Source organism: Neovison vison, chromosome 1, assembly GCF_020171115.1.
Source record: "Neovison vison isolate M4711 chromosome 1, ASM_NN_V1, whole genome shotgun sequence".
Classification (NCBI taxonomy): domain Eukaryota; kingdom Metazoa; phylum Chordata; class Mammalia; order Carnivora; family Mustelidae; genus Neogale; species Neogale vison.
This window is the reverse complement of record NC_058091.1, coordinates 8,599,188-8,661,634: the sequence shown is the minus strand read 5'-3', so window position 1 is coordinate 8,661,634 and position 62,447 is coordinate 8,599,188. Positions and strand designations below refer to the sequence as shown.

General features: G+C 42.4%; 1 protein-coding gene across 3 annotated transcripts; it reads right to left on the bottom strand.

The window, feature by feature from the left end:
* Positions 1 to 33,126: 33,126 nt before the first annotated feature.
* Positions 33,127 to 42,991, bottom strand: LOC122897386 (T cell activation RhoGTPase activating protein). 3 transcript variants are annotated; one of them, XM_044235709.1, is made up of 10 exons: positions 42,604 to 42,991; positions 41,924 to 42,008; positions 41,781 to 41,834; positions 41,364 to 41,430; positions 39,525 to 39,691; positions 38,718 to 38,879; positions 38,133 to 38,242; positions 36,530 to 36,725; positions 35,832 to 35,946; positions 33,127 to 35,220 (listed from the first exon to the last, which is right to left on the bottom strand). In XM_044235709.1, the coding sequence occupies exons 2-10, from the start codon at positions 41,948 to 41,950 to the stop codon at positions 33,953 to 33,955; spliced, it is 2,166 nt and encodes a 721-aa protein (XP_044091644.1). In that variant the 5' UTR covers positions 41,951 to 42,008; positions 42,604 to 42,991; the 3' UTR covers positions 33,127 to 33,952. The 3 variants fall into 3 exon arrangements, with proteins under 3 accessions (XP_044091644.1, XP_044091697.1, XP_044091578.1); XM_044235762.1 differs by lacking the exon at positions 41,924 to 42,008; XM_044235643.1 differs by lacking the exon at positions 42,604 to 42,991 and having other exon boundaries at positions 41,924 to 42,118.
* Between the last annotated feature and the right edge of the window lie 19,456 nt (positions 42,992 to 62,447).

Sequence of the window (62,447 nt, the reverse complement as noted above, 5' to 3'; positions counted from 1 at the left end):
CTTAATTTTGAGGTAATTTATGGAAGGGCTATAGGAGAAAGTGAGATTTTAATTGTTTGATGGGTGGTAGTGTTTTCACTGGTGAGAGACTTGGGGATGTACATTTAGAATGGCTTGATCAAAGGCTCAGAAGCCCAAGGTCCTTGGAGAACTCTTAAGTGAGTAAAATATATATGTTAGATAATTATAAGAACTTAGGATAAAACACAGCCTAGGAGGTATCAGAGGTGAAGTGGGACCTAGAGATTTTAGATTGGTCAGGAAAGGCTTTACTGAGAAGGTGAAATTTGAGTGGAGATGTGAAGGAGATGGAGCACTGAAACTCTAACATTCCAAGAAGCCATCAGTGCAAAGTTCTAAGGCAGGTACAAACCCGGTGTGTTCTAAGTAAGACTAAGGAGGCTAGAGGGGGTGGAGCAGGGGAAAGCATTAGGAGATGAAGTCAGAGGTAGTGAATTCAGATCGTTGTGCCTTGTTGGTCAGTGTAAAGATGAACTTTTACTCTGAGGTTAATCAGCATAAAGATGAACTTTTACTCTGAGGTTAAAAACCCCAAAGGCTTGAATAGAAGCTTAACATTTATTTATTTATCTGAGAGAGGAAGAAAGAGAGAGCATGCAGGAGCAGGGGGAAGGAGGGCTGGAGGGAGAGGGAGAAGCAGACTGCCCACTGAGCCTGGAGCCTGAAGACCTGGGGTTCCATCCCAGGACCCCGAGATCATGACGTGAGCCAAAGGCAGGCACATAACCCATGAATCACTTCGGTGCCCTCACATAATTTAATTTTTTAAAAAAGCATATCTGTTCTAGTTGCTGGGTTGAGAATAGACTGAAGCAGGGCAAAGCAGAAGCAGGACACCAAATCGAACCAGTAAGCCTGGCTGAGAAAGTGGTTTGTATCAGGGGCCAGGCAATGGAGCGGTCAGAGAGATCCTGAATCTATTTTGAAGGTAGATACAGATGGATTAGAAATGGAACACTAGAGAAGGAAAGGAGTTAAAGATCACGCTAAAGTTTTTCATAAGATGTTAAACATTACGTAGAAGAAATTGCGGAGAGGCTCTGGCTGATGTCTCTTTCTGGAGGATTTAATTTTATTCTGACTGGCAATTAGAGTAGGGGTAGGTGACTTTTTTTTTTTTTTAAAGATTTTATTTATTTATTTGACAGAGATCACAAGCAGGCAGAGAGAGAGAGGGGAGGAAGCAGGCTCCTTGCCGAGCAGAGAGCCCAATGCGGGGCTCCATCCCAGGACCCTGGGATCATGACCTGAGCCCAACACAGAGGCTTTAACCCACTGATCCACCCAGGCGCCCTGGGGTAGGAGACCTTTAATCAAGGATTCAGGCATTGGGAGGGCTGATTGCTTTCTGGTTTGCTCTGATCCCAGAACATAAGCCTTTAGGAATCTCAGCAGAAAGCCTGGGATGTTCAATAGGTACCCATCTCTAGGAACCTTGCACTCCAATTTGTGTATTCCCAAGTCCACGAGGTTATTAAAAGGCCTGCTTGCCTTTTTAGCCACTTTGCACTGTCTTGGTTTCTTGATTTTTAGTGTCTCTATAGCTTAGAATTCAGTAAACACCTTAAGGATAAAAGCCAAATTGTCAGGCTTATTTCTCTGTGAACCTACTTTGTCTGGGGTCTTGTCGCTTCAAGTTCTGTCTGTAGTTCTCAACTGTAATTTTTATCTGCCCAGATCTGAAAGACTCCTGACACTCTTCACCACTGCTTTCTACTTGCCCGTAAATGCTCTGCTCTGAAACTCAGCAAATGCCCCAGGAGAAAAACAATGGAGAAGTTGTATATCCCTATGTATTTTCTTTCTCCCTGGGATCCCAGTCCCTCATTTCTTCACTGGCTTGCTTATTCTCGTGCCTTCAAAATGTCTCTGTGGTTTTTATTTTTATTTTTAGTTTTAGTTTCGGCCTTTACAGTTGTTCCTGTAAGAGAGTTGTCTGATTCAAGCTACTGCTCGGACTTAGAAGCTACACCAAGAATGGCGTTTCCGTTTACCAATAGAGGGAACACTTGAGAGGAGCAGGTTTTAGAGGGAGCGTTTTTTGGAGGGAGTTCAGTTTTGGGTGCATTAGCATGAAAGACATGTTAGTCATCCAAGTGGAGGTGTTGAGTGGACAGTTTGATATGGGAGAGTGGGGTGTCAGGGGATCGGTCCAGAGTAGAGATCCAGATTTTTGCGTTAATGGCATAAAGATGCTATTTAAAGCCATGACATTTGGTGAGAATACTAGGGAGTGGAGAGAGAAGACAGATGAGCCCTTGAGCATTGTTAGAGGCTGGAAAGATGAAAAATAACCAACAAAGGATCCTGGCGAAGAATGGCCAGAGAGATGGAAGAAATTGCAGAGAGTCCGGTCACTGGGAATCAAGTGATGAAAGTGTTTTGAGGAGAAGGGAGTAAGGATGCCTAATGCCATATGTGGATCAAGGAAGCAGTAAATGTTGGATTAGCAACGGTAGAAATCATTGGCTGTGGAGCAGAGGGTGCCGATAGTGGAGTTAGGGAAGACAAAGTTCAGTTAGAGATTTAGAAGAGCTTGGGAGGAGGGAGATTTGTGCCTGGGAGTTTGCTGCAGAGAAAAAGAAAAACAGGTTGGTGCCAGAGGGAAACAGCCAAGAGAAGGTTTCATATTTTTTAATGGGAGAGTTGACTGTACGTCGGTATGGTCTAGGAGTGAGTAGCGAGGGCGGAATGGATGTTGTAGGGGAGAGAGCCAACAATTGATGGAGTGATGTAGGCAGGAGGGGATGGGTTCTCATGGACAATCGGAGGGGCTGGCCTGCCCTGGAAGTGTGCACAGTTCATCATAGTAATACAAAAGGTAGATGTGACTGCCAGTGCAGGTAGGTAGATAATAATTTTCTTTCTTCCTTTTTTCCTTTCTTTCTTTGACAGAGATCACAAGTAGGCAGAGAGGCGGGCAGAGAGCGAGAGGAGGAAGCAGGCTCTCCGCCGAGCAGAGAGCTCAATGCGGGCTTGACCCCAGGACCCTGGGATCATGACCTGAGCCGAAGGCAGAGGCTTTAACCCTCTGAGCCACTCAGGCACCCCTAGATAATCATTTTCAAGATCCTTACTAATTAGCAGGTGTTTCTGATACAGCAGGCACTATCTTCAGCACTTAATATACATGATTTCACTTAGCTCTTACCATGACCCCATGAGGTAGGTTCTTAGATCATTTCTACTTAACTTATAAGGGGACAGAAGCTTAAAGAAGTTAAAGTCACTTACGGAAGTCATACAGCAAATGAGTGACAAAACTGAGATGCAAACCCTGATCTGCCTCGGTCCAGAGCCTGTGCACTGAAGTATCAGCTTAATGTTCGTTATTTTCCCATCCCCAAACCTCTCTTGCTATGCTTCTCTCTCTCTCTCTCTTTCCCTCTTTTTCTCTCACTCTCAGTACCCCCAGTAATCACCAAGTCCTTTCTGACCTCCTAAATGTTTCTTGGTTCTGAGACCTCTTCTTTGCATCCCTACCTACTATTCTTACCAGCTTTTGCCCTGCTCCAGACAGCCCGAGTTGGCTCCTCTGTGCCACCACAGGATGGTCGAACTGAAATGCTCTGATCATGCTGGGTCCCTCTTCAGACATTTCTGTGACCTCTTTGCCCTGTGAATCCAAGTTCCTTACATGTGTTGCAGGCTCTTACTACCTGGTGCTGCCTCTTTTTCCAGTCTCAGATCTTGCTCGTTTCTCCTTGTACTTTCTTCCCCAGAGTAGCTGAACCTGCACAGTAGTGCCACTGGGCAGACTATTTTGTTTTCTGTCTCTGTGATTTATGCTTTTCCTTTATCCCTTCTTTTTCTTTCTCTAAAGATTTATTTATTTATTTTAGATTGAGGGAGAGGGAGAGTGAGCACAGAAGAACAGGGGGGAGTGGCAAAGGAGAGAGAACCTAAGGCAGACTCCATGCTGAGCAATGAGCCCGATGTGGGGCTCGATCTTATAACCTAGGTCTCGACTGAGCCAAAACCAGAAGCCAGGTGCCTTAACAGACTGTGCCACCCAGGCACCCCCCTCCCCTTTATCCCTTCTGGCCGATTTTCTGCTCATCCTTTAAGCCATAGCTCCTATTGTTTTCTCCAGGTTCACATTTGTAACACCTTTAACTGGGGCTCGTGTACTCCTTGATCATATTTCCACCTTTTATTTACCGCGTGGCATTTATAATAACCTGCTAACATGTTTGCCTCCACAACTAGGCCACAAGTTTCTTGAGTGTAGGAATTGGCCTTACCTCATGGCTTAATGTCTGGCTTTAATAGTTTATTGAATGAATGAATGAATGAATGAATAGCCCAGGTTTATCCAAGAAAAGAAGGGGGAGCCTCTTTTCCTTTTAGAGTATGAAAATGAGTGAATGGCTATAGTTTCTGAAATATTTCTTTTTTTCTTTTAAAGGTTTTATTATTTTTTAAATAATCTCTACACCCAGTGTGGGGCTTGAACTCACAACCCTGAGATCAGAGTCACACGCTCTTCTGACTGAGTCAGCCAGACGCCCCTGCAATATCTCTAAGCACAGGTAAGAGAAAGCAAGAGAGGACTTACCACACTTCTTATCAACAAGCATCAAGCACCTTCCTTGCTCCAGGTCCTTCAGTAAGAACTAGAAATAGATGTGGCTTTCATTCTAGCAGAGGGAGACAGGTAAGAGGCAAATGAATTGAAAAAGAGGGAAAACGATTTTGTGGAATGATAAAAGCTATGATGAAAACACAACAGGGTATTAGGATAGGGAGTGCCTTCGCTGCTGCTTTAGACTGACTGTAGCAAAAGGCCGAGAAGGCCAATACTTTAACGTGAGACCTGGTTGCCATAGGGAGGGGCCGACTACGTTGGGTTGTGAGGGAGAGCAGCACAGCAGAAGGGAGTAGCTAGTGCACTGTCCCGAAGGCAGGAGCAAAGTTGTCAGGTTTAAGTAATGGAAGGCCAGTGTGTCTAAGGACATGGAGAGCAAGGGGAAGAGTGGTTGAAGTGAGTTTTTAGAAGTATGTAGGCGTCTAGTCAGGGAGGGCCTTGTAGAATGGGGACGATTGGATTATGGGGAGCCATTGAAGCGTTTTAAGGTGGGAAGATAGTACGTTCTAAGTTCTCTTTTACAAAGATCACCGATTGCCTTCTGAGGAATGGATTGTAAGAGGTGAAGAGTAAAACTAGTCCGGAAGGTGCTGCGGCTACGAGAGGGGGATGTGGCTTGAGTTAGGGTGATCGCAGGGAAAATGGAGAGAAGGGGCACCTTGGGGTCCTTTTGGAGGATGAGTCCAGATAACTTACTGATTGATTATGTAGAGTGGGAGAGTAGAGGAAGAAAGATGACCTCTAAGTTTTTGACTCGAGCAAAATAAATATGATAATCATGTCATTCACTGAGATGTTGATGGAGTGGAAGAAGCAGGAAATTGAGAGTCCCTTGGGGGCATGTTCGTTTTGAGAGGCTACTGGACATCAAATGGGTGTGTCGAGTTGGTAGGTTGGAGATCTGAGTCTGGAGTTCAGTGGAAAGGTTGGGGCCAGGGTTTTAAGTTTGATACTTGTGAGCACTGGGATGGCTTTGAACGACCTTAGAGGAAGGAGGGAAACAGCGTAACGTTGCTAAAAGCCAGGGTTTCAAGAGCAGCGGACTCAGCCTGGTCACATAGTACAAGGGCTTAAGCAAGATCAGAACGGAGAGTAACCACTGGGTCTGCCCACGTGGACAGCATCTGTGCATTTGACCATAACAGCAGTTTTGGGACGTGGGTCCTGAAGCTCAAGTACAGCACTTTGGAGAGAGATCTACTTGTAAGGAGAACCTATAACCTTAGATGATTCTTTTCAGAATTTTTGCTTTTGTTGTAATGACTTAATAAGGCCTTTGGGCAAGTCTGTCAAGTGGACATGGGTGGTAGGAGCACACGAATTCATACGTTTTGCCACAAGGTGTCACTAATTCATTATTAGCTTTTAGTAAGTAAAACCATAGCCGCGCAAGGAGACCTCGTGCTAAGGAGATGCTGTTTGACAGAATCATGTCAACCAAATAGGACAAGTGGAAAGTAGATCTTTACACTGTGGGTAGGTTTCCTTTCTAGAGCGAGTCTCTGAGGCATATTCGACCACGTGCTGAGGCATCGGGCTGTGCACGGAGCAGCAGGCTAGGAATGAGCACGCCGGGGGTGTGGATGGGATGGGGCTTGGGGGTGCAGAGCCCCGGGTGTCTACACTCCCCCCACCAGAAGACTCCAGCTCAAATCCAGTTTTGCTTCTGCATGCTTTGTGACCGTGGACAAAGTTTCCATGATTCTTTCTCTTAGCGATAAAGACATTTTTTTTTTTTTTTTGGTTGTCCTTTTACAATAATACTGTCTCTAGGGTCGTTGCTGCTTTACCCGTCTCACCCAATGATTTTTACGTATCCAAAGATACGTGTGTAGCAGAGACACTGTATGTAGCAGAGTTTAGGCAATTGTGAAGGACTGTGTAAATATCAGATTAAAAATAATAAAAATTGTTTATGCCCAACTTTATAACAAAACAAGTATTACCTAGTGCAGTTGTGTTAGTGAAAGTTGGGTTGCAGATGGTAGACACTCAGTTGGGCCTTGCCTGCCAAGAACAGAGCGTTTCCAAGTTGATAAGGGTAGTTCATGTGACTTCAGGAATGGTAGCACCATGGTGGGAGCAGTGGAGGGGCTTTGAATTGTAACCCCTGCTCTGCTCTTTGCTTCCATCTGGTGTCTGTCTTCTCTTTGGCTCCAACTTGCTTCCTCTACTGGATGGGGGACATTTTGATACTATGAAATGGTTGTAGGATATGCACATGACAACTTCCTATAGGTTGAGAAGGTTAGAAGGCCGAGCTGGAGAAGTAGATGCCATAGAATTACCTTGATTTCAGTGAAGAGAATATAAATTTCAATTTTATGAAAGCCAATGTCAGCTAATATTAACCTTCAAATTAAAGAGCTAAAACCCAAATGTTCTGAAACAGTTTAATATCCTAGGGTCTGCACATCTTTAATTTTTAAAATTCGACCCTATTACATCATTATATTTTTCTTTAATTAACATTATAAAGGGTTAAGATAAAAGAGATAACACCTAATTTAAACAGAGATTAAAAAAAGAAAATTTACCTAAAATAAAAAGACAGTTATAGGGTCGCCTGGGTGGCTCAGTGAGTTAAAGCTTCTGCCTTTGGCTCGGGTCATGATCCCAGGGATTGAGCCCCGCATTGGGCTCTCTGCTCAGCAGGGAGCCTGCTTCCTCCTCTCTCTCTGCCTGCCTCTCTGCCTACTTGTGATCTCTGTCTGTCAAATAAATAAATAAAATCTTTAGAAAAAAAATTTATAATTTTTCAAAAGAAATCTTCACTTACAGAATTTCACAATGGAATTCTTCTAAAAGGTCATGAGCTCTGAAATATATGTTAATGTAAGAACCTGTTTTTACAAAACTCTTCAGGAACATAGACACCAATATTATGAGGTATACCTGCTAGATGTGATATATATATTTAACTTCTTCTCAATCTAAACAAATACGCTAACTGCTATTAACAAAAAAAAAACCATAACTAGAACCATTACTAAATATTTTTTCTACATATGCATTAATGAATCACAAATCACTTTAGTTATCTGTGAGATCTTATCAGAAAATAAATTCTCATAACCTGAGTTCCCTCAGCAGGAAGCAGAAGCCAGTTTTCATACCTGCTCTTGTATTGAATGAATGGAGTGTCTCAGCTCTGAGATTCTGTTGAAATCCAGGCGATGGAGACAGTGGTAGGTGAGTCCGCTGCCTGCCAAAAGGGAGACATCTCAAAAGTGGAGACCATTCTCTTTCCTGGGAGCCTGGTGTCACCCTCCTGGCCATATGGCTTACATGATGTCTGAGAATACTAATAACATTGGTGGAATTGTGCTTTATTGCATATGTGCCTCAGCTATGTCTGTGCATATTCTGATGTATTTAGGTCTCTTCGATTAGAAGCTGTAATATAATATACAGACATAACAAAGGCTCGAAACTTGTTCCAGAATGCTTCTTGAAATGATCTAGTAATGTCCGTGTCCCTGAGGTTTGTTTAAAAAGGCAGGATCAAGGACTCCTGGCTTAAAATGACATTGAATGAAGGGGGGAGGTCTTCTGACTTTCAACTAAATATCCAGGACAGCAAGGGATAGAGTGTGTCCCATTTCTGTCTAGCAGTGGATGTGGGCAGTGGATGGGGAGGGGAGTTGGGCACAGCAGGCTGGGTTGTAGCTTGAGAAGGAGGTTTCAGACACACCCAGGTAGGCAGAGCGAGGCCAGGAGCAATGATGATGCTGTGTCTGCTGGCAAACACCAAGTGTGGATTTATTCCTCTTTTTGGAAGGTGGGGGTGAGGAGGAAGCAGAGGAAGAAGAGAAGAAACATGAAGTCAAGGGGGAAGTGTTCTGGGGAAAAGAGTACCACGTGTGAAGCCCTCAAGGTATGAGAATGCCTAGAATTTCGGGGAGTTGTGAGCTCAAAATGTCTGAATCAGCGCAAGGCAGAGTCTCCAGAAATACAGGATTCATGGAAAATTAAAGATGCAGTAGCAGAGTTCAGTTCTACATACTAGAGGATGTAGTCAAATGTCAAATCAGTCATTTAAAGAACACACTGAGGATCTCAGAATCTCGAGGATTACAAATATCTCGATTACAAATATCGACCCGGCATGGGAGGTGATGTTTAGAGAGGGGATAACAATTAAACCTATGATTCCTATTCTTACAGGAAGATAGAAGCAACAACTAAAGACTTAATTTAACATGTGTTTCCTAAATGCACAGATCAAGAGGATTCGCTGCATTCCAAGAAAAAGAATGGCAACATTTTTATATTATAAGGACAAGGGAAAGAGATATTGTGAGCATTTAGGCAAAAAGAAACAAGTTAGCTGTGCAAGAAATAAAAATCCCACTGGCCTTAGGCTTTTCTGCAATATCCAAGTCCCTTCATTAAACAATGCTCAAAGACTTATGCTACCCAAGAGAGTGGTCAAACTAAGTAATGAACAACTCAGTAATGGGGAACTATGAGCTATGGGATTTATAGGACCAGCCTTACTCACTTCGGACCAAAATGCAGATATTTGATTGGCGTGTGGTCTGGTTGCGTCCAGAGGGTGGAGTGGGGAAGCTGGGTCTGCAGAGCCTCCCTGAGCACTCTCCTCCCATTTCCCAGGAAATGTCTTTCTTGACCCTCCTGCTTTACCCCATGTTTCAGAAGAAATATCATGTGATGACCACTTAAACTGACTTGGTTCTCATATGTGTTAATATTGGCTTAACTGTTTACCTGGTTGAGATACTAACACTCCCTCTTTCTCAAGATGAGGGCCGAACCATGTGGCCTGTGGATCGTTTTCGTTTCTAAGAGGCTCACCTGTTTTCTGCATCTGTTAAGACTCCGATGTTTACCTGACTTGTATTTTAATTTGGTCAGATTCGTAAATCACGTGTTAGCAGCCGTTGAGTTAATAGGCTACACTTCTCCTGGGACTTGGGAAATTCCCCATGTTCCCTATGGTTGGAATTGTTACATTCATTATATATGATGCTGATATTTAGAAATGTAGCTTATCTGCTTTTGTATTTCTTAAAGAAAATCTCAGAATCAGATAAACAATTTATCATTTCCTTTTGATCTGATAAGTCAGTGACTCACTTCAGGAAGATATAGTTTTAAAGGCACGTTAAAAAAAAAAAACTAAGAATGATAACATTTCTAAGTATTATTTCTGTGTAACTAGTTCCCCCAGAAATGAGTGGCTTAAACAGTTTTCTTGTGCTCCGAGGTTCTGTGGGTTGAAAATTAGGACAGGATGTAGTAGGAATGTCTTTACTCAGTGAGGTCTGGGATCTCAGGTGGTAAGACTCAAACTGGGGATGACTTGATAGTTGGGGCCGGAAGCATCTGGAAGTTCTTTCACTCTCTGTCTGGTGCCTGGGCTCTGATGAGTACTAGTACCACTGGGCAGCGCTGTCGCCGCCTTGCCTAGACTCAAGGAAAGGGGCCATGGATCCCATTTGCAGTGGGCGAGAGGGGCGCCTGGGTGGCTCAGTGGGTTAAGCCTCTGCCTTCAGCTCGGGTCATGATCTCAGGGTCCTGGGATGGAGCCCTGCATCGGGCTCTGCTCAGTGGGGAGCCTGCTTCCCTCCCTCTCTCTGCCTGCCTCTCTGCCTACTTGTGATCTCTCTCTCTGTGTCAAATAAATAAATAAAATCTTTTAAAAAAACACAAAACTACCCAAGAATAAATTGCCAACACTGGTTTTCTTTCACTCATAGGTTTTGGGATAATGTGATGGGTTGCATTGTTTCCCTTTAAAATTCATGTGTTGACTCCCTAACCCTCAGCCTATGTGATCTTATTTGGAAACAAGATTTTTGCAGATGTAATTAGTTAAATCAGAATGAGGCCATTCTGAAGTGGGGTGGGACCCTAATCAAATATGACTGATGTCCTTTTAAGAAGGACACAGACCTGCACTCAGGGAGAGCACTGTGCAGACGTAAAACCGGAGATCAGTGTGATGCTTCTAAAGCCGCAGGATGCCACAGGATGCCGCAGACTGCCAGCGGCCCGCCAGCAGCTGGGGGAGAGGAGTGGAACTGATTCCCCCTGACAGCCCTCAGAGGGAAGCAGCCTTCCTAACAGCTTGATGGTGGATTTCTAGCCTTCATAGCAATGAGACCTTACATTTCTATTGTCTAAGCCACCCATTTTGCTGGATTTTGTGATAGCAGCCCCAGAAAACTAATACAGATGGTTTTTAGTGTCTTTTAAGATTTTTCCCATTTTTGACAAGGAACATATGTTGCTTTAAAAATGAGGAAATATGGATTTATTTAATGTAGTAATTTCAATTTCTATGTTCCATAAAACATGGAAATATACCAAAATCTTACAAAGATTATGTCTGGGTAATGGGACTATAGGTAACTTTTTTTTTTTTTTATTCCTTCTTCATCTCTGTACTTAAATGTTTCTATTCTGTCACAAAAGAGACCGTAGGAAGCAGCCTTTGAATGTAGGAGGACTTGGGGCTTCTGGGAGTTTGCCCTGGGTCCTGCTCTGCTCCTTTGGGACTCTGAGCCTGTTTCCCAGTCTGAACGTGGGGCTGGTGCTCCTCAGTGTCACTGTGAGACGTAAATGAATGTGTATACGCGAAACCACCTAACCTGCCGCCTTATGTCTGTGTGGGTGAGAAAGCAATCAGTCTCCACTCTCCACGATGTATTTGACAGCCACTAGGAGTGTCATTATGGAGAGGAATTCTTGAAGAGCTCATGCATGTGTTTTTCACTGATTGTTGGTGGCAGTTTGAGGGCTGAAAACGTTAGGGAGCCCAGAGGTGGCTTTCACTGGGAAGCAAAGGCAACTTGAGCTAAGTAAGGGCCTGTTGCATCCCCAGGTCTCTCCTAAGGCTTTGGAAAGGATTAAGGCCAAAAATGAATTCATGTGTTGGTGTGGTTTATAAAATTTGCAAAATATATTTTAATTATAATCAGTTAAGACTCCTCTTTCCGACCTCTGACTCCCTCACCAACCCCCTTTGGAGTGAAAATCCCGTGGGGATTTTGGGATTGGGCTCAGGGACTGTTGATTTACGGATACTTTAAATTTGGGTTCTGTGAGATTTACTTATATGGTTGGCAGTCAATTCCCTGAATGGGTAAGCTCTTGCTAGTCCTGGGGTACGAAGGGCTTCCAGAGATATTCCCACTGGCTATGGTGCCTACTCACTCAGCTTTCTGTACAAGAACACACACAAGAATGCTTTTTACAGAGCCTTATACAGGAAATATGTGGGTAGTAGAGGAGAAACAAGATTTGAATCCTATAAAGCCAGTAGATAGTCTGTGGGAAAATTTCCCAGATTTTATAGCTCCTATATGAAACTTGAGGGGCACCTGGGTGGCTCAGTCATTAGGCGTCTGCCTTTGACTTGGGTTGTGATCCCAGGGTCCTGGGATTGAGTCCTGAGTTGGGCTCCCTGCTTGGCAGGAAGCCTGCCTCTCCCACTCCCCTGGGTTGTACTTCCTGTCTCTTACTATCTCTCTCTGTGTCAAATAAATAAATAAAATCTTAAAAAAAAAAAAAAAGAATCCCAAATTTTAATCAAGCTAAAAAAAATCAGAACTAACTTTTATTCTCTCTACAGAAAATAATACAAAAACTATTTACAGGAAGAAGTGATTAAAAAGGGTACATAGCAAAAATTGTAGGAAAAAAAGCATTACTGAAATGTGTCAGGAGACTGTTAGTAAAAATACTACATAATTTTGAGGGGGTGGATTTTGCTTGCTATTAAACAATAGCTTCATTAAATTTATAATTTATTTAATGTCACTTCCATTAAATTGATAATTTATCATGACCTGAGCCAAAGGCAGACACTTAACCAACTGAACCACCCAGGCACCCGCAATTTAGATTTTTTTTAACTCATCTACTCTTCATGGTAACCTTGAGATCGGCATGATGATTAACCCAGCCAGAGATGAGGTCACAAAGCTAGTAGGGATAAAACTAGGATGCAGACCAGAAGCATGATTCCAGATGCTTCTTGCTTACTTACTGCTAATAATGCATTTTCCAGTTTGCATTTCTAATTTTTAATTAAATTTAAGAATTTTTGTTACAGTATCATTTTATATAGGATTTTAAAGTTTTTGCATGGAGAAACTACGTGTTGTTTATGAATGTAACCCGTGGAACATAATAGATTCTCAAATATTTGTTGAAGAAATGAGAATAAACCCATTAATAATCTGTTGATTGTGGTGACCTTCTATTTTCTATATTATAGTTCCTCTTTGAAAGGGATTCCCAAGGGCTTCATAAATAACTTACTCTTTGGTTTTGATGAAATGCAATAAGCTTATCTGTATTAGTTTTTCTGAAAAGTCCATGGGAGTAACTCTTTCTTTAAAAAGGACCATGTGTACTTAAGCAAGTGCGAATTGTGAAGAATGTGTATTATTGACAATGATTTGAACTACAGATTCAAGTGAACTAAAATATGTGTTTTGGTACTAGGAAAAAATTATAATTTATGATTTTGTTTCTCATTCTGTGCAAATATTTGTGTTCATTCTTAAATTTGTATTTGTGAGTTTGCATTCTTTTTCGTACAGGGAGTCTCCAAAATTGCACGAGGGGCAGGCCTCTCAGAACCTGGGCCGGGCTTGAAATAGCCTGTTTCCAGATCAGGTCTTGTTCCTCTGCAGAGCTGTTCTTGGAGCCTGACGGTAACATTTAGGATTGCCCCTTCTCTGTTTTTCCATTTGCTACAGAAAAACTCAGAATCAAAGTGTTCACTGATCATTTCCTTTTCAGCTGAAAGGTTTCAGTGGCTCTCTAGTAAGAGTTTCGGGATGCATGCTGTTTACCTCGTCAGAGCAAAACCGTGACTCAGAGTGTGAGAAGTGGCTCTCCGCTTCCTAGGAAGTTTTCAATATAAAAACATGCTGTGCTTTTGAATGAAAAGTAAAATTAAAAGCCAGTGGATGGAAATTTCTTGTAAGAAGATATAAAAAAAAACCCCTAACTCTTCCTATTCATAAAAATAAGAGTTGTTTTTGTCAAAGGGTCTGAGATCTGAATGACACTTTTTGAAGTGTCTTTGGCAGATTGTGAAAAGGTCCATGAATCTCTGGTCCTTCCTTGGGGAAACCCCTCCATTGCCCTCTTTCCGCACCCACTGTGCTAAAGACAGAGGAAAAAGGGGTCTTGAGTAATACAATTACCTTTGCATACATGTGGTTTTAACTCACAGCCAGGAGCTTCTTTGCTTTTATCTCTTGTCAAAGATAAGCTTTACCCATTTTGATGGGAACTACTCTGTGGCTTTAAAAGTATTTTAAGTCTGTGAAACATAGTAGATGTATTATAGGAAGGATGTAAAACCAGTATCCAGTCTAGAATATTTGTCCCTCATCTCCTATGCTGGGATGGAGAAAAAGGATGTGTCTTCAGAATATGGTCAGAATATGGTCCATGTTAAAGGGCTGCCTTCATCTCTCATGACCGATGTGACCTTGGGACAGTTACTTAATTTTCTCACCTGTGAAAACATAGATAGTTCGTATCCACCTCACAAGGTTGTTGTGAGTATTAAATGAGAGAACCTCCCCCCATCTCACCCCGCGCACCCTTATCTAGTTGTAACACCTGGTACAAAGAAAGAGCACAGTAAATGTTTGAAGTTAAAGAAAGACAATGCCTTCAATATCTTGCCAAGGGGTTTGGGAACCTAGAATATAGTAGGAGAGAAGGATCAAAGTGAAAGTGTTGACTCACAGAGCCTTTGAAGTTGATGAGTATCGAAGGAAGTGGCAGAAAGATGAGTAGTTGTAGTTGGAGAAATTCTACTTCAGAGGAAGTTTTGTGTAAAGTTGAGATGTAAGCAGGTGAATTCTGTGCAGGGAACCACTGTCCTATTTTCCTGGTAGGGTTAAAGAGTACATGTTGATGTATCTGTTCCTTCATTAACTACATTTAACATTGGTAACAACATGTAACTTGTAACGAACATGTAACATATGTGAGGATGATTTTTAGGACTGGCGAATACAAAGAGAAATGTGATCCATGTTTGTCCTCAAACAAGTTATACTCTATTAGGGGGAGAGAACCATGAAAAAATAAGGGCATTAAAATGTGGGGTGCAGAAGGGGAAGGGTCAGTTTTACTTTGGAGAGGACGTGGGCTCCGTGAAGGGCTTGGTAGACGAGATAAGGTGTCTGCACAGCAGCGGAGGCAAGAGAGTGTGGACTGTGCAGATAGTCCAGGTAGAGGAATTGGCATGAACAAAGGCACAGGTGTGGTGTTGGATGCTCTGTATGCTTGTGGGAGCTGCACGCAGGGCAAGGGCTGGGGGTGCAGGGAGCTCCTGGAGCAATGGGCCGGGGAAACAGCCAGAGTCAGGTGATGGAGGGCCTAGCCTGCCATGCTTCTGTGGCAAGGCTCTGAGGGGCCCCATCCAGGAGTAACGACAGTGACTCTGGAAGGGACTCCATGAGCACATAGTCATCTTCTAGCGAGCTAGGCAAGAGGGTGAGATTTGAAAGTTTTGGTAAATGTGGTGAAGTGGGACTTGGAAGGTGAGGCTTCCAATCATTGCATGATGAATAAATTGGATGGGGAAGACAGCTGAGGCAAGGATATTAAGGAAGAAGACATTTTTTAAGCCTTGGAATTCGGTATGAGCTGGGACCAGTAGATTGGAGTTTAGATTTTGCCTTTCTGTATTCTGACTCTTTAATCCCTAGGAATGGCAGAACAATTACGATCTCTGCTATGGGAATGGTTAGTCAGACACCAGTGTTTACAAATTAGACTTGAAACCTGGCTCAACTTGTTTAAAAGCTTACGTAGCAAAAGGAATCTTACACATGCAAATGAACACCTGTGAAAATTTTTAGGCAAGAACTGCTAGGTTTAGCCACTCCAGTTTAGCGGTTTGAGAGGGGACGTATTTTATAGATTACTTTGATGCTTGGATCGGCCATGATGTTTGTTGAATGGACCATTTCTGTTCTAAAGGTGTTACTGAACTTGCTTTGTAAATTAAATATCCTGAAAGGAACAGATTCAGGTAGCATGCATCTCCGTGTACTCTGAGACCTGTGCATGTTTGTTGTCTTTTCACACTTTGGATTTAGACGTCTGTGTCTTGTCATATACAATTTTTCTTAGGAACTAAGTGTATACAACTCAAGTGTCACACCACCTACAAATTTGCCAGAAACCAAGCCACACATTTTCTCATTTCCAACCACAGTGAAAACCTTATCACTTTTTGCTATAGATTCATGGATAAAAATAATTAAGGTCATGAATGAAATGACAAGTAGGCCTCCCTGTCACCCTACAGTGAGCATCTCCCCCCATCCATGTTTCTGGTTCCTTAAGACTTCAATATATTTTTCTTAACATTTGTTTGGGCCATATTTACATCTTTGAAAATGGTCATTTTCTACATATGTCTAAATGCCTGTTTTACTTGACAAGTACACTTAATGTGCCAAAAGATTTTTCCAAGATCTGATTACATTTTATCCTTTTAATAAGTCTAATGGGGACCAGGGACACCAGTCCATGTCATAATAGCTAATGCATATGCAGTGTTGAAGAAGAAACGTACCAGTGTCCCGGTGGAGCAGGCTCCTAATAGGCCAACGCTTTCAGAAACTGCAACCATAAACTCTAGACAGATACAAACAACAACTCCCCAAGGGCTCTGGAGAGTGAACAAAAGCAGATGGGGGGAGTTGAAACCTGGGGGAGGAGAGTTTCCTGGTATTCGGCTTTGGCCAGCGAACAAGTCATGGTTGCAAAGATTGTGTAGGTGGCTAAAATTCCAATAGAAAGCTTGTCGTGTTTCTGGCCTGACAAATCAGAGGATGGAGCACAATGAGGAGAGAGTGGGGGATCACCCAGAGAAGGAGTGACCTGGAATTTGTATTGGGACTCTATCCAAGTCTCTAGCTGACCCACACACCACACATGTACAAGGCAGACTCACAGCTGCTTGCAGCTGAGGTTTAGAGTAGTGAACTGAGATTTAATCGCTACCCACCACAGGTGAGACAGTCTTTGAGTCTAACCAAGCCAATTGCCTGTTAGAAAGAAATTTTAACAATGGGATCAATACCACAGAAGTCAGTTTTAATGCGGTAACATTCACAATGTCCAAGATATAATTCCAAAGTATTCAGAATATGAAGAAACAGGAAAATGTGACATATTTTCAAGAAAGAAGACAATCAAGAATTTCAAAGCAGCTATTATAATTCTGTTCAGTGGGTTAAAAAAATGCTCCTAATAAATGAGAAGACAGGATATTGCATAAGAGAAATTGAAAATGTATAAAGTAGAAATTTTAGAACTGAAAAATATAACCTATTAAATAAGAAACACATAAAGACAGGGGCTCCCGAGTGGCTCAGTTGGTGAAGCGTCCAACTCTGGATCCCAGCTCAGGTCTTGATCTCAGGATTGTGAGTTCAGCCTGCATTGGGCTCCATGCCCAGCATGGAGCAAACAAACAAACACACATATAGACACAAAAAAGATTGAACATAAAATGGATAGAAAAAACATATTATGCAAAAAAAGTAAGAAGATGAGGTAGCTATATTAATATCAGATAAAATAGACTTCCAAACATAGTATTACAGAAATAAGTGGGCACATTACATAATGAATGACCCTACAAGTCAGGATGATATAACAATCATAAATGTGTATGCATCTAAAACAGACTCTAAATAAAAGAAACAAAAATTGATGAAATGTTATAATCATAGTGGGAAACTTCAACATCTCTTACAGATTGATTGATATAATAACTAGACAAAGTATCAGTAAAGACATAGATGATCTGTAGATCAATCATCTTGATGTAACTGATTTTAAAAATTAATTATTTTTACTTAGACATTATTTTTTTTTTAGAGAAATTTAAGGTTCAGGGCAAAATTGAGAGAGAGGGCCGGAAATGTCCACATATCCTTGGCCCCCCACAACACACAGCCTTCCCATTATCAATATTCCCAACCAGAGTAGTACATTTCTTACAACTGATCAACCTACATTGTCACATCATCCAAAGTCCATAGTTTACATTCTGGTTCACTCTTGCTGTTGTACATTCTATGAATTTGGACAAATGTATAATGGCATGTATCCATCATTAGGTGTCAGAGTATTTTCACTGCCCTAGAAATTCTCTGTGCTATATGTACTTATCCTCCCCCAGCTCCAACCTCCACCATCTGGCAATCGCTGATCCCTTCACTCTCTCCATACTTTTGTCTTCCAGAAGGTCATATACTTGGAATCATGCAGTATGTAGTCTTTTCAGATTGGCTTCTTTCACTTAGCAATATACATGTAAAGTTCCTCCACGTCATTTCAGGTTTTCATAGCTCAGTTCTTTTTAGTCTTAATAATATTCCACAATTTATTCTCTCAAGGACATCTTGAGATTTTTTCCAAGTTTTAGCTTCAAGATTCTCTCCCTGGCCCCCACCCTATCTAAAATAAATAATCAAATCTTAAAAAAAAAAAAAAAGAAGCTCAGGAAAGAAGAGCAAAGCAAATCAAACAAATTAGAAGGAAAAAAAGATCAGAGAAGAAGTCGATTAAATGGAACAGATAAACCGATAAAGGAAATTAACAGCTGGAAGCTTGTTTATTGAAAAGTTCAACATAACTGATAAACCCCGAGTTAGGTTGATGAAAAAAAAAAAAAAGGAGTGAGAGAGATACAGAACACAGGTTACCAATATCATGATTAAAAGAAGGGTTATCACTACAAATCCTGCATATATTAAAAGGATGATAAGAACAACTTGATTATGAACAACTTGATTCCAGCAAACAATAATTTTGATGAATTGAAAAATTTGAAAAATACAACTTACCAAATTGACCCAAGATGGAGCAGAAAATCTGAATAGCTCCATAACCATTAAACTACAGTAACTGTAACTATCAAAAACCTTCCTATAAAGAAAACTTCAGGCCTGATAATGTCACTTTTTTTTTTTTTTAAAGAAGATAGAAGACAAGTCAACACTTTGCAACACTTATTTTGTTTTTCTCCAAACTGGGCAGCTGGGTCTTGGGGGAATGGTGACAGAAATAATGTGAAGGTGTCTTTCCTGCCTACTTCAGTGTATCTTTTCTTTTCTTTTTTTTTTTTTTTAAGATTTTGTTTATTTATTTGACAGACAGAGATCACAAGAAAGCAGAGAGGCAAAGAAAGAGAGAGGAGGAAGCAGGCTCCCCACTGAGCAGAGAGCCTGATTCGGGGCTCGATCCCAGGACTCTGGGATCATGACCTGAACTGAAGGCAGAGCTTTAACCCACTGAGCCACCCAGGCACCACTTCATTGTATCTTTGCTTATTCCTGTGTTCCATCCAAGTGCTGTAATCTCTTACCTGGAGTCTTTAGTCTTCATAAAGGTATTTTTGTGCATGGAGAGTTGTTCTAAGTAATATTTCTGTGAGGGTATAAGTGCTGAAAACTCCTGTTCCACCATCTTGCTGATGTCATTCCTCTCTCAAAGTTGTCTTAACATTAGAAAACCAATGTTTTGCTCTATTAATAAAATAAAATAAAGGAGAAAACCATATGATCATTTTAATACAGAGAAGAAAAAATATGACAAAATTCAACATCCATTCACAAGAACAATTCTTACCAAACAAAGAATATAAGGTACCTATTCAACTTATTAAGACCATCTATGAAAAACCTCTGGCTAACATCACATGTTTATGTTGAAATATTAAATTATTTTCTATTAGAATCAAGAACAAGGCAATGTGCTCAGTTTTGTCACTTTTATTCAACATTGAATTGGAGGTCCTAGCCATTGCAATAGAGGAAGAAAAAGAAACAAGATGATAAAGATTGAAAAGGAGGAAGCAAAGTTGTCATCATTTTCAGTGTAAAATAATAGGAAAAAATATATATTGGTTTCTGTCCCCAGTTCTTGGCACCCATGCAATTTCCTAAGTGGTATTAGAACTAGGAGCATCTTTTGTTCTAATATTTGGTCTTGAACCTGGTTCCTGACACAGGGCTCTTGAAACCCTTGTAATTTCCTGCGTGATAGGAATGCTTTTTTATTCTAATGAGGTGACTCTGGCTGGGCTCCTTGATAAGGACTGATCACAGGAAAGACCAAGCTATGATTAGAAGCTCGAAATATTCAGCCATATTTAACCCCACCCCATTCTCTTGTGAAGGGAGGAGGGCTAGAAATAGAGTTAATGATTGATCAGATCTGTGTGAAGAAACCTCCATCCAAATTCCCAAAGTATAGGATTCAGAGAGCTTCTAGATTGGTGAACACGTCTGCATACTGGGAAGGTAGCCCAGCCCAACTCCATGGGCCCCAAAGTTTCTGTACTTCGCATCCTCCTGGCCTCACCTTCTGTGCCTTTTCGTCTGGCTGTTCTTCTGTCTCCTTCATCTTATCCTTCAGTAAACTGGTTAACATGAAAGTTACTGTTTCCCTGAGTTCTATGAGCCACTCCAGCCAATCAGTAGAATCCAAAGGAGAAGAGGCCATGGACACCAGGATTTGTAGCTAAGTCAGGCAGAACTGTGGTCAACCTGGGGACCTACTACTACTTGCAATTGACATCTTGAAGTGGGGAGCAGTTTTGTGGGACTGAGCCCTTCACCTGCAGGACCTGATGCTGTCTCTAGTGTCAGAATTGAGTTAAAATGTTGGAAATCCCGCTGCTCTCACAGAGAATTGCTTGTTGTGGCGAAAAAACCCTCCCGCGGTATGGAAAATGTGAGGTCGGTAGAGGTGTAAGAGTAAAGGAGACACACAAGAGGCCTGGCTTTTTTCTTAAATAGCGACTAACGTGATTGTTTGCGTAGAAAACCCTGGAGATCTGCAAAACAACTAGAAGTAATATGTGAATATGCAAAGTCATAGTGTATAAAGCTAAAATTTATAAAATCAATTCTATTATGATTTTCTAAAAGGAAGTAATTGTGAAATGAAACGAAAAAGGAATTTTGTTTATAACAGGTCCCCAAATCAGATTATTTAGAGAGAAATGTAAACAGATAATACACTGAAAACCACAAGACATGACCGGGAGAAATTTTAAAAGACTTAAGTGAGTAGAAGGATATATTATCTTCATGGATTGGAAGACTCAATTTTAAGATGTCCATTCCTCCTAAATCGATCTATACATTTAATTCAATCCTGATAAAAATCTCTAGAAGTTTACAAAATGATTTTAAAATTTAGATGGATGCAAAGAACTTTGAATTGCCCAAATTATTTTTTTTTAAAAGATTTTACTTATTTGACAGAGGGAGAGATGCAGCGAGAGAGGGAACACAAGCAGGCAGAGTGGGAGAGGGAGAAGCAGGCTTCCCGCCCAGCAAAGAGCCCGATGTGGAGGCTCTATCCCACGAACCCGGGATCATGACCTGAGCGGAAGGCAGACACTTAAGGACTGAGCCACCTATGTGTCTGGCCCAAATAATTTTTTAAAAGCAGAATAAAGTTGCAGGACTTACTATAAAGTTCCGATAATTAAGACTGTACTATAAATAAAAGGACAGGTATATTGATAAATCAACAAAATCAGAGTCCAGAAGTATCTTTACACATGTTCAATCAATTGGTTTTTTTAATAAAGACCCACAGCAATTCAATGGGGGGAAAGGAAGTCTTTATTTGAAAGTGCATTAGAGTGTAGATCTTAAAAGTTCTCATAACAAAAATTTTTGTGACTATGTGTGGTAATGGATGTTAGTAGAATTGTGGAGATCATTTCATAATATATAGAGATAATGAATCATTATGTTATGTATCTATTAAATAATAAACTAATATAATGTTATGTGCCAATAAAAAAGCAGACTTTCCATATGGAAAAAAAAATGAGTTGGCTCTTACCTCATATCACACACAGTAATTAACTTGTAATGGGTCATAAACTGAAATATGAAATCTCAAACTATAAAACTTCTAGCAGAAAACAAGAAAAGAATTTTGTGACACTATTAAGGAAAAGATTTGTTAAGCAGAAGATGAAAAGCACAAAGGAGAGACATATTAGAATGGACCTCATTAAAATGAAAAGCATTTAGTCCCCCGAAGACATAGGTAAGAAAACAAAACCAAAAGACAGCCTGTCAATTGGAAGAAAATATTTGCAGAACATGTATCTGTCAAAAGATTTATGTGGGAGAAAATATTTGAAAAACGTGTCCATCAAAGGGTTCATATCTAGAATATGTAAAGTACTCTTAACACTCAATTCTTAAAATGAAGACAACCCATTAAAAAAAATGGGCACAGGATTGGCTATTTCACAAATGACCAGTAGACACATGAAAAGATGCTCAACATCACCAGTGAAGGGAGGGTGCAAATTAGAAGCATAGTGAGGTATCACTACATACCCACCGGGATGAATTAGACCAAAATGTGTTCCATATTGTGACAGTGGTGATGTTTTCATGAATTTATATATAAGGCAAAATTAATTACAGTGTAAATTTTATTAGATATTGCTTATTGTATGTAAATTGTACCTATGGAAGAAAAACAATTTTTATCCCAGTGGACCAAGATATAAAGATGCTTGGTACCCGCTAAAGCAGTATGTGTAGCTGGGATCAGACTTTAGTTCTCAACCCAGAATATTTTCCCTTCCCATTAGATCTGAGCACAGAATGCAGGATTGTAGGAAGGAAGAAGCAAGAAGGGAAACAAGTGTCCTAAGGATGGATTTGCCATAATCCAGACCCTTGGTCTTGTCCCAACCAGTGATGTCAAAACACTTCCCCACAGGACTGGAGACATGCCTTGATTTTGAAGCAAATTGAAAGTTTTTCATCTCTTAAAATAGCTTCCTCATTTTTCTTTCTCTTCCCTAGTCATAACACAGTCAACTTGAATTATATGGCCATATATGGAAACAAAGTCCAAGTGATTTAGAGTATGTACCATTAAGGGACATGAATAAAGAACTTTGGACACCTCTCCTGCCAGTTTACAAGTGAGTGCTCCTTGCAACCTATTTCAATTATGTAAATGGATTAAAAGTATGTGAAGAATTTAGGGAGAATCAGAAAATGCAGAGAATATGTTGAGTTAATGCTTTTTAGAATTCACATGTAAATTTGTCAACTTCTTCCCAGCTTATTATTTATAACATTTTAATATCCTATATATTTTACATTTTTTTCTCTGTGCTTTTCTTGGGCTTAAAAAAATAGGTTCATTGAACTATGATATTTTTTTCTCTAAGAAGACATCATCTTGAAATTACTGAGGTGCTAAACTGCTGTCACATTATATCTGATGTTAGTGTGCAGGTTTCACTGTAAGAAAAAACATGAAAGATAATTCAGGGGAGGAGCACTTATTAAATATGCGGTCACTGGCCTTTGTTGCCTAACGGAAGTGAAATCACGTCATCTTATAGGATTTGCAATATGGAACCACGTCCATGAAGGACTTGAGCTGCATAGGTTACATTTCTGAAAAGCTCCTGTGTTCAAATAGCAAAAAATTACTTTGAGAAATTGGAAAAATGTCCTCTGTGAGTCTGAATTTTTCAACTTTTTTTTTTTTTAAAGATTTTATTTATTTGACAGACAGAGATCACAAGTAGGCAGAGAGGCAGGCAAAGAGAGAGAGAGGAGGAAGCAGGCTCCCCGTTGAGCAGAGAGCCTGATTTGGGGCTCGATCCCAGGGTCCTGAGATCATGACCTGAGCCGAAGGCAGAGGCTTTAACCCACTGAGCCACCCAGGCGCTCCCGAATTTTTATAGCATACTTAACTTGAATTTATGGGAAACAAATAATATAACAAATGAATTTATGGGAAATAATCTGAATTTGATGTTCCAGAGAAAACTAGCATTTATTGAACACCAGCTGTGCCTTGGGTACTGTAAAGTACTTTATGCATATGATCTTATTTAGTCCTGTCGGCCCTATGGGGTAGGTAGTACTCTTATCCCCATTTTGCAGATGGGAAAATGCAGGCACAAACAGATGATGTAGTTTTGAGATTTTAGCCCTGGCCTCCTTTCTGTGGAGCCTGCACCCCTCACCCCGGGTAAACTTGCAGGACCAGGTCTTCGATCATCCCTGAACCTTCCCTGTTCCTTTCCACCCACATTCATCTTATTTGTCCTCCTGGAGAGCCCAGCCTGCCCCCTCTGCTGGTCATGTCCTGTCCACCCTTCATTGTCTGGGCACTTAGACCTTCTGCATTCCCACAGCGGCTACTCTGTCTATTGCCTATAGACCAAACATAATTGCTCCCTAATGTTTGGGTAATAACTTCAGAACCAGCTGACTGGTCTCACATTGTTCTTACTCCAAACCATCCTATGTAATCCCCTTAAATACATACTCTAAAAGCCTTGGGTGGCTCCCACTGTTCTGCTTTGAATCCTAGTTTGGAGAACACTCAAGGACTCCTAGAATCTTTGATCTGCTTTTCAGTTCTATTCACAGGTGGAAACTCCAACCCCAGACAGGTATTTCTCAGGTCATTTCAATGTGCTTGGCATATAATAAACACTTAATGTTAGTTATTGTTTTGTATTTAATGTTTGAAGATAATACGCATAGTTACGTAGTTCAAACACTAAAAACATAGAAATGGATTGTTGAAATGTATTCTTGGCCACATGATTCCACTTCCCATTCCCCATCCCCACACATTAAACTATTATAATTAATTTCTTTTTTTTTTAAAGATAAATCATAGCATACAATATACCTTGACCTACATGTTGCCTTTTTCTACTTAACATATCTTAGACATATTTTGTATCAATAGCTGAAGAGCTTGCTCATTTCTTTTTCGCTGCTGCATAGAAATTTTTATAGCTGCATGAATGTGTCATAATTTAATTAGTTTTAATTTAATTATTCTCCAATGATACACATATATGTCATATCCAGTGTTTTACTGTTACAAACAAAGCAAAATCCTCATTCATACCGCATGCATGAAAACTTATTTGTAAAGTACATTCCTAGAAAAATGATTCATGCATTTGTAATTTTAATAGATACTGCCAAACTGTCCTACATAGGCAACATATCGATTTCTACTTCCAACAGAAACAAATGAATCAACAGTTTCCCCACAGCCTTGCCAATGCACTCTGGTATTAAACTTTTCATTTTTGCCTATAGATGGGAGAAATGGTGTTTTAGTGCAGTTTTAGTTTGTCTTTAAAAAAAAAACGAGTGAATGTGAGCATTTTTCACATGTGTAAAGGCCATTTGTTTTTCTGTTTTGGCTCTTCATACCCTTTGCACCTTTTGAAATTGTTCTGCACTTTCCGTTTTCAATTTACAGGTAGTGTATATTTTATGGAAATTAGCCCTTTTTCTGTTATATGAGATGCAGACATTTCCCCAAGTTTGCCATTTTTCTCGTTTATGGTGTTTTATTCATGCAGATATTTTTATTTTGACATTGTTAACTTGTCATTTTCTTTTATGCCATCAGGACTTTCAAGTCATGTTATAAATACCTTTCCCACTCTGAGACGCTATGAATTTTCCCTTATTTCTCCTAGAAGTTTGGTTCTTTCACTTCCTACATTTAAATCTTAGAGCTGTGTAGAATTTGTCCTGCAACATATTATGAGAAAATGTTCTCCCTTTTTCCCAGATGGCTGCTGATTTATACTGACACCATTTATTAAATTATCCTTATATTCCCCACTGCTTTGAAATACCACCTTTATGTGCTAACGTCTTGCACGCACCTGCCTCTATCCTTGGGCTTTCTCTTCCGTCTGGCTGGTTTGTTGACTGTTCGTGTGCCAGGAACCATCTGTTCACATACTGAGCATAGCTGAGAATCAGCAGGACTGTCTTTCCCTCGCAGATCCTTCTTTCCAGAGATCTCTTTACTATCAGCATTTACTGATCTTTAAATGTGGTTTTCAGTAAGTAACAACAGCAATAATAAATGGCAAACAACAAAAATCCTTCCTGTTGGATATTGTTTCATGATCATGTTAAGTTTATAAGTTAACTTAGGAAAAGATGATTTTGAATCTTACTCTCCAAGAATGTAGTCAGTTCTTCTATTTTTGTTCTGTTCTACGTCTTTGTCCTGCAAGAACATTTAAAGATTGTTGTCAAATTGGTTTTGTTACATTTCTTCCTAGATATTTTTATCCATTTGTTGCCAATATGCATGAAGCCTTTTCTTTCATTATATTTTCCATTAGTTTGTATGGAGACTTTTGGTTTCTGTATATTAATTTCACAGTTTGCTAGCTTAATGTGTTTTCTTATTTCTAATGGTTTTGTTTTTAATTGATTGTCTTGATTTTCCAAATACTCTATCATATACTCTACAAGTAGGAAAGTCTTGCCTCCTCATTTACAATATTTATTCCTCTGGTTTCTTTTTCATCTGGTTGTTTATTTATTTATTTATTTTTAAAGATTTTATTTATTTATTTGACAGAGAAAGAGAGATCACAGGTAGGTAGAGAGGCAGGCAGAGAGAGATGGGGAAGCAGGCTCCCTACTGAGCAGAGAGCCTGATGTGGGGCTCAATCCCAGGACCCTGAGATCATGACCTGAGCTAAAGGCAGAGGCTTAATTCACTGAGCCACCCAGTCTCCCCTGTTTATTTTATTTTTAAAGATTTATTTATTTTTGAGAGAGAGCAAGCAAGCACAGGGGTAAGGGGCAGAGGGAGAAGGAAAGAAAATCTTCACTTTGACTCTGTGCTGAGCCCAGGGCTTGACATGGGGCTCAAACTCAATAACCTGAGATCATGTCCTAAGCTGAAACCAGGAGTCCGGGGCCCCACCAGCTGTGCCACCCAGGTGCGCCATGTCTGCAGCCTGAGTTTTTTTCTGGCTTCAGTCAGAGTTTCTCTGGGTTCTCAGGGTTTCCTCATTAAGCCCATGCAGCTTTTTGGTCTAAAACTGACATCTTAAAAAAAAAAAAATCATGTTCATCAGTTTCTGTCCCATTAAGATTTCTTTTAAAAATTCAATACTGCGGATTAAATAATGGTAGCTGATTTTTCAGTATCTATGGAGCTGGTTATATTTTCCCTATAGCTTACCAAAATCATGAATCATGTTAATAAATTTCACATTGAATCACACTTTTACTCCCGTACTAACTCCAGTTGGTCTTCATATATTCCATCTACTATATTTTATTTAGGATTTTTGCATCAATATTCATAAGATCTGTAATTTTCTCTGTCTCTTATATAAACTCCTCTTTTAAGATTTTCTTTCTCTTCTGGATTAGATTAGTAAATTATCTTTTTTTAAATAAATTTATTTATTTTAGAGAGAGAACATGAGTGGGAGGTGCAGAGGGAGAGGGGGAGAGAATCTCATGCAGACTCTGTACTGAACATGGAGCCTCATGCAGAGCTGGATCTCTCAACCCTGATCATGACCTGAGCCGAAATCAAGAGTCAGCCCTTAACAGAATGTCCTACCCAGACACCGCGGTAAATCGTGTTTTTCTAGACTTGGATTATCTCTTTCACATTTTCAAATGCATTGGCATGGATTTCAGCAAAGGAGTCCTTTGATTCTTTTAATTTTCAGTCTCTGTTGATATTTCCCATCATCATTCCTCCTGTTGTGTGCTTTTGATGTTTCTTTCTCTTGCCTTTAGGCAGAAGTGTGTTTTCAGAGAGCCAGCTATGATTTTATTTATTAGTCCTACTCTTTTTTGTTTTTGAAATCACCAATTTCAACTTTATTTTTATTATTCTCTTTCTACCTTCATGAACAGTACGTTGAATGCATTCACTTTTATTTTTGTTTAATACAATTGTATAAGGACATGAATTTTCATCTAAACACAGCTTTGGTTGCATCTCCAGTTCTGAAAGGTGGTATTCACATGCATCTTTCACATTAGCTATTGTTATTACTTATTGTGGAAAGTCCCTGGAGGATTAAGGAAAGAAGTAAGTTTGTGTTCCCAGGATGGGGCTTGGTAAGACAGGCCTTGAGTGGTAGGTGGTAGGTGGTGGGTTTTAGACTTGATGAAAATGATATTAAGAAGACACCTCGGTGGCTCAGTTCGTTAGGCATCTGACTCTTGGTTTTGACTCAGGTCATGATCTCATGGGTTGTGGGATTGAGCCCTAAGTCAAGCTCTGCCATCAGCGGTGAGTCTGCTTGAGAATCTCTCCCTCTGCCCCTCCCCCCACTCACATACTCTCTCTCTGTCTCTAAAATAAATAAACAAATAAATCTTAAAAAAAAAAAAGCCATTGGAGATTTCTGGTTTGGAAAGTAACAAGATGTAAGTGTTGTTTGAAAAGATGGACATCCACACATTAGCAGTTATCTTATATAGCACTTCATCTTTTCCCAAACCATTTTGGACAGGAAATGCCTTTTCGACAGGAATGGAAAAAAGAAGTCACCTACTTCCTTCTAAATAGAGATGTGCGCAGATCACATAAATGAACGCCTTCCTGGAATCTCTTGTGATTACTTATTTATTCATTTAAAAAAGATTTTATTTATTTAAGACAGAAAGAGCATGAGTGGGAGGCAGGGGCAGAGGGAGAAGCAGACTTCCTGCTGAGCAAGTAGCCCAATTTGGGGGCTCGATTCTAGGACCCCGAGACCATGGCTTGAGTCCAAGTCAGATGCTTAACTGACTGAGCCACCCAGGTGCCCCTCATGATAATTTTAAGTGTCCTGCACTTGGCCGGAAATCTTCTGTTACTGATTCTGGAGTTTCACATAGGAATCACCTTTCCTAAAATAAATTGGACTATGAAGCAATTATTCATTTCTACTATAGCACTTGGTGTGATTTCTCATTTGGAATGTAGCTTTGCCTTCAGTGACATCTTATTTCTCTACTAGATTGTGAATTCTTTACAGAAGTATAGTATGTTTTAAGCTTTAGGAGGTCAATTCATATTTGTTAGTAATTTATTTTACTTAAAACTCATATAATTATAGAATTCTCACAATGTGCATATGAATGATTGAAATACTTCAAAATTATTGTCTGCCTTGTCTTTATATTATCCCTAATCATAGTCAACATTTTCAGTTGTCTAGTTATACTAAATAATCTGTGCTTTATCCTGCTTTCCGTTATTAGAGCAACTAAATTAGCATGTATTGTATCATATCCATGATCTATTTTATTTGATTTTTGTGTCAAGGGCTGATAGTTTATGCTCCTACTGGTTTTTATTGGGGAAGGCAACATGCCTAGGAGAATCTATTTCCTAGACTCCCTCTGTGGGTAAGAGTAGCTGTGGGAATAATTTCTGGCTGCTGGGATGTGGGTAGAAGTTACTGAGCAGAACGTTCCTGCCTGGAATTTGGAGGTCAAAGCTGGAGGAGGATGTTCTTGCATACGGAAATGATGGAAGGCCACAAAGCGTGAATAAGATGGGCTACCTCATTTGCAGGGAGCAATACAAAGGGAAAGTGAGGGGCCCTTGTTCAATAGTTACTAATAATGAAAAAATGCCTGCAGCTGAGCATTAACCCCAGTGCCAAGCCCTTCTTGGTATGGGGCTCTGTGAGACAGCATAAGTTCCATACCCATGAAGCTGGCCTTGGAGTGAAGGAGCCCGGGGCCCTGGGATGTCCTGGAGCTGCCATGTCAGCCCTGGATTGCCTGTCTGCTCTTTTTTTAATGGAGAGCACAACCCACTTCTTATTTAAGCCTCTGTTATCTCAATTTTCTATTATGTGGCTCCCACAACTGATGTGTTGTAGTTACCCACATTGTACAGATGAGGAAACTGAGGCTCAGACAAGTTTAGTACTTGGTCCTGGTAGGCTATCTTGGGTGTGGACTCAGGCCCTGTGAATTGGGTCATGTACTCTTGTGCTAACACAATGTCTTTCCATTTCTACAGAGATGGTATCATTCTGCATTTCCTTTTTCCGGCAAGACTTTGCACTCTGCAGCCTTGCTTATCTCCCAGGGGGCCCTCTTTGTAGTCTCTTAGGAAGGCAGAGGAAGGCAGCACTTCATCCCACTGATTTTTCCTCCTTCACATTTAATTTGTACTCTGGAGTGGACAAGATGCAGCATCTCAGTCCAGATTTAAAATATGGCCCCCCAAAAGTGATTCCCTTCCATCCCTAGCAAAATGTGTATAGTTTATTTCTCTCCCTTTGCAGATAAAGGAATAAGATCTTACATAATTCAATTAAAAAAGAAACTCAAAATATGTGAGATCCCATCTGATGTGGGTTTCTGTCTACTTGACCCTTCAAGAGGAAGGCATGTACTGGCAGTCCTTCCAGTGAGATCCCAATCAGGAAAATGCAGCTAGAATTTATTCCTGTAATAGTGCATCAGGGTAAATCATGTTTATTGCCCTTGGACATTGGCATCTGTGATCATGGGAAGCACTGTGGCCATTATTATCTCTTTGATTAGCACTTAAGTCGTGGCTGTCACTTCACCTGCTTGGGGATCCCATGTGACACAGGTGTCATATTTTCTAGACTCTGAGATGATTGCAGTTTGGCTGAACTCCAGCATAAGCACCCAGCCTTGGTTAACATGAACAAGTCAAAATGCTGGACCACGTCGTGGGTGGTTTTGGGATCAGGGTGGACATAGCATGTCTTCACAGGTAATCACACAGCATCATGTGGGAGGCTGGCAATGGCATGTGGCAACCTACTTCTCTCCCTCTTTATAGGAGGAGAGAAAATTCCTTATTTTCCCTAAGAGGAAGAAATTCTAGTGTTTTTATTCAGATTCCAGGGTAGTGAATGCTGTGTATTTCCCAGTGGGCACAGTAACTGTACATGCTCCCTCAGCTTTCACTTGGTAAGAGGGCCAGAGTCCTTCTTAAACTAGGCCCAGGAAGTAATACATTGATGCTGGGGAGGCCCAGGGCTCAGAAGCTAGAAATCAGACCTGGATTTAGTTTGAATCCCTACTTAGCCCTTGACTTCCAAACTGATGTTACCATATGCCTTGCGTTGGGGTGTCAGGCACACTTGTGATTGTCCCATTTGTGACTGTGTGGCCCTTAGAAGGTCCATCCATGGAGGATAGGACTTTGGTGTTTCTGGGCCCTTCATAAGAACATATATATTTTTTAAATTAAAATTCAATTAACCAACATAGAGTACATTATTAGTTTTATTTTTTATTTTTTAAAAGATTTTATTTATTTATTTGACAGAGATCACAAGTAGGCAGAGAGGCAGGCAGAGAGAGAGAGAGAGAGAGGAGGAAGCAGGCTCCCTGCGGAGCAGAGAGCCCGATGTGGGGCTTGATCCCAGGACTCTGGGATCATGACCTGAGCCGAAGGCAGAGGCTTTAACCCACTGAGCCACCAGGCACCCCCATTATTAGTTTTAGATGTAGTATTCAATGATTTATCAGTTGTGTATAACACCCAGTGCTCATCACACCATGTGCCCTACTTAGAGTATCATTTTAGTATCTAAATCATGCCATAAGCTTGGGCCCTCTGGTTATGGTGAAGCATTAAAAACTATTGGCATAAGGAAGGCCTCATGAAGTACTACTTGGTGAAACTTAGTGTAAGGGTTCAATCGTGTGCTTCCCCACTCTGCATTCGTTTGTTTCAGTCCTAACTCATAGTATCTCAGAATGTGACTATAAAGAGGTAAAAGGGATCACTAGAACCCTAATCCAATGACTGACTGGGGTGTCTCTCCAGAAAGGGAAGTTTGGGGATGATTACATACAGAGGGAAGACAATGTAGAGACCAGAGTGATGGCTGTGTTTGAGCAAGGAGAGAAGCCTGGAACAAATCCTTCCCTTGAAGCGTCATAAGGAACCAACCTGCTGATACCTTGATCTCTGCTCTAGCCTCCAGCACTGTGAGACCATACATTTCTATAGTTTAAGTTACTTGTTTGTGGTATTTTGTTATGGTAGCCGTAGCCAACTAATGGGCTTGGCCAGCAGACTGGGCAATCCTAAAGCCAGTGGACTCCATGGATAGATGTGGGAAGGCCACTCTGCGGTCACCACACCACAAAGTGGTCACCACACCACAAAGACAGCGACATGAACGACATCCGCTTGACTGCTTGACTGCAAGAAGTTCTTCAGTGTTTGCCAGCAACTGCACTACTTACATGTGATAGGTAGAAGACCTTGGTCTCACACGAGTTGTTTTAAAATAAGGAAACTTAGGACAGGTTTTTCGTGATCTGAGTTAGGTTATACAGAGGTCAGGTCAGTGGTAAAGTGGAATAGATTGGAGACTTCCAATTCTTAGTTGTTTATTGATGAGAATTCTGATTCTCAGTAGGAAGTTGCTAGGCTTGTTTTAGTCCTGAAATACTTAAACAGTGCTTGGCACACAGTAGGTGCTAAAAATTGTAACTATTACTATTCGTGTCCAACCCTGGAAGAGGATTGCTTTTGTGAAGTTAGCAGAGGGGAGTGTCTGCTCCTTGAAGTTTGTACACTTTTGGTATACTTAATAAAGTATTTTTTTAAAAAGATTTTATTTATTTATTTGACAGAGAGTGAGATAGCCAGAGAAGGAACACAAGCAGGGGGAGTGGGAGAGGCAGAAGCAGGCCTCTCGCCAAGCAGGGAGCCCGATGTGGGCTCAATCCCAGGACCCCAGGCTCATGACCTGAGCCGAAGGCACACGCTTAACAACTGAGCCACCCAGGAGCCCTTTAATAAAGTATTTCTAATGACATTTTGAGGTTTGAGCATATTGCCTTGAGCAATCTGGGTTACGTTTTTAACTTTTTACCACATTATCAGTAAATCTCCTTTGAAAAGAGTAATAGGTCTTCACCATCAGGTGGTTGACCAATGCAAAAATATTTCTTGAACAAATCAAAACCACACAGTGTTTTATGAAAGAGGTTGATAAAAAAAGGAAAATAGAAGTCTAATATCTCCAAGGTACTAGATAAATATCTTAATTGTTGAGCATTAAAGTTCTAATATATGACAAATATTTTACCATTATGTTTGTGAATAAACAACCTGAGTATAGTAAAAATAAGGTTTGTAAAGGTACTGAAGAGTTTATTCCACTCAACAGGAAATATTATATTCACTATATTACCCTGTATTTGCATACTAAATTATTTTTACCATCTTTTTTAAACAAAGATTTCATTTATTTATTTGAAAGAAGGGGAGAAATAGAGCATGAAATGTGGGGGGAGGGACAGAGGGAAGGGAGAATCAGGGAGCCTGATTCGGGACTCAGTCTCAGGACCCTGGGATCATGATCTGAGCTAAAGGCACACTTCACTGACTGAGCTGCCCAAGCACCCCCTGCATTCTAAATTTTCTAAATTTTCTAGCCTCTTTGAGTTACTGTTGAAAAAAATGGCTTCAAGTAGGTACATTTTTATGGATTTGCAAACCATTGGAGAACTGGATTCATCTTTTCTTTCTAAAGACAAGGTCCCAGACAACCTATTACCCTAGAGTAATGAATATATATTCAATAAATGTTGAATGAACCAATGTGTGAATGCTTTTCTTGGGTTTCTATAGAATCAAGGGAGCAGCATATCAGTCAAGAATGAACATTTTTACTTTGGAACAAGGAAGACAATTTATTGTAGTGAGATTACACTGAAATTCTATATATGGTCCCCAATGCAAATAAAGTAATTTCTTGCACACTGTTGGAGAAGACATTACTAAGCCGCCAAGAAACTCAAAGTGCTATAAATCAGTTAATATTGAGGTATTGCATTTTTACTCATCTATCCAAATTGAAAAAGATGGTTGAAAGGACAATTTAAATATTTTTCATAAATTTTAACAAATAGATTTTTCATTTACTGGAGTTTGTAATGCCTTTGATAATTCCAACCACCGAAGTCTATTCCTTGCAGTCTGCTCCTTTTTCTTACCATGTGGGTAATATCCCAAATCTGCTTACTGGACTAAACTTCTAATAGAGATTTAAACATTTTCCCCTAAATGGGGTTTGTGGAAAATACAAAAAATGGCATGACATTTAAGGCAACATGAAAATAGAAGAAAAATTATTTTTGAACACTAATAGAAAAGTGTCCCAGGAGGCAGAGAACAGCAATGCCATTGACTACAAGTTCACAAACTAATATACACACACTCATGTAGACATCTTTGCACCTTACACCTTGTCTTCACTGAAGAACTTTATACACTTTCTATACACTTTTATACACATTTTATACACGTGCTACATTTTGCACAAATTCAGGCACACACAGACACTACATAGCTAGCCCCGCTGAGGAGGGCTTACACAACTTCTCTAAAGGAGCTTATTCTTGACTTTCTTGGACACAGAGTCTAAAGCAGTTCTTCATACAGTCATGCATTTACAAAGATACCACAAGCCATGGTGTCTGCTTGGTCTTCCTAAATGTAGGATTCTTTCGCATACTGGAGCTGGTCAGTCTCAAAGGCCGGCTGGTTACATCGCCATACTAGGTGGTCCAGCTCAGTCTTCTGTTTTGACTCAGACATAGGTCTCAGACGGTGCGGCTCCGGTCTCCCCGTGACAGTCACTTGTCCTATCGTTTCGATAGAAGCGTGGATAGTCCTGCTGTTCTTCCAGCTCTCAGTCCTGGGAGATAGTCTATGCCTGTCAAGTGGCTCTTGACTGCATATATCTCTTGAGTTCCCTTTGTGATACAAAGGTAGGAGAGGTGGTAGTTGAGTGTCCTGGCTGAGCATTCTAGCCCTCATGCTGCCAACTGTTTGGCCCCCATAGTCCAAGAGGTCCAATGCCTGGCACCGAATGGCCTCTTCATAAGATGGCGGACTCCCAGGGCTTCTCTGGTCCACTTGCTGGAACACATCCTCTACTGAGAGGGCATAGGATCTGGAGCTAAAGTCTAGAGCTGTTTGGCCCTGAATTTCAGAAAAGTTCTCCTGGATGATTCGCCCAGCAAGCTGGCTTTCTTTTTTAAAGCCTTTCTTTACTTGGTCTCTTGTAAAGCCTTTGGATTTCACAGACGCACAGCTGGGAGTTTTGGTCAGCACTCTTTTGTGAGAGGCAAAGGAGAATGACATGGAATGTTTTTTAATCTCTCTGTTGGGCTTAATTTTCTCTGTCTTTGTGAAAGACTGATGTCTGGTGAAGAAATTTCTTTTGGGACCGGAAGGAGAAGCCACGGGGGAGCTGTCGGAGGAAGCATCCAGAGAGCCACTGGAGGCAGCTTTGGGTGCCAGTCCCCATATTAACCCCAAACCCTGAGTCGAGTTCTTCACCTTCAGGTCCTGTGGCCTCTGGGTTTTGCCTTCAGCTGCAGGAAACACCTCCTCTGGAAATGGGTCTTCAGTTTCCTCACCTTCCAAACAAGCCCCTGCCTGGGCCATGGTGAAGTCGTCTTCACTTCGTGTTAGTTTTTGGTGACTTTTCTGACTCTCGAGGCTCTCCTGGGAGGATGACATGTTGGGCTCCGAGTAGCTTCTGTCTGGTTCCCTGAGGGAGTTTTTCAGCCTGGCTACAGTGCTGACAACGGGCTCCGGGCTCAACTCCCAAGCGAGCTGTGGGCTTCTGGGCTCCCAGTCGGCAGCTGCCTCCAAGAGCACCTGCCTGTTTGGGGAGCTGATGGCACCGCTGGATTCCGCGTCAGGATCATTGCTGTCATAGGCGGAGTCATTCTGTAGCGTTGATGCGTCTGGAGGAAGTTAAGGGACAGTTGAGTTTCTGGGTCAGTTTCTTTGAGAAATAAACTTTAGTACCACCATTCATCCTACTTGTATCAAGGATGGCACTAGGTAATTTGGTGAAGCTACTCTGGGGCTTGATACAAAAGAAATCTGTCACATTAAAATTTTGTTTCTTTCCTTTTGGGATGCAGAGAGAAGTAGGAAAAGGAAATATGAGTGAGAGAATGAGCATGAGAAAAGGCACAAAACAATGTTTTCATTGAACATTTGTTGATCTTAAATTAAAAAAAAAATTAATCCTTTGGATAGCTCTTTGATTGGATCCATTCCATTTTAATGGACCCATGTCCCATTATGTGGAAACAACCCTCTAGCGAAAGGTAACTTAGTAAACTCAGCAGTTCTTTATGATTGAGAAAGAAGCTGAAGGTGTGTCAGCTGAGTGAGGGGACTGCAGGAAATTGGAGAGCAGGTTTCCATGTTAATGGCATCCCATGAATTTGATTTGGTGACTTGGGCAGGTAACTTCTGCTTCATATACCAGAGATACTCTACGTGATTGGCAGACTGGAATGGACGCCCCCTAACAACCACAAGCAATCGAGAACATATTCCGTACCTGAACTGTCAGTGTGTTCCAGGGAGTCATCAGAAGCAGTACTGGAATGTGCCGGAATGTTCTCCCCAAATATTTCCAAGCAATTATCGATGAGGAATTCCACCAATGTCTTAATCTGTGAGGAAAAAGAAGCAAGTTTTCAGCCTAAAGACATCTTCCATCTTTTTTAAAGGAAGAGGGGGAAGGAATGGGGACATAATGAGGGTTCACTGTTAGGGAGGTGCCAAAATGTGCATACAGATCTTTATGTGTTTGAAAAGAACATACAGGAAATTGGTAAAAATCATATATATTAAAGCTATTTTTCAGATGTACATTTTTTGAGAATTAAAAAAAAAAAACCTCTAACTAAAATTTTCATTTAAATAAGGAATTTAACAAACTGATAGTTGGACTGACAGAGTACAATGCACAAATGAAAAAAACCCAACCAAACAAAAGGGCTTTTCTATCTTAGGAGACAGTGAGACTTAACTTTAACAAAGGACATCTTTGTCATCCTACGAGACAGGATTGTTCCATTTCATTAAACACATAAACCCAAGTGAGCAGAACTGTGACAAAAGCATTTTGCATTTCACATTTCACTGCGAGCTTGAGTCTGCTGGAGAGACTCGGAGGCATCTTACCCATTGCCTTTTTCAAACAGATGGTGAGATCATACATTGGGAGTTTCTCAGACAGAGACCGGAACAAACCTTATTGTTCAAGTCTTTCTGGGCTTCAAAAGACAGGTGTTGGTCATTCTCTCGGGTCAGCATGTTGGGTCCGACGCAGATGGCCAGATTGCTGGCGTCCATCTTATTGACCTCGGAGTTCTTGCTGATCAGGTAGAGCACGGAGATCAGGTGCTTGAGCAGCAGGAAGTTGGGCCTGGGGAGCTTATCTGCAACCCTGGAATGAGGTTCAGGGAAGCTGGTTTTAGAGAAGGCTAATGATCTGTCTCAGTTTTACTGTAGCAAGTTGAAAGTTTCGGCTTAACCCAGACTTCCTTCAAAATGAGGAAGGTGCATTGTCATGAGTAAGACTGTGAAATGTTCATTTGGACACTTCCAGTGGCAAGTGATGTGGAATGAAACTCCTTAACCACGAGATCTTAAAGACCTAAGACACTGGTCTTTATAGTTAGGACACCAATAACACAGTCCTTTATTTGTATAGATCTTACATTGGGAATCCTTAACTTCTACAACAGACTCCATAGTTGAATCCATTTTGGAAACTGTTTTGTAGAATAATCCTGCAGCCCTGCAGAATGTCTTTCTACCACTGCAAGACTGGTATTTTGAGAGCACGATCATTTGCCTTTCTTGATCTGTGATCATCATACAAAGATTACCCATTTTTATGCCATTCCAAGAAATCTTTATGGAGAAGAAAGCAGTTTCTAAGGGCATGTTTGTAAATATGGTCAAGTCACCACTTAAATGGGAACATTGGTACTAATGATAATAAATGAGATGGGTAAAGCCTCGCTTTTACAAAATATGCAATGCTGACTCTAACATTGGGACCGTTTTCACTTCTCTTAAGAAGTTACTATTATGGAAGAGCTTAATGTCTTTAGGAGAAAGTTGCAGTAATCTTAGGATTTTCAATATGGGACAGATACTTTAATGCCTTCAATTCAATAACTATTTCACTGGAAATATTTAGCCACTTGGAATAGTCATAACAAGGAGACTTTCATGGCATTCAGCAAAAGTGCTGATATTTTGAAGTTAGTGTTTGAGATTGTCTAGTAGCTAAAAGCTTACCATTGCATTTATAAATGTAATTATTTTTGTTGTCTTTGGAATTTGTTTTTATAGTTTTCATTTTGGTTAATTAGGAAACTATGAAATATGCTGTGGAATTTTATGATCAAAACAATTCCTTCCAGATTGTTCTCCTGTGCTTTAATGGATGGGAATTGTTGCCTTGCTTGACACAAATCTATTAGGCTAAGGGTAACCCCACATTCACACTTGGCTACTTAGCCTGTTTTGAGGTTTTCCTCTGTGATTTTGTCTCAAACCTTCTGGAACTACTAATGTTCTTAGATTCCTCCATCTCTTGGGATTTGTGAATATTGAAGTTCACTTTCCCCTCTTTGAAAAAGTGCTTCCTTTCCTTTGGCTAAAACTACTTTAAAAGGAATGTCTATTGTACCTCATGACTTTTATTCTGGTTGTAGATAGATAATTCCACTCTGATTCCCTAAACATGTCAATATTCCTGAACTAATCAGAGAACTGTGTGAAGAATCAGAAGATGGAGACCATGAGGGCCTGGCCTCTGGCAAAGACTCTGGCCACTTACTGTTTGAGGGCCTCAATTTTGTCCTCCTCATTCTGCCTCTCCAGTGCATCCATCCACTCTTCAAACAGGTCACATGAAAGTAGCTTCCGTGGGATACTTCTGAGGAAGTCCTGGAGGATGAAAGGGGGTGGTTGGGCCTGGTTAGGCTACACATGGCCTGGCATCTTCATCTTCCTCTTGCCTGGTCCAGCTCAGGGACCCTCTGATCATTCTACCACAGGCTGTGCCCCCTTTCTTCTGCATTGTTCACTCTAGGAAATCTCTCAGCAACTTCCTGACAATGGACAGAGTGAGGCCATCATTTGAGGGGCTCCCAGCTTCAGGGACATGGACTTGGCCTTTTCTCATCAGAATTTGGGGAGAATGTACTGTATCATTCTCTGTTGGAATCTGAGATTGTAGACACAGAGATGTTCATATAAGAAAATAAAAGGCTTCTTAAAAAACTAAAACCAAAACTAAAAAACTTAAACTCCCAGATCAGTTTACTTTGATTTGTAGGGAGAAGGACCCATTTCTTATTTTTAGAGACTTGATGTGTCGGAGCCCACTGGAATATTATTGGCAGCAATGTTGTGACCTCACCTTAAAGACCACCGCCAGAAGATGCACAGGGAGACTTTTCAGATCCACCATGCCTCCCGAGTTGAGCTCCTCCTTTAGCTCTTTTCGGGCTTTCTCATTGGCTGCTTTCCTGAAGATCCCTTCCGTGAAGGGTCCTTTAAGGCACAGAATAGTGAGAATATCCTGTAGGAAAGAGATGTAGGAATAGGAAAGGGTTACTCTTACTTTGAATACACAAAACCATGTGCTGCTACTACTCCATGAAAAATCTACGTGTAGGTATTGAAACAGTGCATGTGAACAGTAGCAAACTTCACCTGTCATAGAGAATCCTCTCCCTAAAAGGCAGTTCTCTGTGATACCAACACAGTCTTTACAAGAGACTATGAATGCCAGGTTTCCACAGCCCCATTGTTATCAACTTTCTCCCTCCACTGTGCTATTTTTTCTAAGAAGAGAATGCTCTAATTTGTGCATTCTAAAATTATTTCCATTCTCTCTACTTTCAAGTCATTCTGTATAAACACTGGATTTCTCATCATGTACTTTATACCTGATACTATATCTCTATCCATTGACTTCACAGAAGTTACACATCTTTTAGCATTCTTAACTCCACAAAATCAGGAGGATGGAAGGATAGATCTCTAGGATGTAAGTAGTTAGGTAGTCTCCTGACTGTGCTCATATTGGAAACACCATTTCTAAAAGTGGAAAAACCTAAAGACTGACCCCAGCAAGTTTAGCACGAGAATGACATTTAGAACTCCCAAGGATTTTTCACATTTGACAAAAACCTGCAGTAGGTTTGCGGGTACATGCACCTACCCGAATGGGTCTGGGGAGTGTGTCGTCCTCCCCACAGATGACTGACAACGGTTGATCAAACAGTGATGTTTTCAATTCAGGTTCTGAAGCCCCAGAAAAATCTGACAGAGCAGAAAGCCTTCTCATGAGAAAGGGCCAGGACAGCACCTTCTTTCTCTTCTTAATTTCTATAGCCAGGAAAAGGCAAAGAGAAAAATTAGATTCATAATTATTAAATTATTAAATAATTATTAAAATAATTAATAAAGCTCCATATAAGACAATTGAGATTGTCAGCCACATAATGTCATCTGTGGTATGCCACAGGGGAAGGGGGGAATGATTTTGAAAAACTGAGAAAGCAAAGGGCATGAATTTTAATCTAGCAAAATGAACGCAAAAAGCAACCACATTGTTACCAGAGCAACCGCCCTTAAATATCAACACCCAGGTTCCTCAAAGCCTCCACCTTTCCTGTTTTTAGTCTTCACTGGCTGTTTGCTGCAGAAAAGCAGCAAAACTAGCCGAGGAGATCCCAAACAACCATCTTCATATATTGACCTTAATAACTATGGTGGGTTTTTCTGATGCGAAATAGATTATTTTAATTTTCTCCTTTGACTGGCAGCAAAAACTAGCCTTAGCAGGAGAGGAAGTGACTTGCTCAAGATCTTCTTTTTTTAAACTGAAGTTTGGTTGACATAGAATGTTACATTAGTTTCAGTCACGATGGGAAACAATATGGAGTTTCCTCAAAAAATTAAAATAGAAATGCCACACCATCCAGTCATTTTACTGCTAGGTTTTACCCAAATAAAAAGAAAACATGGATTCAAAAAGTTTTTGTGCACCACTATGTTTATTGCAGCATTATTTACAATAGGCAAGACATGGAAGCAACCAAAGTGTCCATTGATGGATAAATGAATAAAGAAGACGTGGTCTTTAAATACAGAAGAATATTACTGACCCATAAAAAGGAATGGACTCTTTGCTCAAGATTGGTTTGAAGGCCCTTAGCTGGGCGGGCCAGTACACCTCGCAGCCACACTAGCACCAATCAGCCACTAGAGGGAGCTACGTCCGTCTGTCTGCAGTCCCCTTCAGGATTTCCTCTGGGGCTGCTTGAGGACAAGGCGGGCACAAATTGCCACGGGAAGACCTGAATCTAGACCCGGCGGCTGGGAATTATCAGCAAAACATTAGTGAGATGTTCTATCTTTGCAAAATCCGGAAGACATGTGCGCAATGGGCATCGCATCTCACACGTTTCCTTCTTTTTATTTTCCCTCTTTTTCCTTCTCTTGTTTTCCCCTACACATAAAAGCTCTGTTTTCTAAATGCATTGCAGTATGTTTCCACACTGGCAAGTGGAAGAGGATGGACAGAGAAGTGGTTTGTCCCTTACAGTTCAGCAGAACTGAGTCGCGGTTATGTAATACGAAACACGTTACGAAAACAGTGAAAACAGTGAATGGTGGCTTTCCAGGAGTTGGGGATCACCACCAATTGTTTCATGGATTCTTAAATTCATTCTTCATTAGAGAAGGAAGAAAAGGGAAAAGGAACTGTCTATTTTTCGTATGTATGTCTGCTTTAATTGTCAAAACAGAAGGGGCTAGGAGATCTGACCCCACTAAAAGCTGGGGGCTTGGTTGTAGGAAGGATCTTTTCTGTCAGCTTGCCCTGATGCTCTAGCAAGCCAGAGTCTGCCGGCCATTGAAGGGTTAATGTTCTGCGGTCTTTAAAAGAACACTTAAAAAAAGAAATTCCTAGTACGGTAGAGTACTGTGGTTTTGCAAACCAAGAACACTTGTTGTTAGCACTTACATAAAAGAACGGTTTGTTTTCAAAACTCACCAATTAGCTGGCAAATATTATCTTCACTCTCACATGATGCCAACAGAGGATGTTCCTTGATATTGTTCTAAAAATATATTTATTTTCGTTAAAAATGACTGAGGAGATCTACCCAATCTTTCCCCACAAAATACAGTACAACATTTTATTCATATCAAAATTATGTTAAATTTAAATTAAAAATTTTAAAAATTAAAAATTAGTCAAAGTCCCATGATCTTTTTCTAACTTCTAGAATCAATAATAAAGTCTTGATTATCATCATATAAGGCCCTGATTAGTATATTTAATTAACTACATTTAGAATGTTAATTTTCTACTGTAAGAATTATACAATCCAAAAATACTCCATAGAAACAGAAAGTTTTCCATATTCTCACAGTGAAGATTAAAAATTTTTAAAAATTGCTCTCTTACCTCTGACTGACATTCGATCAATGTCTCCATGTTATTGGCATTTAGTGTTTTTGACTGAAAGAGAAAAAAATTAAGTTAGGTAAAGGTCTTTTAACTATGACCTCTGGAAAATATGAATTAAGAAATATAAGAGGGGTACGCACAGCATTGCAGCTGCTTATCAACTTCATTAGATTTTGGGCTGACTGTCCAGGGATGAATTTTGCTTCTGTGTGGCCTTGGTTCTGTCTATGAGAAATCACATGGGGGAGAATGAGGAGGGAGACCCGTGATAAGTTGGCCAATTTGGGGGCCAAAACACAGACTCTGAAACTATTACATAGAAAAGTTTTCATTCAAAGTCTGTGATATTTTACCAGATGTCTTCAGCTATCAAGAACAGTGCCTGAGCACACCTATTTCTAAATTTTTTAAACCCAATATCTTTACTGTGCCAGACTTTGTTATTCATTTATTCCATTCCCATCAACAGATAATCTAATAATCATATGATAACTAACATTTATTGGGGGGCGGGGAGGAGCTCATGTTGTCAGGTATTGTGTAAAGTGCTCTTCACGGATTAGCTCCTTTAGCCCCTAGAGCAAAACCCTTATTCCCAGGATGCTACCTGCTGTGAACACAAAACAAAGTTAACATTGATAGAATTCCTATACCAGAAGAGTGCAGGCTTCACACTAAAGATAAGCTTTTAGTGCTCCGCTTCTTTAACATGATTTGCGGCATGTTTTGGGGTACGGCAGTTTTCTGTTGGAGGTGCTCTCAAAGACCAGTGATCTGCCAGCTAGCTAATTTGCCAGTTATATTAATTTATGGTACTTACCCTCAGAGGGCCTCCAGCCAGAGTTATCTCCGGGGAACCGTGCCAAACGGGAGAAACAGCATAACACTCTGCTCGTACTAATCCACTGACAGAGGAAAACTGAACTGCTCTAACTTCACGTGTTCTGCGTTATAAACGAGAGGGGGCGGGCAGGTGGAAATTCAGAATATTACTGAGACCGGAAAGAACATCATGGGTTGTCACCCAGACCTAGCTAGCCAGACACTGGGGAGCTCTCACTTCCTCATTCCTTTTAGGGCAGCTCTGTTCTTTTTCTTCTTTTGACAATTTCAAAAGTAAAAAAAAAAAAACAAAAAAAAAAACCAAAAAAACTATAAACTACTAAGGGTGGAAAAGATGACATAGGGCCCATAGGTGAAGGCTCTGATTAATGTCACAGGTGGGATGTGTGAATAAGAAATTGTGTTATTCTGTAATAAACATAATTTTATTTCATGAAGTGATTTTGGGTACCCTGCTTTTGTATCCCGTGTGGGTGCTGTCTCCCTTCCACCCACCATCTACTCCGTTCATCAGTCCCCATATGTTGCCCAGCGATCCTGTGGGGGCAGGATCCTCCGGACCCTCTGCCTCCTCTGAGAAACGATCACCATCAGTTTCCTTTGGAATTAGGAAGAGTCCACTAAAGCCAGCTGCCAAAATATGAACTCCCCGTCTCCTTTCCCTAATGCCTAGTTAAAATCGTTAATACTTAATTTGTAGTTAGACCATCTCTAATCGTGACATGGAAGGGAAACCAAAAATTCCTTTCTTTAAAAAAATTTTTATTTATTTGAGAGAGAGTGAGAGAGAGTGTGAGTCGGGGGGAGGGGTGCTGAGAGACAGAGGGAGAGGGAGAAACAGACTCCCCACTGAGCAGGGATCCTGATGCAGGGGTTGATCCCAGGACACGGAGATCATGACCTGAGCTGAAGACAGATGCTTAACCCACTGAGCTACTCAGGCATTCCCAAAATTCCTTTGATCAGACCAATTTCAAGTAGAAAGGAGATGGTGAATTTCATCTGTGGATCCTTTCTGGGTAAGAGAAAATCTCTGGTCTTTTCTGTGGCTTAAAGGCTATATATAAAATAACTCAAGTACCTGAGGAGCAGAATGTGACAGCCATTGGGACATCTTTACCCAGTGGAGTGTTCCCTAGCACTGAGCATGCGTGGTCTATAACGAAGCATCCAGCAGGGTGGTTGGGTCTCACCATATCACATTGAGCTGAAGAAGCCAGACACAGAGGAGCACACCTTGAATGCAAAGCAAAGTCCTCTGCGCTGTTAGGAGCCGATCTGTGCTGTTATACCAATATCCCTGGGGTGGGTAGGGACCGCCGGGGGCCAGAGATGGTTTTGTGATCCTCCATCTCCTGATCTGGACACTGATCATGTCCTGTTCACATTTCTGCACATATGTCACTCTTCAACAAAAAATTAAAACCACCTTGTCTTGATTCATCATCAGAAGACTTTAAATTCCAAGACTTTTTCAGATTGATCACTCTATTGTCTTTATACCAAAACGAAGTCATGATTAGGCATTGTTCGGGAGCCTGGAGCACAGAGCGGTTAAAATTTGCCCCTAACTCTACTTCGGTGGTGGTGCTCAGGTCGCCGGCTGGAGGCTCCCTCTCTGAAAACTGCCACAGAACCAGAGTTTCTAGCTGTGACGCCACAGAGTCTGCGCACAGTCCTGCCTTTCATCCTTTCTCCTGCCTTTACAAACCTTCAGAATGACTCATTGACTTTTTTTATTATATAAAAGGGCATATATGCTCTTCCTAGCCTAGAGACAGGCAGGTAGTAGGTACTCAGGAAATAATTTCTGCATTTACATGTAAATTAGTCATTCTTTACACTAATATGTATTTCATGAAATTTTTTTCTTCATATGGCATATTTTGGGGGGTTTAAGAAATTTAATGTTGGCATTGCTCTAACAACTTAATGCCTCAGTCCTCAATCTAAATATTTCAAGTGAAGACCATATTTTTTTCTTCTTTCTATTATGCGCTATAGCCCACAATACACCTTCTACTAGTGGTTTATTTTATTTTTTATTTTATTTTTAAAAATATTTTTAAAAATTTATTTATTTGACAGGTAAAGATCACAAGTAGGCAGAGAGACAGGCAGAGAAAGAGGGGGAAGCAGGCTCCCTGCCGAGCAGAGAGCCCGATGTGGGGCTCGATCCCACGATCCTGGGATCATGACCTGAGCCGAAGGCAGAGGCTTTAACTCACTGAGCCACATAGGTGCCCCTCTACTAGTGGTTTAAAAATTGGTTTTGTTTTTGTTTTGCCATGCAATTCTATAGTCAGGGGAAGACAAACCTAGAATCCTGATGTATAAAATGTAAAAAAATTTTTTAAGGGGTGTCTGGGTGGCTCCCTTGGTTAAGTGTCTGACTCTTGATTTTGGTTCAGGTCATGATCTCCAGGTCATGGGACTAGACCCCTCTCCGGCTCTACACTCAGTGGGGAGTTTGCTTGAGTCCCTCTAATGACACAAATGTCCCTCACTATAAACTCAGCCATCAAAATATGGCAATGGAGAAAAATGAGAAAGTTAGTTGGATATAAGGAAAGTACTATTTATCTGTGGATATGTAATCCCAAAGCTTTTTGAATTAAAAAAAAATCTTAATTCACCTTTTAACTATCACCAATGGGCCCTGACATTTTTTAAAGTAATCTGTACCCAATATGGGGCTCGAACTCATGACCCCAAGATCAAGAGTTGCATGTTCTACCAACTAGGTGAGCCAAGTGCCCCACCCCTGCCAGAACTTTTTGAATTTTTAAGTGAGATTTGATTGTTGCTGGGGTAATATTTTTTTATTATGTAGAGAATCATGTTTTTAAATTTATTATGAAATATACTAAGAATTAAACCTAAATAAATGTGTTTATTTCAGTAACAACTCTTGAAAGAGGAATAATGGTTTACATGTCTGTTAATGCTATTGTGGTGACTTTGGACATTTATAAAGAAGAAGTGATTAAAATGCAAGTTCTATAAAATTTCCTGTAACCTAGAATAATTTTCTTCTTCCTCTCTCCTCCTCCCCTTCTTCCTCTTCTTTTTTTAATTTTTATTTTTTAAAGGTTTTATTTATTTATTTGACAAAGAGAGAGAGAGACAGTGAGAGAGAGAGTACAAACAGGGGGAGTGGGAGAGAGAGAAGAAGGCTTCCCGTTGGGCAGGAGCCTGATGTGGGGCTCGATCCCAGGACTCTGGGATCATGACCTGAGCCAAAGGCAGATGCATAACGACTGAGCCACCCAGGTGCCCCTCTTCTTCCTCTTCTTATTCTGTGACTGAATTACGGGACCAGACATGGACATTTGTTGACATTGAATTTCAGGACTGAATAGGTTTTAAGTGAGCAACTAATGTAATGTCCTGTCCCTAGTTTGATGTTTTCACTCCTGCAGCACCCCCACCAAATTGTCTCTTTTTTTATGATTGCTCTCCAGTTCCTCCTGTGCTGAGGACGTGGCCCTTCCCGAGTAAGCTCTTCTCTATTCTGGCAGAAGGCTTCTGGATATGTCAAAGGGGAGCCCACCTTCCAAAAATTTTCCTGTCTTAAATCCCATCCCATTCTAAGAGAGTTTTCAGCTTCCTCTGCTCAGCCCTTGCCAGCCCCTACTTTTCGCCCCAAGCATACAAGCCTTTTTATTTTTTTAAAATTTTATTTATTTATTTTTAAAGATTTTATTTATTTATTTGACAGAGAGAGATCACAAGTAGGCAGAGAGAGAGAGAGAGAGAGAGAGGGAGAGAGGAAAGCAGGCTCTCCGCTCAGCAGAGAGCCCGATGCGGGACTCGATCCCAGGACCCTGGGATCATGACCTGAGCCGAAGGCAGCGGCTTAACCCACTGAGCCACCCAGGCGCCCCATATAAGCCTTTTTAAAATGAAATGACCCCTGAGCCTTCATCATCTCAGTAGGAAATGTTCTTTTAAACATCACCTTGGTTTTGGGCAGCCATCCTTAGCTCTGCATTCTGGGGTGTGAGACCTACTTATTTAATTAACACCTACTATGTGCTGTATATAGTGCAGTATTTTCAAGTCCCTTATCTCACATAATGACTAAAACAATGCTCTGAGTATGTCATTCTCCAAGGTTTACAGATGAGACAGCTGGGGCTTCATGGGTTAGTTAGCTCTCCCAAGGTCGTGCCACTGGGTTTGAACCTTACTCTTTCCAGTTTCATTCAAGGATCATCCTTCAAGGGATTCATTTATAAATGGAAACAAGAAAGCTAGACCTATTCATCCATTTATGCCAGATGAGTCCTGGTGAATCCTTCTAGGGAACTCTTCTTACCTAGCAGAGAGAGTCAGATTTAGCCATTGTCCTGAAACTTCAAATCTCTTTCTGCTTGTTTCTTCCTCCCTCCCTCTTCCCCTTCCTTCCTTCTTTCCTTCCCTTCCCTCCTTCATTTGGATTTTATTTGTATGGGAGAGAGAGAGATCATGATCTGGGGGAGGAACAGAGGGAGAGGGAGAAGCAGACTCCTCACTGAGCAGAGAGCCCAATGAGGGACTTGATCCCAGGAACCTGAGATCATGACCTGAGCCAAAGATAGTTGATTAACCAACTAAGCCACCCAGGTGCCCCTCCTTCAGTTAGTTTATTTAATAATCATAAAGAAAACACATTTTATGTCATCTTAAAAAATATATAGCACTGAAGGCTCAGTGATGTGCTGAAACTGTTACATTGACAGATTAGAATTTTCCACTTGTCAACAATTCTTCCGTCAACCTACCATGCCCCACTTCAACAAAGAAGGGAGGTACTGAGCTATCTGGGGTGGAAGTGAACCATAAACAGGGCCATGGAAATGTGTGTCAGGACCCCCACCCCCAAAAAGGAATACCTTTTTCTTATTGGCTGGATCGTTGATAAGGGACCCCAAAGCGAGGCGTTCTTGGAGCCTCTGGGAGATGTTGACAGTCACCATCTAATTAATAGGTGTGTTTGTGACTGATGGAAAGTCGCCATGAGCTGTTTAGTACGGGTGGCAGATGGAGGAGATGTCCTCCTACCGTTAGTGCTGGCTTATCTGGCATACGGTTCCCACGGTGGAGAGAGAGTGGGAGGGGTGGGGCCTGCTGCACTGGGTCCAAAAATCTCAGAGTAAGTTTGGCAGTTTTCCCAGCCATAGGAGAAACATTTGTAAATACAGTATGGAATCTAGAGGCAGGCGCGCGCGCGCACACACACACACACACACACACACACACACACACGGAAGGATCAGCTTCACTCTCTCCGTAGTCTTGCCCCTTACAATTTCCTTAGAAAAGCAAGCTCTTGCCCTGTGCAACATGAGTTTTCAGAACAGGGAAAGGGAACTGCCGTGGCTTTTGCTAGCAAGCAGAAGCCGGCAAGATGGCTGCTTCTTACCCCAGGACTTTTATTAGCTTCTGAGGACAACCGATTTTTCTCCAAGAATTGGCTTTGTTTCTACTGTGGCAACTTTCTAGACGATCAACCCTGCGTCAGGGACTGAGATTTCTGTGCCAAGTGAGCTCAGTTACTACTTCAGTCCTGACCACTGTGTGTCTAGTTGCCCACCATGCCTGCCGGGCACCAACTCTAGGACCAGTCTCTTACTTCCCAGCTCACTTTCCCCTCTGCTCCTTGACCGCCCGGTGGCCTGGAGCCCCCCACTCCTTAATTGCAGTGATAGCAACTCTTTCCTGCAAACAGGATTGTTTTCCCAAGGACGTCACGGTTTCCTAGAGGACTTCTACATTAGCCACTGCCTGGCTTCCTAATGACTGATTGATACATTGATCTTCCAGAAAGTTCTTCAAGTTACCAAAAAAAAAAAAAAAAAATTAAAAAACTATTCAGCCTTTTCTCTGATCTTGCCTCCTCCACTCTCCTTGACTTGTCAGGGTCTGTTGTCATTCCCTAAATTTGCACTCCTGCCTCTCCAGGCCTTGAGGAAGCTGTTCCCCACCTGGGATGCTGGTCAGCACATGTTTGTCTTTCAGAGCAGCTGCCTTTTCCTCCCACTGAGTCCTCTTCAAGTCCCGTCTTCTCCAAGAGCACCCCACAGACTCTTCCAGAAGAGAGGAGGCTCCCTTCCCGCTTCTGCCAGAGCAGCTCACGGGTGCCTCCAGCAAGCAGGGGCCAATTTTCCTCTCTTGTCCTTACGAGCGCCTTCAAAGTACTCTGCACGGGGCTGGCATTTATTACTCATTATACTTTGGTTCTTTTCCACATGAAAACCGTATTATTAAACGAAGCACTTGACTCTCACTGTATGTTTACAGGTATCGTATACCTGCAATAACACGTATCGCCGTGTTACTTAGGCTGCGTGACTGCTTGCCTCCCGGAGAAAGACCTTCTCTTGATTGGGATGGAACCGTGCACGCGAGCTGGGATTAGTGTGAGGGGACGTGTTCCTGCAGGCCTTGCCTTGGGGACCCGCAGGCTGACGGGATGCCAACACTGTGGACTTGGGACCCTGGCCTCCGGGATGGTAACTTCTGTCAATGAGCTTGGAGGGCAACTGACTGTCTCTCTGTCCCTGCATGGACCAAAGCCGCCCCTTCGAGAAGGAGGAAATCTCCACATAGGCCCATCCGGGACCCTCTAGCTCTGTCTGCCCCAGGCGCGTGGACGCATGACTGTCCTGGGGCCGTGCTCCACACCACACGCAGGCTGAGGAGGCCCAGGAGGCAGGACTGGGAGAAAAGAGCTGAGGGACCGTGGAGCGGGCTCTCACCCGGGGCTCGGCCGCCCTCTGCTGTGAACTCGCTGCTGTCCTCGAGGACCCTCCAGCCAGCCTGGGCCTTGGCGCCATTCACCATCGAATGGAGGCATGGGACCCAGTCATCTGCCAGGTGCTCTGACACAGTGACCGGGTGAAGGATCACAAATAAAGGTCCTGGGGCACCTCGGTGGCTCAGATGGTTAAACAAGTGCCTTCCGCTCAGGTCAGGATCCTGGAGTCCCAGGATCGAGACCCACATCGGGCTCCCTGCTTCTCCCTCTGACCTCTCCCCACTCATGTGTGCTCTCTCTCTCAAATAAAAAAAAAAAAAGAAGAAGAAGAAGAAATAAAGCTCCTTGCTGCATCTCCTCTAAGAAACCCGGAGGAAGGTCTGTGGGTGTGTGACAGGGGCTGGAAGAGACGTTCCAACCCTTCTCAGCCTGGGACGGAGGGCAGGCGGGGACTTGGTCCGGCCTAGAGTAAATCCAGTCCGTGTCCTTAAAGCTTATTTCTTTTCCTGAAACAGAGCTGTCCTCCAGTCAGATTTTAACTCATGCTGTCATTTGGGGGTTATCCGGATGTCTCTGAGGTTTGCGGGGACCATGGTGTCCCTGAAATATTGCAGTGTCACTGGGCAGAATTATTTGCTGTACCTGCAGATGCCTGCATTTCTGCGGTAGATGCGCATGTTTTAAATTTGTTTCTGAGATCTTCGTGATAACGAATGCATCTCTGCACTGGAAGACAAATACAGCCTCCGTGTAAAATAATGCTTGAAGAACACTCTGCGTTTTCAGAAAGCTGGCTTGAAAAATAAGAAAGTCTAGGACAAAATGTTCTTTTAAAACTGGCTTCCTCACTTATTGAGATCAAGATGAAGAATTAGAAATAAAATATTCTGAGATTAGGAGATTATGATCTGTGGCTCACTGCTGATACTGATGCCAGTGTCACGGTCAATGCTCCAGCTTGCTCGCAGATACCAGTTAAAAAGCTAAAGAGTCCTTCCTTTCTGATGGTATTTGGACTTGAAAAATTGCACAAAGAAAACACGACGTCAACAAGAGTATGTTGGCAACCCTGAACATTGCTAAACTTCGACATAACCCAGCAGATTAGCCGCTGAAGAAAAAGAGAGAAACTTAGGAAAATGAGGTTTCTTTGCTAGCAGCCCACAAAATTCACGTGCAGCCTTTGTAAAAAATCTGGACAAGTAGAAATGATGGGAAGTGCTTTGTTGGCTTCATCCTTTCAGAGTGCTTTGTAAAGAGATGCTTGTTTACTTCCTTAAAAAAAACTTATTTCTTTTTTTATTTGTCATATGAAGAAAAAAATACCCAGGGCTTTTACCTCCCTGTTTAAATTTTTAAAAAAAGAAGACTATTTGTCATTTTGAATGCCTGTGGTCCCTTTCTCAGAGGCGGTGCCTTATTTGGCATCTCCCGAGAAAATGTCCCAGTAAAGGCCTAGCATCTCTGGCTCGGGGGGAGCTGGGGTGCAGCGTGGGGCGGCTGGAGACAGATGCGGCGTGTGCCTGCATCCATGCCGCTCCCCCCGGGGAGACGAGGGAAGGGTCTCCGTCGAAACTGTAACCCCGCCTGAAAGGGATTGCCCAGGTTGGTTCTGACTTGCAGTCTAGGACCGGTGCTGGGTGTTGTATAAAACATCGTGTGACCCAGGTGAAAAGACTTTGTGTGGAGGTTAAGGTTAAGCCTGATGCGTCTGGTGATCCTGGTACAGCCTCCCTTAGAGAAAGGCAGAGGAGTGGAAGGGAACAGAGCGAAGCCACGTTTACTCTAGGCCGCGGAAGGCTGTCTTGTCATCTGTGTACATAGTTGGCGTTCACAACTGCTCGGCCCTCTTTGGGGGTTGGAGAGAGAGGACCAGGCCCCTGCGGTGTTCTAATTTCACACATTCTTGCATCTTTCCTCAACGTGTTCCATGTGGACTGCAAAACTGAGCCCTGATGCCCTTCCTCTGAGATGCAACCTCTGTGAGATCTTCAGGAAATCTTGAAGGACCATCCTTTTCACATGTGCAGTACGGTGGCGCTCAACCTGGAACAAGGGCTGGCATCCCCCGAGCGCTCCGGGAAACACAGACCGTGGGCCTCACCCCCAGAGCGTCCCATTCAGCTGGTCTGGGAGAGGCCTGGAGGGGGCCTTCCCAACGAGGTCCCCGGCGACGCTCCTGCAGCCTTCTGCTTGCCCTGGCACATGCTGACTGCATGGCACTTTTATAATCACTGGGTTATTCCACAATTCTAGCACTTTGCTGGCTTTTACTTCTGTGTCTTGGCTCTGAAATTAGCCTGCAGGCCCTTCCAGGGGAGACATTCATTCTCACGCTGAGTCAGGCCCTGGGGCCCAGCAGGAAGGGGGCACAAATGTTCATTTTTAAGAATGAGTAAAATAGCAGGTTCCTCAGTAGAAGTTATAGTTCTGCTTTTATCAGATATTTCAACATATTTCTATTCCAATTACTATGCTCAGTGCTGGTTTGTCTGATTATTTTTTGTTTTGGTTTTTTTTTAAAGATTTTTTTTTTTTAGGATTTTATTTATTTATTTGACAGACAGAGATCACAGAGAGGCAGACAGAGAGGCAGGCAGAGAGAGAGGAGGAAGCAGGCTCCCCACTGAGCAGAGAGCCCGATGCGGGGCTCGGTCCCAGGACCCTGGGATCATGACCTGAGCCGAAGGCAGAGGCTTCAACCCACTGAGCCACCCAGGTGCCCCCCCCAATTTTTTTTTTTTTAATGTAATCTCTAAGCCCAACCTGGGGCTCAAACTCACAATGCCGAGACCACGAGTCACACGCCCCAGGAACTGAGCCAGCCAGGTAACCCTCAATGCTGTTATTTTTTTTTTATCAGATAAAAAGTTGAGGTTCATCCCAAAGGTGCGTTGCAAACTTTCACATTCAGGATAATTCCAAGTACCTTTACGAGGTAGCCAGAGACAGAGAAGGCATCTACAGCTCAACTCAGAGTCCCAAGACGTAACTATATAGAGGCTTTGCTGGCTTTGTTTTATTTTTATTTTTTTCAGATCAATGTGGTATTCCCCTGTTGGTGACTCACTTCCAGTGGCCCTGGGGTAAGGAAACCAAAATGGACCACAAGACATTCTAGCTTGTTCTGAAACTTAGAGCTGACTGTTTGCCCACAGGGTATCTTATTCCTCATAGAAGTGTTCAGTTCTCCACAAAATATATCTGTCTGCAAATCCCTAAACACTTGAGAGCAAGCTTCCTTTATCACTATCTACCAGAATGGGCTGTGTGTGTGTGTGTGTGTAACATTACCCTCCTACTTACACATCACCAATGACCAGGTAGATAGAGTCAATAAGCATTAAGCGGAGTCTGTCTTGCCAACTGAGACAAGGCAGTTTCAAGTTTAAACACCGGTCCTTGGCACACTTGGCTGCACATTAGAACCCCCTAGGGAGCTTTTAAAAATCCCCAATCCTCAGACCACATTCTATACCAGTGAAATTGTAATTTTGGGGGGCGGGAACCAGACAGACATCAATTATTTTTTAAAATCTCTAGAGAATTCCAATATGCAGCCAAATGTGAGAAGCAGGGATATCAGCCATAACTCTGGGCAAACAGATCTGTTGATTCTCTAACTGGATTCTTTCTGCAGCTGGGGGCACCAGGCCCCCTCAGACGCAGCAGGTTCATTCTTGGCCAGGAAGGAAGACTGGGCCTCAGTTTCCCTCCACAGGAGAGCACCAGGTCAGGACAACCATTTCCCTGACTCACCCCTTTTTGCTCACCAAGTGAGAAAGTGGGGTGATTTTGAATCTGCTGCGATCCTGTGGTTGATGGAATGTGGCATACATTCTCTGCAGCTGCTCCCACGAAGAGATAGAGTCTACTTCCCCACTCTGTGAGACTGGGCTGGTTTCATGACTTGGCTTTGACCAGGAGATTGTAGCAAAAGAGATGTCACGGAAGTTCTGGGCCTGGGCCTCCCATGGACTGGAAGCTTCCACATTGCTCTCCTGAGTGCAGCCCTGAGAAGGCTGCCTGGGGGACGAGTGTAGCCTCCTGGAGGGGGAGAGGCCAAGCTCCCCCCTCCACAGCCAACACCAACCCCCAGACCTCAGCGACTCTCCAGCAGAAGGTTGTCATCCGAGCGAGCCCAGTGAAGCCAGCGGAGGAGAGCTGCTCAGTCATCCACGGATCAGAAGAAATCAGAAATTGCTGTTGTTTGGAGAGATGGAGTTTTGGGGTGATGGTTACTCAGGGATAGAAAGGCCTGAAGCAAGTAGTGACTCCGTGCGTCCTTCTCTTGACTTCTGTTCCTGTGCCACGGGGACAGCTGTGCATTGCCCTGCAAGGACTGACTTTAAAAAGCACTGATTTCATCTCTTTCTGGGTGGCAGTCTGTATTTTAGAGAAGCTCCGTGGCGATACGGTGTTTCTCACCATGAGCCCCTGATGCATTTCCCCATGCATTATAATATGATAATACGATTTCAAATAGACTGTAGAGTTGTAAAATAAAAATCGGTCAGTGGTGGATGTTAAAAAAATCAGTACCTAGGGATACAAATTATGTGTAAGGGAATCTTCAGGATGCAAATTTGAAGGGTAGAGTGTCTACAACTTTGAGTAGGAGATTTACAAATTCCAGAAAAGGATGACTTTCTCCGAGGATGGGAGGAGTGGAGCAGGGACACTTCTGTAAACTTAGTCCTGATATTATTTGTATTCCCTCAGTCAATATATACGTATGTGTATGTATATGTACATGTACATGTATGCATATGCATGTATACTTATTTTTAAATTTATTTTAAGTCATGTAAATACATTTATATAAATATATTTATATTTTAAAATATAAATATATATTTATTTTAAATATAGTATATATTTATTTTAAATATATATTTTACATATATATATATTTATATATAAATTTTTTTTTTCCCCTCCTGCAATGGGCAAGATACTTTCCTGGATATTGAGGAGATTCAAAAAAGAATGCTGTTCTCAAACTCAGGAAGGGTGTTTCATGTTCCTATTCCCATCGTTTCAGTTTTCCAAGTTATTAGCCGCTGATAGTGTGGATATTTCAGTCTAAACAGTTGGAATTCAAATCTAGATCTTCCAGAATCGTCTCTGGTTCTTTGGTGCTAAGGAGGGGAGCTAACAATCCTGTGAGGGCTCCATGGATGGATGGAAGGATCAGAAAAGGTGGGGCTTTTCACTCACCATCCCTGGGCAACAGAACCACATGACTCAGCAATTTAGAGTTAACTCAATGAGAAGACTTTGCCTGGCCACTAACCGCTCAAATTTTTATCACCTCCTCACATTGTCTGCATCCGTGTGCGTGCGTGAACACACACACACACTCACACACACACTTTATATTACTAGGGCTACCACAGCAAAAATCCCACACACTGGGGGGCGTAAACAACACAAATGTATTTTTCACAGTTCTAGAGGTCAACGTATCTGCGGGGTTGGTTTGTCCTGAGGACTCTCCCCTCAGCTTGCAGATGGCTGCCATCTCCCCGTGTCCTCACATGGCTTTTGCTCTGTCATGAGCCTCCCTGGTGTCTCTTTGTGTGTCCTAATCTCTTCTTATAAGGACATCAGTCATTTTGAGTTAGAATCCATACTAATGGTTGGATTTTAACTTAATCACCTTGTATAAGGCCTCTCAAAATGTGGTTACATTCTTTTTTTTTTTTTTTTTTTAAAGATTTTATTTATTTGAGACAGAGAGAACATGAGTGGGGTGAGAGGCAGAGGGAGAAGCAGACTCCCCGCTGAGCAGGGAGCCCAGTGTAGGGTTCGATCCCAGGACTCTGGGATCATGTCCTAAACCAAAGGCAGTTGCTTAACCGACTGAGCCACCCAGGTGTCCCCAAAAATGGTTACATTCTCTGGCACTGTGAGTTAGGGTTTCATCAGATGAGTTTGGTGGCGAACATAATTCAGCCTACAACTATAGGCATATAGAGACCTATATTACATCTCTCTCTCTCTCTTTCACTGACAGAAAGTATGCCTGTATTTGTTTCTTTGTCAAGGGATGAGTGTCAGCTCTCGGCCTTATGTTACAACCTACAGATAAAGACAAAGAGAAGAGGACAGCAGGTGTTTTGAAGCAGCAGGTACTCAAGACCAAATCAATGGAGGTAAACCCCAGGAAAGCTGCAGGAAGCCTGGAGGGGTTGGGGTGGGCAGGAAAGCACTCTTTGCCGTATGGTGGGCTGCCCTGTGCTAGACCACACACCATCAGGGCAGGCATCAGTTTATGCCCTCCTGAGCATGTTCTCTGGGACGAAACCCCCACATTCTTGAGTAAGATTGCTCAAGTTCCTATTCAGAAATAATTGTCGAGGAGGAAATTACTTCTTCTTTTTTTTTTTTTGGCGGTTCTTTTCTTCCTTCTCATTTTTAAACTCTCCTTAAGATGATAGGCAGATGGGACTTCCTTAAATGAAATTCACTTAGTTCCCATTTTCTCTAATGGGAGGCACTTCAAATAAAAATCTAGGTGTCAGATAGACACACATACGCAAGAAGGGGAATTCTGCAGATAACCAGGAAACCTGAGAGCAGGGTCAAGGGTGCTTGCCCAAGCCCAACAACATGTATTAATTTATAAACGCAGCAGACTGTGTTACTGAATTCACTCCATACTCAAGTCTCAGGAAACTCTTTCCAAATGAGTCTAACAGATCTTCGCTCAAGTTTCATGAAGGCAGTCAGAGAGAGGTGAGACTTCCCACAGCCTTCCCCAAGAAGGACCAGAGCCATCTGGGTGGGAGGTGCTGCCCTCCTACTGGCCATGGGGGGAGACAAGACGTGGTTTCAGAAAGGGATATGGACAGCCTAACCAGGAACAAACAGTGAGGCACTGTTACATTGCAATCCCAAAATTGGAATTGTCAACAAAATGGCCCGAGGAGAACATCACATCCTGCAGACACAGTCCCACAGACAGAGCTCGACAGGAGGACGTTGGGTAGATGCTGGCCATGTCCCACAGGAGTCCCAGACAGGACATCTTCTCCCCATGGGTTTTGGTTTTGTAGTTAGTTTGCCTTCCTGCACACTTTGTGTGTTTGTTCTGTTTTAGTCATGAGAGGGTTGAAAATGTTAAGGAGGCAGACCCCAAGAGCTCGCACATTTCAGCAACGAGGCCAGCACATACAGATGATCGCATTTACTCAGAGCTCATTAAATGAGTAAAATATGTACATATTTTCTGTACTGCTTTTTCTCAGTAGGGAAACTACTTTCCCCCAGAAGACGAGCCATTTGTGGAACGTACATCACACCAAAGCCCTGGGTCTCTCCTGTAGCAATGAAGGTACCCATGGGGTGGATGTGACCATCAAAGGGCTGAGGGTCTTCTAATGTCTTCCCAGGGAGCCTCCTGGGTCTCCTCAACTGTTCTCCAGTGCTCTGTGGCTAAACGGAAGAGTGGTGGTCTTGTCTTAATTCACATACAGATTTGAGAGCTAGAACTTGCTTAGATTCAAGCCCCACCCCCCCATATTTATTATGAATACGTCACTGACATTTGTCTCTGTTGAAATCTACTCTGTGATGCTATTTGACTTGGTATAAAATCACACCTTTTTATGTTATGCCAATGCATTAACATGTCATGGGGATCAAGACCTTTTCTTATGACTTTCAGGCGGATTTCTGGTTTTCTCTATTGTGCATCTTGGTGGTCACCTCCTCGGTGTGACCAGAGGAGAAAACTCTATCCCAGCTTCTCCCCTCCCAGAGCAACCACTTAGAAAACTTTTATAAGAGCCCAGGAAAAGACCTGACGGTAGGAGAAGGTGGCCACAGAACCAGGAAAACTGCTGACCCTCTACTCTCTTTTGTTCTTCAATGTCCAGAAGCATGAAAAGAAATAGCTTGTCTGAAGCTGGATGGTGGGGTGGGGTGGTGAGTTTCTTGCTCTTAAGGGCTAGTGAGGACCCGGTCTCTGCTAGGGCAGCAGGAGCTAGTGCCCTGATGCTAGTGATCCTTGACCAGTTGTGTTGGGGGGGATATGAAGGTTTTCCAGTTGAAGTACCTTCATGTCTTTCTCAGAGACTTACGGTTTACATGGTAGGAAGTAGAACTCTTTTTCTCTCAATGGGAAGCACTATCCCCAGTAAGAATTGATTTTCCCTTCTGAAACCTCCAAACCTCCGCATCCTTTTTCAAGTTTGGCAATCAGGGTGGTAGTGTCCTAAGACAGTAGTGCCCAGTGCTGCCTGGGAAGATTTTAATGATACCAGAGCCGTGGCTAGACCCAGACTAATTTCTCTGGAGCCTTTGGATTCAGGCATCAGTATATATATTTTTTAAGATTTTATTTAAAAAATTTATTTTAAAGTAATCTCTATACCCAACATGGGGCTTGAACCCACAACCCTGAGATCAAGAGCTGTACACTCCATTGACGGAGACAGCCAGGTACCCTGGGGATCAGTAGTTTTTAAAGCCCTTCGAGGAGTTCTAACATGAAGCCGATGCTGAGAACCACTGCTTAGAGTCTACTCCAGTCCTCAAATGCAAAGTTTTTGTTAAAAAGAAAAATAAGGCCAAAGATTTCTTTTAATTGGAAAAAGCATCTCTTTTTTCATATTCTCGTATCTCAAAAGCTACCAAAGGGATTTTTCCTCCCCTGAACTTTCCATTAATAAAAAAAAAACAAAACAAATTTATACTGAAAACAATGATGAGAAAATTCAGCCAAAAGTAGAATTTTCCAGAAAGTTATGGGCAAGTGAAAAAAAAAAAAAAAAGGCGAAGACTGTCATTGAAAAAAATGCTTTCACAGGAATTTCCTTTTAAATATGCTTGCAATTGATGTCTTATTTCAAAGATGGATAAACAGCCTTTAACAAAAAGCCCCACCTCTGGCTATATTGCTAAGAAGCTCGGTGTCAAGTGATGGAAATGCCCACGGCAGAGTTCACTCAGTCTGAGTCAATGTGGGTTTTAAAGAAGAAGTTAACAAATTTTTAACAGTAAGAGCACAAGTGGGTAACAAAATGACTGGCAGCTCCGTGACTTGTATAAGATTTATCTTAACAGCTAGAAGCGATGGCTCATCTTGCAAACACAACTTTCTAGAGATTCTATCAATCCTATCTTCTGGGGACAAAAGAAATGTGTGTCTCCAGTTGGTTAGATACTCCTACTTTCCGTGTGGTTCTGAGCCCCTCAGAAGGCGGAGAGAAAGGGGCGCACGAAACAAGTTTTTGAGCCTGCCCCAATGCGTCAAGTGCTTGACCATTTTTTGTTTTATGTGAGTCTGGCACAAGCTGACCTCACTGATTTTTAAGGCAACAGCTTCCCACTGGCTCTAGGAGGAAGCCGAAATCCCTCAGGCTGACATGCACGTAACAGGGTCCCACCGTGTCTTCCCATCACTGCACCAGTGGGTGCTCCTGAAAGCTTTCTGGTGAAGAGACTCAGGGACAAATGTGAGCCCAAGACATCTCCCAAACTCCTCTGGGTTTTGCTTTTCTACTGTGGCTGGCCTCATCCTCTAGGCTGAGGTCCCTGTGAAGCACTGTACAGACTTTATCAAGTAAGCTCCTTATGAGAACTGGAGAGGCAGGAATTATTGTCCCCCCACCCCACCCCTGCCTTTTCCTTAAAACCTCAAGCAACTGCTGTGATCTCCTCCTTCAGAGACGAGGGTTTATTTTCTTAAGAAAAATACTACCTTTTTACTCTTCAAGCAGGTAGTCAAGTTGAGGTGCAGGAAGGTGCTTAGTCCCTGGGTTCCCCTGGGTTCTTGGGATACTTTTGACCGAGCACGTTTGTAAGGGAATTGGAGCAAAGCAACTCAGGACTCGGCCAAGCTGGGATTGCTCTGAAGGAGTGGAGGACAGGGCAGTCCTTGGTCCACGCCTCTGTCACACGGTCGAGCTCTGCTGGGTCAGGACAGGGATGGTGCTCACGATGGAGACAACTTCCAGAATCACGAGGAAGGGACAGTCAGATGCAAACTCTCGTTCAGCCCTCTGTGACACGGCTGGTGTCCTCTGCGTGTGACTGGCACTCCTGTGCCTCTGGACCTTCGCTCCTCTCACCCCTCTGCTAGGACGTCCCTTCCCCACCTCTCCAAAGGCCCCGTCCTGCCTCTCCCTGCAAGGTCAGCTCAGATGCTACCTACTCCCCACTCCCAAATCCTCCTTTTTTTCTCCCAGCTTGAGGTAAACTGCTGGTCATGGGTTGAATTGTGTCCCCCAGAAAGATATGTCTAAGTTCCAGCTTCCAGTATCCGTGGAAGTGTCTCTGTCTGGAAGTGGTCTTTGCAAAGGTACTGAAGGGAAGGATTTTGAGATGAGATGAGGGTAGACCCTCAGTCCAGCGAAGGGGTTCCTTGTGAGACGCAGAAGACCCACGGAGACGCAGAGGGGAGGCCGTCTGAAGATGAGGCAGACGTTGAACTGATGCGTCTACAGAGCCAGGCCCACCGAGGACTGCCGGCAGCACCGGAAGTTAGGAGAGGACCGGAACAGGTTCTCCCTCAGAGCCTCCAGAGGGAGTCAAACCTGCCCACACTTCAGGGCTGCGTTTCTGGCCTCCAGAATGGTGACAGAGTAACTATCTGCAGTTCCAGGCCTCCGGGTTCGTGGTGATTTGTAACCGCGTCCCCAGGAAACTACACCGCCTCTCTTGGGGACGCTCCTAACATCCCATCCGATCTTCTCCTGAGACACATCCCTCTTGACCCCGGGTTTTATCTTCTCCCGTATACATTGCCTTCTCCTACCAGAGCCAGCAGGATTATCCTTTGGGTCTCCTATGATGCTTTCTGCAGGTTGGTGCTTTGGTAATATTCGCAGGGTGCTGCAGGGGGCTGGGGAAGGTTGGGGAACAGACCAGTTCATGCTCCTATAGTGACTGGAAGAGCTCAGGGGAAGGCTTGGACTCAGGCTGCTGTTCCCCTCCAGGTGGGGGCTAGCCCAATTCTGGCCCAGCCCTGAGGCCTCTCTGTCATTTCAGGACTTTGTTACACTCTGGTACATTCCAGGCAGCCCTGGGTGAGGGGCTCTTCCCTCTGTGTTTCCCATTAAAAGTTATTATTATTATTTTATTATTCCCATTATTAAAGTACACACCTGGCCCACTATTCAAATGATCTCTTCAAGGCCTTTCTTCACCAGACTCACAGTCCATAAGGTCAGAGGTCATGCCTTTTGACTTTTGAATTTCCTCAGCCCAGTGCTAATGACATATTGATGTGCGATGAATAGCATTTAAAGCTCTTAAGGATTTGGCCTCTAGCTGGCTTTTCAAGATCCTTTTGTCTTATCCGCTCATTCTGACTGCCCCCTACCTGCCGCAATCCAGTGAAACCAATCTCTTGGCTAAGCATTGAATTGTTCCCCCTTCTGCTGCCTCCAGTTCACATGTTGGCGCACTGACTCCCAGTACCTGAGACTGTGGCTTTTTTGGAGCTAAGACATTAATAGGAGGAATCAAGTTAAAGTGAGGTCATTCGGCGGGGCCCTAATCCAATAGCACTTGTGTCTTTATAAAAAGGGGAATTTCGGGCACAGAGATACACCTAGAGGGAAGGTGGTTTGAAGACCAAGGGGGAGGACAGGCCCCTACAACCCAAGGAGAGAAGCATAGAAAGGGTCTGCTGCCTTTCGAAAGAACCCTGCTGACAACTTGCTCCTGGACGTGGAGCCTCCAGAACTGTGAGACTTCATCGTCTTTCTTGTTGGAGCCACACAATCTGTGCTCCTGTGCTACGGCAGCCCGAGCAAACGAGGGCACCCTTGTTCTCAGGTCCCTCAGCCTCTCCCTCGTGCCTTCGCACATGCTGTTCCCTTTGCCTGGCACATCCCTCCGCTGCAGAAAGCTCAGCTTCTGTTCTGCGTGGCAGGCTCTGTGCGAGGAGGCTTACGCGCATTACCTCACTGAGTTCTCAGAGCAGCACGGTATTTGGAAGTAAGTTCCTTTTCATAAAAAGAAGCGCTGCATTTGCTGGTTGGCCGGTACTAACAGGAGAGCTGGAACTCATCCCAGTGAACCAAAGAGAGAGGTTCCATGATTTCATGGTATCCCCGTGACCATGCTGAGCGGACCGGTCACAGGATGCCGCCATCCTTGGGCCCCATACCCTGGGCCTAGATGACACCGGGCCATGTCTTGGTCACCTGATATGGGGTGTGGTGGGACTTCCAACATTAGTAAGATGAAATCATTTTTTTTGTGACTTAGAGGAAACCATTCTGGAAAAAGAAAATGTGTGACGCCCCGTTTGAAAGATTCTGACCTCACGTGAGTCAAAGGCATCTGTGTCAGAAGGGAAGTGGGTGGTGTGTGGTGGGTCAAGTGCTCAGAGTGGTGTTGGGCACGTAGCAAGCACTGTGGACCGTGACTGCCGGCTGTTAGTAGTATTATTGTGTGACATCTCTGCCAGGGGAGTGTGGCACAAACATTAAGTTAGGCTCTTCCCTTGTGTATGTGAGCTGATCCTACAAAGTTTATGGGATCACGGTTATCTAATACAGAATGAAATAGAAACTTTGTCTAGAATATCGCAACAAGTGAAGGGAGGTGAAGCAATACCAGCCCTTTCCTGCCAAGCCCCAGATCTGGGGCTCTGACCTTGCAGGTACTACTTCCCACGTAACGATGCTCAGTGAACATCTCAGTTCTTAGGTGCGACTCCAAGTTTTCAGGAATAGATTGAGCTTCTGCGTGGCTGTGAAGGAGAACTCTTCTCGACCCTTTTTTTCACAGGTGTTCGTATCTGCTCTACACCACAAAACTCGTCTCCACGCTTTGCCAGTAAGTGGTTTGCCAGAACGATTTGAAGCAAGTAGGGAAGTTGTTGGAAGATTCCCAGTCACCCTAGGAGATTGAGATCAGAAACTGTGAGGCACAGTTCTAATCTGACCCATCGTGTTGGTAGTAAAGCCTACCTTTACTGACCTGGCTTTTCCCTTCATGAAAAAAAAAAAAAATTAGCAGCCAGCATGTGTATCATGCACGGCTAAGTGGTTGGAATTTTACTTAAATGGATTTCTTTCTCAGTCCTCAAGACTGTGTGGCAACAACTCATTTATTTC

Bases quoted from the DNA above. Each gene is read 5' to 3' on its own strand.
- LOC122897386 (XM_044235643.1), bottom strand. From the start codon at position 42,115: ATGAAAACTTTTCTATGTAATAGTTTCAGAGTCTGTGTTTTGGCCCCC. The intron at 36,726-38,132 runs GTAAGTGGCCAG...ACCTCATTCCAG, and splicing joins AAAATTGAGGCCCTCAAACA to GGTTGCAGATAAGCTCCCCA. The intron at 35,221-35,831 runs GTACGGAATATG...AACTTCCTCCAG, and splicing joins GGAACACACTGACAGTTCAG to ACGCATCAACGCTACAGAAT.